Genomic DNA, 72,089 nt, shown 5'->3' on the forward strand with positions numbered 1-72,089 from the left:
TACTCTGTTCGTCCTGCTTTGCAGCTTCCATCCTAACTCCCTGAAATCACTTTTAATATCTTCAATCCTTTTTCTGGGTATATCATTAGTGCTAATGTGTAACACGATTTTTGGCTGTTCGCCCTCCTCTTTTAGAACCTCATACACCATCGGAGATATCCTGGACACTGGCACCAGGGAGGCAACATATCTTCCGGGAATCCTAATCCTGACCACAAAATATCTTGTCGATTCCCCTAACAATCGAGTCCCCTACCACGAGTACTTTTCTATTCTGCCCCCTTCCCTTCTTTGCCACAGTGTCAGGCTCAGTGCCAGAGAACTGGCTACTATTGCTTTCCTCTGGTAGGTTATCCCCCGCAGCAGTATCCAAAATGGTATACTTATTGCTGAGGGGGATGTCCACAGGGAATCTCCGCACTGTCTGTCTGTCCCGTTTCCTCCCCCTAACTGTAACCCAGATGTGGGTACTCTTGTAGAGAGAGGAATTCTGTGAAACCAAGGTCGGAGTGGGTGTCCCAGAGGTGAAAGTAAGGACAGAGCGACTGAAATCCAACCCGTGAGGTCAGGCCCGGTCCCCTCCCCTTCCCTGTGGGCGAGTACTTGTGGGTGATTCTGTTTGTGTCCAGCTCAGCTTATTCAACAGAAAGATAAAAAGAAAAGTTCATTCTGCTGCTTGGCACTTTTTAATGAATTTTTTTATTGTTTTCAGATTGAAGTGATACATACATTGAGTGGGGTGGTGCTTTTTCTCACTGGTCCCTTAATTTGAAGAATCATTGAAATGTGTCCCTGTAAAATCCTATGGGATAAGGTTGAATAAACCAGCACTACTTTCTGTCTCGTACCACAGCAACAGGTTGCTTCATTGTTGAAATATTGAAATAAAATGAGAACATCGCGGAAAGATTGATTACTGAGTGAATTTCATTGATTGATGAATTTGGATAAAGGGATATTTCAGCATAATTTTCAGCTGTTGTCTGAACTTAGTCTGGGTCACGGCATAAATCGCGGTGTTTGTGCAGCAACTGAGGAGCTGCAGCATGAAGCCCAATTCCCGCACAAAGTGATGGAGAGTCACAGACTGATACCCGATCCAATACATCCGGTACCATATAGAATAAAGCATTAAGGTTGACCATAAAAGTATGAAATTGGCCGAGATCACAAACAGTAAAATGATGGATTTTTTTCGATTTCTCAATTCTGTGTCAGACTGACCATCCCCAGTGGTGTGAGCGCGGAGTCTCCTGCGGGCTCTGCTGGTCACTAAAATGTGCCTGACCGTGAAAACATTGAGCAGCAGAATCAGGAGAAATGGGACAGCCGGGGTTAGAATGTTGTGGAGGAACTCGATTGTGACCCAGGTAGGGGAGGATCGAACAGTGTGTGTTACATCACAAAACCAAGGGCTGTTATCCAGCCAATACCAACCTGTGAGCATAAAATACCAAAAAGTGTTCTTTAAACAACTCAGCACACTCACTGTTGCCAGAACCACAGCCGCCGTTTTCTCACTGCAATATTTACTTTTCAGCTTCTGGCAACAAATGGCCATGAAACGATCAAAGGTGAAAGTGACGGTGAACCAGACAGAACAGTCAGTGGCTGCATAAAGCAGGACGGCATGGATATTACACACGGGGATGTACCACAGGAAATAAAACTGTTCCCGATAAACAATGGGAATGTGTCTCAATATCAGGTCGAGAATAATGACCAGTAGATCCGCCACAGTCATGGCCCCCAGGTAACGTCTGACACATGGAGACAATCCACAATCTTTATAAAGCAGGATGCAGATCGTCGCTACGTTAACTGTGAGGAAGGAAGACAAAGACATTATACATCAGCCTGGAACAAAGTGACCAGTTTGATTTAGGAGTCAGTGAGATTTCAAATGCGTCACTATATTCTGAGTTTTATTAAAATAATTGGAGCTTCAATAACAAATGAGAACGTCTGAATTACTGAGAAAAAGCTACCACAAAGCACAGAAACACTTCCCTCCACAAAAACACAGAGACCCATCCATAAGATCAGATGATTTCTACAACATTCCAGCACACTCGATCAATCGAGAGCAGACATAGGTCACTTATTTCCACTTCCGAATATGGATGGAGACGACATTGCTGTCTAGAAGGATTCTCTCCCAGTTCTTTAAACAGAAATGGAGGTTGGAGATTTTTGTCTTTTAGTCTGACTTATGGTCGATCCTCTGTCGTGAAGGAATGTAAACGCAGTTCAAACTTATTCATTCTTTAAACTACCTGAGGTGACTTCAGAATAGTGTCTCCTTCTCTCTGGAATGGTTTCTCTTCCCTCGGGATATTATCTTTCGTTCCAATCACTGACATCCGGGCATTCGCCAAAAATGTCAGATGCAGAATGTTCCAGGCAAATTCAGTTATGCAATGTTGGGCACAGAATGTTCTGTGGAATGTCACTTGTATAATATATGGAGGAATGTCAATTACAAACAGTTCCGGAGAATGTCAGTTATGGAATGTTGTGTCTAGAATGTTCTGGGGAATGAAGGATATGGAATGTTCCAGGGAATATCGGTTGTAGAATGGTGGATATAGAATGTTCGAGAGAATGTCAGTTATAGAATTTTAGGGGAAATGCCGCGTATAGATTGTTATAGGGAATGTCACTTAATTTCCCCCCACCTCCTTTTCAGTTCTGTCTGACACTCCCTAACGTTAAATGCTCCGGATATTCAGTTCCCTACATTGATCACCTTGTAGCCGTGTCTCTCCAATGTCATTTAATCATATCCATTTCCTTCAAAGGTTGTATTGAATTCCTCAGTCTGTTTTGAGCGTACAACACACATTCAGATATAGTGGCTTTCATTCAGCTTTTAAATTCACTATTCCATTCTCTATTGTCACAGTCATTCCAAATATTGAACCGGTTATGAAACAGTCTGACAACGTCATACTCACAGTAGCAGGACTGATGGGTAATATTGCCTGAAGACCCATCACCATCCTGTGTACAACCCTGTCCCATCGACAGGACAGATCCGCACCCCCCCCCCCCACCCCCGCCCGAGAGGCGAGGTTACTGTGGGATACAGTCCCGAAAGGACGTACCCTGGAATTCCCCAATATTGATTCCAGAACCCGGGAATCTCATGGTAGCAGGTCAAAGGTGGTCAAGGAAATCTGATCGAATACATTTACAGCCCTTCACACCGTCCCTCTGTGACAACCCCGTTCCCCTCGATGTTGACAAAGAATCTGAGGTAGCACTGAGTGTGACAAAGACACAAACGTATTCTGTGTGGCACTTCAATATCCATTACCAAGAGTGTCTTCACAGGTCCACCATTTTCTGAGCAGTGCAAAAGTTCAAATACACAGCAGCCAGACAGTGGGCAGTGATGGGGGAAACCAAGAAGAGGGGAACATTTTCACCAAACTACTTGTCACAGATGGATCTCTCCCGAACAGTGTCTGTCGGTATACCCAGCATGCAGTCCTGGTGGAGGGAATGTCTCATATTGGAGAGACAGCCCACTGTGTTATGTGGCACTATCTCCTGCGAAGTAGGACATAATTTTAAAGGACTGAGCAAATGCAAACTGGTCATCCACGAGGCACTGTATGTTATCAGCAGCTGTAGTATCAATGGCCTTCCCTCCATCATAAGATCGTAAGTGGCACTGATGCTTCCAAAATATTCAGCACCGTTCACAACGACACTGATACAGATAAATGCCATTCAGCCTATCAAAAGTTTTAGGCAGGGTCAGAATGAGGCCATTTACTATTTTGAGACTAATATTCAGAATTGGGCAATTTTTTTCGGTCTTATGTCTGCTACACATGAATTGGAAGGGACTATTCAGCCTTTCGAACCTTCTGCATAGGAATATCGGGAGGACTGCTTGTTGAGCCGGAAGCAGGGATACATTACAGTTGAATCATTCTTTATGAATTCAATGCAATTAACAACCACATTAATGCAGTAATCAGTTTTGCTGCCTCAACTATTTGTAACTAATATCAACGTTTTCGAAAAAATGGAAGAAAGGTGTTCTAACTAAAATTGACAGGGATATAAGTCGTCAAAAGGAAGTAGTGAATCTCTAATTAGATAAAAAGTTGAAAACAGTTTGGCAGCTTGAATATAACGTGGGTATCCGTGAACCTGTTAATTTTTCAGGAAGAATAAAATGCTGTATATTCCATAAAAGGAAATAGATTACAGGCTTACTGGTGGGTTCTGTCTGACCCGTTCAGACATGAGAAGTGTTTCTCTCGCTGCCTGATTGTCTGCTTCCACATGTTCCAGTGGCCCCATTGTTCTCAGTACACACGGGGCATTTTTATCTGGCTGGTTGATGGTGCAACGTGGTGAGGGAAGAGGGTGTTCTGAGCGAGGTACAAAGGGGTCTCTTTATCCAAGAGACCATCCTTTCTTTATACATGAAGTCCTGAAGACGATGGGAATTGTTGACTTGTTCTGAATGAAAAGGCTGTGGATGCTGCCAGGACAGTGGGAATTCTTTAACATGATGTACTGTGCATAGGCACCATGCAACATTAATGGAGTGAGAGATGGTATGGAAAATGATAAGAAAAAGGAGATAAAATAAGGGCATGGTCAGATCAGCTGAAGGGTTTCCTTATATCACATTCCTAATTCACCACAGAGAACTGTTAGCCAAGAGGAGATACATGTTCAGCACAAAGCACTGTGCAGATGAAGCTTTGCTCTGTCCAACCCAGCGTTTTCTCAGTGCCGAACACAGTGCAGACCACAGCAGTGCATTGATCTATAAACTCTGACTAGCTGTCTGTCTAGCACTGGGAACTATGCAGAACACGTCAGTGAATTGATTTATAAACACGGACTAAATGTCTCTCCAGCACGGGGAGCTATGCAGACTGTGAAAGTGCATTTTTCTAGAAACCTGGACGAGATATCTTTCTAGCAACGGGAGCTATGCAGTCCACAGCAGTGCATTGATTTATTATCCCAGACGAGATATCTGTAAAGCAGGGGGAGCTATGCAGACTGCATCAGTGTATTGATCTACAAACCTTTACTCGATATCTGTCCAGCACAGGGAGTGATGCAAATCACAGCAGTCAATGGATCTATAAACCCATACTCCGTATCTTCCAGCCCTGGGAGCTATGCAGACCTTAGCAGTGCAAGGAAATATAAAATCGGCCAAGATATTTGTTCAGCCAAAAGAACTGCGCAGACCTCAGCAGTAGAATTCTATTCAGGCCACTGTGAGTGAATCTCTCAAGAAAATGTGGAGGTGAATTTCTAGCACTTTATCTAAATTTCAATGTTTTTTGCTCTTCCAAATTACAGTGAGAATGGGTTGTAAAGTCATATACCACCTCAATGGCAACGTATATGCCAGCAATGCTCATGTTCATCTCCTTCTGTTAACATCTCAGGGACATCATTGCCAGAAATCGGACAAAACTGCTCTGAGTCTCTAAAGTCGTTCTTTAAACAAAGAAACAACCAGGAAATGATCTGAAGATGGCTGCAGAGTCAGAATATTCCAGACGGAGCCGCTCTGCTCCGCCCGTAATTTCTGTTGCTATTTTTCCCGTTTTCTGAAACTTATTTTCCCAAATAAAGAAAAAGCATTTTAATGTGACTGACGGGAATCAGGAAGATGAGTTACAGACAGGACGCTGGCGTGGTGAGGCGAGGCATCGAGATATAAGGCACAGCTTGGACTGGATACTGAGCCCAGTGCTTTCAGGAGTATGGGCCTGGTGCAGCCTGTATAATATCCTCGGTGAATTCTGAAGACTGGGCCTGGTGTGGTCTGGAGACTGGGGCCAGCGTGGTCAGAAAAATGGCCTGCAGGGGCCAGGAGACCTTGTGGTTTGGATATTGCAGTGTAGTTTGGATATTTAGTTTGGTCACTGGTCCCCGTGCGGTCTGGTGACTGGGTCCAGCAAGATTTGAAGACTGGATATAAGGATTCTAAATCGGCTCTTTTTTTTCTCTATTCATTTTTGCTCTGGACTTTCATTTAGTATTCTTTTACATTCGTACTAAGTATCTGTACATAGGTATAGAATCGCTACAATGTGACAACAGGCCATGCGGCACAACAAGTCGAATGTGTAACAGACCGAGACCCACTTCCCTATCCCATTATCCAACATTTGCCACGAAAGTATGCACATTACTTGCACATCCGTGAACATTATCGGCAATTTAGCATGACCAATTCATCTAACCCGCACATCTTTGGATTTTGGGAGGAAACCGGACCATCCAAACAAAACCCTTGCATACATGGGGAGAATGTGAAAACTCCACTTCGAACCCGGGTTCCTGGCGCTGTGAGGCAGCAGTGCTAATCACTGCGCCTCCATGCTGCCTGAATCTTGTACTTGATACGGCACAACAAGGCAGAACATTGCAACATTTTCACTGCACAAATTACAGTGCTCACAAAAATAAAACCAAATGAAGACAGCGAGTGGTAGTAGAAGGAAAATATTCTGCCTGGAAGTCTGTGGTGAGTGGTGGTCCGCAGGGCTCTGTCCTTGGGCCTCTATTGTTTGTAATTTTTATTAATGACTTGGATGAGGGGATTTAAGGATGGGTCAGCAAGTTTGCAGATGACACAAAGGTTGGAGGTGTCGTTGACAGTATAGTGGGCTGTTGTAGGCTGCAGCGGGACATTGACAGGATGCAGGGCTGAGAGGTGGCAGATGGAACTCAACGTGTATAAATGCGAGGTGATGCATTTTGGAAGGTTGAATTTTAAAGCTGAGTACAGGATTAAGGATAGAATGCTTGACAGTGTGGAGGAACAGAAGGATCTTGGGGTGCAGGTACATAGATCCCTTAAAATGGCCACCCAAGTGGACAGGGTTGTTAAGAAAGCATATGGTGTTTTGGCTTTCATTAACAGAGGTACTGAGTTTAAGAGTCGTGAGATCTTGTTGCAGCTCTATAAAACTTTGGTTAGACCGCACTTGGAATACTATGTCCAGTTCTGGTCGCCCTATTATAAGAAAGATGTCGATGCTTTGGAGAGGATTCAGAGGAGATTTACCAGGATGCTGCCTGGACTGGAGGCCTTATCTTAGGAGGAGAGTTTGACTGAGCTCGGACATTTTTCATTGGAGAAAAGGAGGAGAAGAGGGGACCTAATTGAGGTATACAAGATAATGAGAGGCATAGAGGCGATAGCCAGAGACTATTTTCCAGGGCAGAAATGGCTAACACGAGGGGTCATAGTTTTAAGATGTTTGGAGGTAAGTATCGAGGGGATATCAGAGGCGGATTCTTTACGCAGAGATTTGTGAGAGCATGGAATGCGTTGCCAGAAGCAGTTGTGGAAGCAAGGTCATTGGGGACATTTAAGATACTCCTGGACATGAATATGGTCACAGAAATCTGAGGATGCATACATGAGGATCAATGGTCGGCACAATATCGCGGGCTGAAGGCCCTGTTCTATGCTGTACTGTTCTATGAGGAGTCACTTTCGTTGCTACATTATTTACACAATGCTGAAGCTTGTGCAGGGGCGTAGGTACGCCAGAGACATTGTTATTATCTCACTTTAAAACAAGAGAGAGAGAGAAACAAATTTTGAGAATGTGGAGGGACATTTGTCCCACATTTTAATGGATTCACTCCGGAAACAACATAAACCCTAATTCTCAGAGACGCAGATGCATGGCTACATATATTAATACTCTAAAACACACACACGCACAAAGACACAGGCAAATGCAGATACACAGAAACGCGCACAGGCACACACACACAAAATCATAAACAGGCAAATTCATGCAGACATTCGACCCCTCATTCCTGCATTTCCATTCAGTAAGACCATGGCTGATGTGGTCCTGACCTCACTTTTATTTCCTCTTGGGAAATATGACAGGGCACGTGACTGAGCCGTCAGCGTGAGAGCAAATCTGGACCAGTGATACCCTTTATATTAGTTTGAAAGTTTTTCTAAAAATAAAGTCATAGAGATGTACAGAATGGAAACAGACCCTTCGGTCCAACCTGTCCAAGCCGACGAGATATCCCAACACAATCTCGACCCACCTGCCAGCATCTGGCCCATATCGCTTCAAACCCTTCTTATTCATGTACCCATCGAAATGCCTCTTAAATTTTGCGATTGTACCAGCCTCCACCACATCCTCTGGGAGCTCATTCCATACACGTACCACCCTCTGTGTGAAAAGGATGCCCCATATGTCTCTTTTATATCTTTCCTCTCTCACCCTATAACTATGCCCGCTATTTCTGGATTCCCCGACCCCGGGGAAAAGCCTTTGCGTATTTACCCTATCCATTGCCCTCATAATTTTGTAAACCTCTATAAGGTTACCCCTCAGCCTCCGACGCTCCAAGGAAAACAGCCCCAGCCTGTTTAGCCTCTCGCTATGGCGCAAATCCTCCAATTCTGGCAACATCCTTGTCAATCTTTTCTGAACCCCTTCAAGTTTCATAACTTCTTTCCGATCGGAAACACATCAGAATTGCACACAATATTCCAACAGTGGCCTAACCAATGACCTGAACAGCCGCAACATGACCTCTCAACTCCTGTACTAAATACTCTGACCAATAAAATAAAGCATACCAAACGCTTTCTTCACTAACCTATCGACCTGCGACTCCAATTTCAAGGAGCTATGAACCTGCACTCCAAGGTTTCTTTGTTCAGCAACACTCCCCAGGACGTTAATATCATGTGTATAAGTCCTGCAAAGGTTTCCTTTCCCAAAATGCAGCACCTCGCATTTATTTGAATTAAACTCCATCTACCACTTTTCAGCCAATTGGCCCACCTGGTCAAGATCCTGTTGCAATCTGAGGTAAAACTCTTCGCTGCCCACTACACCTCAAATTTTGGTGTCCCCTGCAAACTTACTAACTGTACCTCTTACGTTCGCATTCGAATTATTTATGTAAATGACAAAAGTTGAGGACTCAGCACTGATCCTTGCGGCACTCCACTGATCACAGGCCTCAAATCTGAAAAACAACCCTCCACCACCATCCTCTGTTTTCTACCTTTGTGCCAGTTCTGTATTCAAATGGCTAGTTCTCCCTGTATTCCATGAGATCTAATATTGCTAACCAGTCTCCTACGGGAAATCTTGTCCAACGACTTACTGGATTCTGGGTAATGCCTGATGAAGGACCGAAAAAATTTCTGGCTGTAACAGCTGCTCCTTTTTTGACGTGTTTTTGGTGGTGGTGATTTCCTCGAATTCCAGAAGCAGCAATTTCTGTTTCATATGCTGTTGCATTGTTTTGTAACTTTGGAAATAAAAAGTCAAAACAGCAGCAGTTTTAAAAGGGAGAAGAAGAGAAAAAGGAAGCACATGGTGAGGAAAGTGCAGGAGAGAAAGAGAGAATCTACAGTTACTGCCTTTGCTGTTTGAATTCATGTATCGCTGTGCATCGGAGTGCATCTGGGAAAATTGGCAAAGAGTGAAATTCACAACTGATCTTGGAGGAGCATGTTTGGAAGAAGATCACAGCATAAAATCAGATAAGTTAAGAAAATGTATAGGCATGTTTCAAAACTTAACATTATAAATGAGGGCAAGACTATTTTAGTGGTATTAGGCAAAAACTTTCAAAACTTGATTGGGGAAAGCTGTTCTCATGTAGAGAGACGTCAGGCAAGTGGGAGTCTTTCAAATGCATAATAATGAGTGTTCAGGGAGAATATGTTCTTGTTAGTGTGAAGGGCCATGCGAGCTGGAGTAGGGAACAGGACATGACGGAGATTTTGAGGCTTTGGTCAACTAAAAAAAATGGTTTATGTCAGGCGTAGGCAGCTGAGATTAAGTGAATCCCTTGAGCGTTCGGGTTGTAGGAGTATACTTATCAGGGAAATGAGGAGGGCAAAAAGAGGAGAAGAGATTACTTTGGCTGATAAGGTTAAGGAGAACCGAAGAGAAACTAGGGAGAGAATAGGACACTTTAACCATCAAACAGCGATCGATCTGTGGAACCACAGGAGATGAATGTGATTTATTTGATTTATTTCCGCATGTACTCACATGAGGAAGGTGAAATGCTCACACGTTTCTATATGTGACACAATCTTACGTACAAAGGTAACCCCTAACACCCCCCGCCCCCCCCCCCCCCCCCACAAAGATACAGTGTGTTGGTGCAATATGGAAAAATATATCAAAGAAACATAAAATTTAAAATATTACAGCTCTTCCTACAAAAGTGTAAAAACAATGTTAGCAGTTAAACAGCACAGTCCGTAAGTGCCTGGCCAGGCTGCGTTCATACTCTTCACAACGACACGATCTCCCCACGCCACTGCCTTCTAGCCTGTTATCGCTCGATAGATGAGATCCCACAGAAATATTCCCCTTCTCTACTTACTGTGGAGAAAGACATGTTAACGAAGGAACTCGGGGAAACAAAAAAAGGTGATGTTTTGAAATGAGGCCACATTACAGAAGATGAAGTGCTGGAGGTATTAAAATGCATAACCGTTGGTAAATGAGAAGTATCTATTGAATTGCATCCAACATCTTTCCAGGAAGTTGGGGAAGCTGGCCCCGAGCTGAGATATTTATATCACTTCTGAGAGTTCTGAGGAAGTGTCACTGTACCCGAAGTGTTAACTCTGATTTCTATTCCCAGATTCTGTCAGACCTGCTGAGTTTTTCCAGCATCTTCTATCAATGTTTCTGATTTACAGAACCTGGAGTTCTTTCAATTTTGTTTTGCATCATTGCGAACCACGGGTGAGGTGCTGGAGGAGTGGAAGAGAACAAATGTTGTAACATTCTTTTTAGAAACGCGACAACAAAAATCCAGGGATCTACATAAAGGTGACTCTGATGTCAGGGGTAGGTAGTGTTGAAGGAGATTCTGAAAGACAGGATTTGCATGCATTTGGAAAGGCAGGACAGATTACGGATTGTCAGCACGCATTCGTTTAAAGGAACAACCTTGAGTGAAAGTTTTCAAGACGTCACCAAAACGATAGATAAAGGTAAAGCAGCATGAGTTGTCTACATAGACCTTAGTGAAGCCGAAAAAGGTTCATGGTAGTATGGTTAGTAAGGCTAGATCGTACAGGGATCACGGAGAGAGAGCCAATTAGACACAAAATTGGCTTGACAACAAGATACAGAGTGTGCTGAGAGGTATTTGTTGTTCTAACTGGTAGCCTGTGACCAGTGGCTTGTCGCAAGGGCCACCCTGCTGCTGCTTGTTATTCTTTAGAAATGGTTTGGATGACAATATACGGAGCATGGATAGTCTGTGTGTGGTCGATACCGAAATTGCTTTTATAGTGGACAGTAAAGAAAGTCATTTAAAAGGACAATATGATCTTGATCAACTGGGCCAGTAGATGAGGAATGGCAGATGGAGCTTCATGCAGATAAATACGAGGTGTTACATTTTGTTAAAGAAACCAGGGCAGGATTTACACAGTTAACGGAAGAGGAGAGGGAGTGTTGTTGAATAGATAGACCCAGGGGTGCAGGTAGTTAGTTCCTCGAATTGGTGATGGACGGTTAAACAGTTCATTTGAGGAGAGTGCTCCGCAAATATCCCATCCTAAATCCTGGAACATCCCTGCACATCAGTGGAAAAGACAGGGATGCAGTATCTGCAGCACCCTCAGCCAGGTGTTTTGAGTCAGTGATCCACCTCATCATCGTCATGATGCCCACGGAATCACGGATGCCAGTCTTGAAACATTTATATTCGCTGCACGTGACATCACAGCTCAGAAATAATCTGCTCAGTGTAGTTTCTGACAGGTCCCGATATGAAGATGGTGCTTTTGTCAAAATGTCACTGGATTACTGATCCAGAACAGGCCAATGCTCTGGCAGCTGGTGGAAGTTAAAAATAATTAAATCAAAAATAAATTAGAAATAAAATATCGAGATTTAAAATCTGGTGGCAGTAACAGTGACCGTGAAACCAATTTCGATTGTAAACACCAATTTCCTTCACTAATGTACTTTCAGAAAGCAGTTCTCCAGACACACAAACATATGATACGGTCTTCAATGGTCTCTAAAACGACCAAGCAAGACACTCAAATGTAACAAACTGCTCCGTGATCTTAAGGGATAAAACCGGACAGAACACCTGGCACCAGTCTCCGCATCAGAAAAGGGAACAGGAAGTACCATCCTGTCGACTCTGCATAAACTTCCTTCCTATCATCTGAGGGTTTGTGACATCAGTTACAGAGCTTTTGAACAGACTGAGATATAAGAGTGAGACAACTTTGAGACCAGTGATTGTAATTCTCTTAGTTTGAAAATAGTCCCGTGGAAGGATTGGCCTGGTCCACAAGTTAACGTTATAAAATTGGATAAAAATCACACAACACCAGGTTATAGTCCCACAGGTTTAATTGGAAGCACACTAGCTTTCTGAGCAACGCTCCTTTATCAGGTGAATTCGGAACGACGCTCCTTCATCACAATCACCTGATGAAGGAGCGTCGCTCCGAAAGCTGGTGTGCTTCCATTGGAACCTGTTGGACTATAACCTGGTGTTGTGTCATTTTTAACTTTGTACACCCCAGTCCAACACCGGCATCTCCGAATCATTATAAAATGGGCAATTTTAATGGCTTTGAGCAGGACCTTTCAAAAGATGGTTTGGGAGAAATAGTTGGCAGATAGAGGGACGCCTTGCAAGTCAGTGCCTTTCAGAAACGTAATAATGAGCGTTCAGGGGCAGCATGTTCCTGTTAGTGTAAAGGAGAATGCGTGCAGGAGTCGGGAACAGTACATGACAGGGGATACTGAGCCTCTGGTCAAGAAGAAAGAAGAAAGCATATCTCAGGTATGGACAGCTGCGATCAACCCTTGAGCATACGGCGTGTAGGTGCAAACTTACCAGGGTAATCAGGATGGGAAAAGGGGGCAGGAGATAATTTTGTTTGATAAGGTAATGGAGAATAGCAAGCGACCCTCCAAGTATATCAAGTGTAAGAGAGAAACTAGGGAAAAAATAGAACCCCTGAAAAATCAAACAGCAATCTAAGGTCTGTGGAATCACCAGAGATAAATTAGATTGATCGCGTTTATCGTCACATGTACTCACAGGAGTGCGGTGAAAAGTTTACAGATCACCAAAGGTACACTATCCCGCAGGGGCAGATATTTGATACGAAAGAGAAAAATAAAGAAAAATGATAAAATGTAAAGCATTATAGACTAGATTAGATTACATTACATTACAGTGTGGAAACAGGCCCTTCGACCCAACAAGTCCACACCGACCCGCCGAAGCGAAACCCACCATACCCCTACATTTACCCCTTACCTAACACTACGGGCAATTTAGCATGGCCAATTCACCTGACCCTGCACATCTTTTGGACTGTGGGAGGAAACCGGAGCACCCGGAGGAAACCCACGCAGACACGGGGAGAACGTGCAAACTCCACACAGTCAGTCGCCTGAGGCGGGAATTGAACCCGGGTCTCAGGCGCTGTGAGGCAGCAGTGCTAACCACTGTGCCACCGTGCCGCCCACAAACCTTCCTTTAAAGTTGGACAAAATCACAGAAACACAGTTAACAGTTCAACAGCACAGTGCGTAAGTGTTTGGTCATGCTGGGTTCACACTCTTCACAAAGACTTGACCTCACTCTCTCCGCCGGCTTCCAGCCTGCTCGAGTGTGAGATTTCACACAAGTATATCGCGTCAGTATTTACTATGGCGAAACACATGGAAGCGAGGGAATTCAGGGAAATAAATGCATGGAGTAATGTCTTGAAACGTGGCCATATTAGAGAAGATGAATTGCTGGAGGTCTGAAAATGCATAACTGTAGATGAATACCCCGAGGCGGGTTCAAGTGCATTCAAGTTTTTTGTCGGGCGCTGGTGAAGAAAATGCGAGTCCCCGAGCTGAGATATTTGTTTCATCCCACAGTGTTCTGAGAAAGCGTCACTGAATCTGAAACAATAAATCCGATTTCTCTGCACAGGTACTGTCAGAGCTGCCAAACGTTCCGACAAAACTTCTGTTTTTGTTTCTGATTTACCACATTTGCGGTTCTTCGAGCTGTTATTCGTGCCATTGGCAGCCACGAGTTGCTGGAGGCCTGGAAGTCAGGTAAACTAATGGTATTATTTTTAAAAAGGCTGCAAGGAAAAGGCAAGAAACGACAGAGCGGTGACTCAGATGTCAGGAGTGGCTAACTCTGTTGAGGAGATTCTGAGATCCAGGATTTATATGCATTCGGAAAGGCAAGGTCTAATTTTGGACAGTCAACATGACTTTGTGTATGGTGAAAACGTGTTGCACAAGCTTATTTGAAACTTTCCAAGAGCTAACCAAGAGGATAAATGAAGGTGAAATAGTATACGTTATGATAAGATTCCCTACAGTGTGGAAACAGGCCCTTCGGCCCAACAAGTCCACACTGACCCTCCGAAGAATAAACCTCCCAGACCTATTCCCCTACCCTGTATTTACGTGGACCTTACTGAGGCACAACAAAATTCTGCATGGTAGACTGATAACTGAGTTGTAATACAGAGAAGCAGGGAGAGCTAGCTAATTTGATAGAAAAATTGTTTGACAGTAGAAGACAGAGGCTAGCTGGAGAGATTTACTGTTCTAATTAGTGGCCTGTGCCCAAAGTTGTGACACAGGGAGCAGTCTGCTGTTGTTCTTTTTTTTTGTAAATGATTTGGATGAGAATATGGAATCATATTTTTCTGTACTTTTACAGACAAAATCAAAAAAATGTGGTATTGAGGATGGTGAGAGGGTCATTTAATAGAACAATGAGACTTTGATCAACTGGGTCAGTGGGCCAAGGAATGACAGATGAAGCTTTTTGTGTAGTTTTGCATATTTTTCGTCAAACCAGGGCAAAACGTGCACAGTTAATGGTAAGGGCCTGGGGATTGTTGTCGTACCGAGACTCACAAGGGTGCAGGGAGATAGTTCCTTGAAAATGGAGAGGTAGGTGAATATGGGAAGTGAAGAATGTATGACGAATGCTTACCTTCATCGGGCAGAACATTGAGTATCAGAGTTGATGCATTATGTTGTGGCTGTGCAATAGAATGCTAAGGCCACTTTTGGATAATGGATCACAATTCCAGTGGCCCTGCTACATGGCTGATATTGTGAAGTGCAAAGGGTACAAAATATTTAAAATGATGTACGAAATCTTGACGTTTTGAATTTTCATGATAGGCTGGGACTTTGTTCACTTTGTGTCGGAGGCTGAGGTCTATAAAATCATTAGGGGTTTGGAGAGGATGAATTGACAAAGATGTTTCGTTAGGGTGGAGGAGTCCATAAACAGAGGGCAGAGGTTCAAGCTGTCAGAGCAGTTGGGAGAGGCGAGTACAATCCCAAAATTTATACGACACCTGGATTCGGACAAGAAAAGAAAGGGATTGGAGGAATATGCGCAAAAGCAAAACACTGGGACAAATTCAGTGCAGGAAACCTGGTGAGCATGGAATATTTGGGCCGAAGGATCTGCTTGTATATTGCATGACTCCAGGAAACTATGACTCCATAATTTTTCTTACATCACTAATTATTCACTGCCCTCAATTCATTTCCAGGTCGAAAATTATTTTAAATATTTCAATGATCTAGCTCTCCGAACTTTCGTAAATACAGTTTTCCTGATATTGATGTGGTCATGGAGACAACAACAGGGCAGAAGCAGAATTATGTTCAACTACAATCTGTAACTTTTTGCACGGGATAATCCCCTCAGTCTGCCATTACCATCCAGCCGATCTATCGTTCAGTGACGAGTATGGGTGAAAATGCCAGGGTCAGAATCACGTGTGCATAAAACTGATGACAACCCGTTATAACTATTGCACTTAACTGGTTACCTCTAAACCGCAGGAGGAACACCTGATGGAGAGCAAATGATTGATACCAAATCAAATGCATCAGACCTAAGCTCTGCAGTCCTGCCACATCCAGTCATAAGTGTCACTGAACTATGAAAAAATTTATTGAAGGAGATGGCTCCACAACTCGCCCTATCCAAAATAAAAGAGCAGCCCTGCTTAACAGTGTAAAATACGAGGATGTAGTATCTGCACCATCTGCAGTCAGAAGTGTTGAGTTGATGATACAATTCACCCTCGCCATGATACCCACATAACCACAGATAACAAATTTCAACCATTTCGACTCGCTGCACGTGGCATGAAGAAACAGCTGAACACAGTAGATATAATAAAAGTAATGGGCCCTGACACCATGCCGGCAATAGGACTGAAGACCTGTGCTACACAACAAGCTGTGTCCCGGGGAAAATAATTCATTCCAGTTCCAGCTCTGACATCTCCATATCAATGTGGAAAATTATTCTACTACGTTCCGTTCACTCACAGGATAATAATTGCATTCTGACCATTTACCACACACTCAGTCTCGTCATGATAGTCAAACTGGTGGGAGGTCTTTTTGACAGAGCATCAAGTAGCACGAAAATAATCGGCTCACTATGGTTTCTGATAGGTCCCCATGTGGATATGGCACTGTACTGGTAATGTCACTGGATTACTAATCCAGTGGAAATGTCACCGAATACTAATCCAGGCGAAAGTAATGTTCTGTTAATTTGTAGAAGTGCAAACTAATTAATGTAATATCGAGATTTCCACCAACACATTTTTCAAATCTAAAATCTAACGTCACTAATAGTGATCCTGAGCTCAATATCGATTAATCACTAATTTGCTTCACCAAAGTACTTTGAGGAAGCATATTCCCCGTGCTTTCCTGCTCTGGCCTAAAAGTGAATTCAGACACACTGAATTCAGACACACATGACACAGACATGTGATGAAATTTTGAATGTTCTTGGAAACATTAGGTCCCCATCCCCCACCAACCCAACCTCCACTCCCGGCACCTTCCCCTGCAACCGCAAGAAATGCAAAACTTGCGCCCACACCTCCCCCCTAACTTCCCTCCAAGGCCCCAAGGGATATTTCCATATCCAACACAAATTCACCTGCACCTCCACACACATCATCTATTGCATCCGATGCACCCGATGTGGACTCCTCTATATTGGTGAGACAGGCCGCCTACTTGCGGAACGTTTCAGAGAACACTTCAACTCCCCCTCCCACTCCACCAAGGACATGCAGGTCCTTGGACTCCTCCATCGCCAGACCATAGCAACACGACGGTTGGAGGAAGAGCGCCTCATCTTCCGCCTACGAACCCTCCAACCACAAGGGATGAACTCAGATTTCTCCAGTTTCCTCATTTCCCCTCCCCCCACCTTGTCTCAGTCAAATCCCTCGAACTCAGCACCGCCTTCCTAACCTGCAATCTTCTTCCTGACCTCTCTGCCCCACGCCACTCAGGCCTATGCCCCTCACCTTGACCTCCTTCCACCTATTGCATTTCCAACGCCCCTACCCCAAGTCCCTCCTCCTTACCTTTTATCTTAGCCTGCTGGACACACTTTCCTCATTCCTGAAGAAGGGCTTATGCACGAAACGTCAATCCTCCTGTTCCTTGGGTGCTGCCTGACCTGCTGCGCTTTTCCAGCAACACATTTTCAGCTCTGTTCGTTGAAACATCCAAGCAAGACACTAGATTGTATCAAACTGTCCGAGGTCTTAAAGGATAATACTGGACAGGACCCCCAGCACCAGTCTGTGTATCGTAAAAGGGACCGGGAAACACAGACCTGTAAACCCTGCAAAAGCCACCTTCCTAAGATCTGAGAGCTTGTGACATAATTTATAAAGCTTTTCCACAGACTGGACAGAAACATCAGGAAAGGAGTGGGTCATACAGCGCACTGAGCCGCCCACATTCTAGTTCATATCTGAACATCTCAGTGCACTTTTCCAATAAAATGTATATATACCCGTTAATGCGATTTCGTTTGGGAAAACACAAAATAGCAACTGCAGGAGGCCCTCTGGTCAATCGATTTTTCGACCAAACCCAATATAATGACCGCTGATCCTCTATCTCCACAGTGTATTCCTGCTCTCCCCCACACCTGTCGTGTCCAGAAATCCTTATTTTAATTTATTCGCTAACGTTGCAGACATCTTCGCAGGTGCACCAGTCTCTGAGTGCAGACATTCACTCTCATTTCAATGCAGGTTGTTCTGCCTGCACCTAATACTGTGGCCCTTTGTTTCAGACGTCACAGCCAACGGGATTATCATCCTTGCTTCCAATCTGTCTCACCCTGTCAGAGTTTCTCTGAGACCTCCACTCATTTTCCTATACCTCATGGAATACTGGCCAAACCTCTGTTCCCACAACAAGCCTGTCTGCCAGAGGTCAGTCGGTCATCCTTTGCTGCACTCCCGTAATGTCAAGTTCGTCCTTTATTCGGTAAGGAGACCAAAACTTCACACAACACTGCACAATGTTCCAGATGAGGTCTCACCAAGACCATGTACAGCTGCAATAAGACACCCTCCTTCCTGTGCTCAAATCCCCTTAATATGAAGGTTATCACACCATTTATCTTCTTTGTGTTCCTGCAATACTGTTTTCAGTAACTAGTATACACGAACGTCCAGATCCTTTTCAATGTTATAGCTATCCACTTGTGGGTCGATGTAGTTTGGTTAACGTGTCAATGTTATTCCCAGTATTGGCTCCTGGCTTCAGTTCCCACTGCCCTGCACGGACCTCGGAGGTCTGCACAGAGAGAAACAAAAAGAAGGAGCATCAGTCACTTTATAGATCAACATTCGACAAACAATCTCTTTTCAATTGATAGGCTGTAGTCCTCTATTCCCCGCCCCCCAAGAGTTCACAACATCACATGTACCCACATTGATCTTCATCAGCTATGTATGTACCCATTGTCCCCACTTGTCTCCATCACCTTGGACCTTTTTTACATTTCCCTCACCCAGTCATAAGCCATAACATTTTCGTGCCATCAGTAGACTTGGACATATTACATTTGATTTCTTTCAACCAAATGATTGACATGTATTAAGAATACCTGGTCGAAACAATGTCCTGTACAGCTCTTAAAATCTATAACTCGATAAATAATGGCTGTGCCTACAGTCGCGTGTAACTTCTTCACTGACCTATTACCCTCGGCAGAAGTTAGGACTGATGATGCTGGGAACCAGAGTTTAGTTTAGAGTGGTGCTGCAATAGCACAGCAGATCAGGCAGCATCCGAGGAGCAGGAAAATCGACATTTCGGGCAAATGAACTTCATTCAGGGATCTGTGGGAAAGCATTTTCTGAGCTTCCTCGTGGGTTGGTATTCATCAAGTACTCCCCTGTCTCGTGCTTTCTTCCGAAGAAAATCACCTCATATTTATCAGTGTTACATTCCACCTGCTATTGACCTGCCTATCTGACCATTACCTCTATATCTTCCTGTAACATAAGACCTTCCTCCTCACGACAAATTAACAGGCAAATACAAGCGAATACAAGGGCCTAGGTAAGACCGACTGGCTCTGATATCAAGGCCGTATTTAACTGACGATGACACCAAGGAATCTGTGCAAAATTGCACTTGATGCGAATCGGTTGTGAAGTCTCCACTGTCTGGATTCATTCATAGCACAAGAGAAGATGTTTATCATTGGTGATCATCAATCATCTCGGCCGTGGGACATCACTGCAGGTGATCATGTGGATTGCTACCTCGGCCCCAAGCATCTCCAGCGTGTCATCGGGAAATTCCTGCAGTGTAGAAGCACGCCATTCTCACCAGTGGGTTCACACTGATCAGAAATGGGTGGTCGGTCACTGAAGATTACACAATATTTGAAACAACTTGTCACACCGCAGCTCCTGATGCAGTCTATGTCCATGTGCAACATGACCTTGACATCATTCAGGCTTGTGCTGTTAAAATGTCGGTAACAATCATGTTACCGTTGCACATTTTCACAGTAAATGTAGGAGATCATTCAGTACCTCAATCTGGGTTCACAATAACACGGGGAAGTCACCCAGTCCATCAAAACTATTGGACAAGAGGAGGGACAGCCACTTAAGTCCCACCAGCCTGTTACATAGGAAAACAAAAAGTCTGCTGCCCCTCACGTCACTTACACGGAATCAGAAAGAGACCATTTCACACCTGGAATTAGTTATAAAGGAACGGTGAGAGGTCATTCAGCGTCTCATGTCAGTAACACAGGAACGCAAAGGTGTCAGAGATGCTCCAACATCACAACCAAATGGAGCAGGAACTCCCTAGATAGCCTGCTTCATGTTTTTCCACGGATCTTCATTAGCAATAGTATGTACACATTATTTTCGCATGGTTTTCTGGCAGTGGGAATGAAGCCAATTTATTTTAGTAAGTCTTAAAGGAATCTTACATCTCCGAGAGTGCACACCTATGTTCTCTCTGGAAATCAGAAGCTTGTGGGGAGTGTCTAACTGTTTCAGAATGAAGGTATTATAGCTGCTGACAGGGTTGTGACCAATGTAATGTTGAATGCATGGTCAAACAGAAACTGCTAATTAAAGTGGTCAGAATCCCTTCAAATCCCGTACCTCTCTGTCAATCGGCATGAGGCCTCTGCATAGGCACATAAACTAAAGGGAGTCAAGCATCCTATAGAAAGCATGGAACTTGACACCTTATCAATGGCTGTTTGAGACAAAATGTGTCCATAAATTATTCTCTCACAGCGCAACCTATTAACACATAGTTAACGCAACCTTTCCTTATGGTAACATGATGCCAGGGTTTGGTCTAGTGAAACTCCTTTGTGCTCTCTCGCTGACATAGAGATCATTATTTATTGTGGACACAACACCACAAATATTCTCTCAACAAAACACTACCTTTGAGTAAGATACATTTACTATAATACCTCAATCATTTTGCATGAAAGACACTATATCATTTACAGTTATAATTACTGACTGCCCAGTATAAATTCTGTTAGTGACTTATACCAATGTCATACAGGTCCTTTTCAACAACTCCACTTCCCAGCCTCTCGCCATTTAATAAACATAAATGAGAATTATTTCTTTTGTTCACATAATAATTACTTTTACATTTTGCGAACAGGTATTGCACAGGCATTGATCCTTCTGATTACTCTGCATGCCTTCAGTCCAGAGGAGAACACTACTCGATTATCCAGTTTTCATTTCATATGGTAAAAATCCTATGTGGAGCTACCCATGGACTCGAACATTCTCCACTCACCTGCATACAACCATGTGTAACTTCTTCTGAAAAATCAAATACTTCACTCTCACTAGTTCTCAATTGTTCAGGTCACAACGGACAACCTGCCAAATCAGGTTCCGTTAAGATCATTTCCATTTGCTGAATCTAGACCAACTGATCCATATCATATCATTATTCTCCAATTGTTTAGTCGTCACATCCCTTATGAAATGTTCCAATATTTTTGTCACATCGAAGCTATTTAGTTTTCTGTTTTCCCACTTTGTTCTGTTTTAATTACTCAGGTTCACAATAGCTGCTTTCCAGTCTGCCGGACCCTTTCCAGAATCAAAATGAGTTGAAGATTAATCATTAATTATTCACAAGCTTTATTGCAACCTTTTCAATACCCTGGGGTATAGATTATCAGATGCAACAACATGCCAAGCTTCAATTCAATTAGATTCTAAAAAGCGTACTCTTCGTTAATTCTGCTTTCCTGCAGTTCCTCATTTTCACCAGTCCTCATGTTCCCTAGTATTTCTGGAAGCTAGTTTCTGTACCTTCCTTCAGGGAGATAGAACCAAATTATCACCCTAAAAGGGCAGATGGCTTCTGTCAGCTAGTGAATACGTCGAATGACTGCCCTCGGGAGATGACGGATTTGTCACTCCACTTTCCTGGGAAGTATCAGAATCAATTCAATTCACTTCACGGTGTGTGCCGCACATTCTTGTCCCTGATGTGTGACCACAGGTTCTCCTGAAGGAGGGGACACAGTTCAATGATCATCACGTTTTCGAAAAAATGTTCTTTCACACTTTTCACCAGAAATGGGTCCAGCTTCGAAAATTGTTACTGGAAATATCAGCGAGGGAAGAACTGTGAACTTCCCCACCTTGTGTACAGAGTTTTCACACTGTGTTCTCTCAGCTCTATTTGTTTACCATGGACCCAGACACTCTGTCAATGCAGTGTCCAGATTGGGGTCATCAGACCCTCGGGTCTCCTTAACTGATCGCAACAGCTGACAATACAAACCCGAGGAAAGCGTCCAAAGAGTCTCTATCCACTTTTCAAAGATAGGAGAAGCTCAAATCCCCACACACGTTGCATCCAGTCAGTGTTTAAAATGCCTCCCTCTCCTCAGCTTTCCTTGGTTGCAAAAGCGATTGTGTCACTGCACTGTCCAACAGTGAGAAATCCTCTCTCCAAAGAAGCAATTAAAATTGTAATATTACATTTCTCTGCATCTGGGCAACTATAATGGCAGCACCAGTATTGCCGATGTATTTAGTCACTGCACTGAAGAAGACAGAAAGAGGAAACATAACTCACATTAAACAAGGTCATACTTAAATGGACGTGAAATTCAGGAATATGTACAACGGGAAATGTGAGCATAACTTTTCATTTCTTTTCCTTTCACTTCATCATCCGCAATCCCCTTGCTTGCTTTTCCTTTCTCTCTCTCTCTCTTTTGCTGGCCATTTCTCCATCCATTCAATTCAAAGCTTCCATCCCCACCCCAGCCTCCAACTCAACCATCCCTGATACCAGCATAAACAATAATATTTCCAAATTCCTTGCAGTTATGATGTGGGGTCACTGAACTTGAAACGTAATCTGTTTTAGCCTGACAGAGGCTCCCATACCTGCTGAGATCCTCCAAAACTTCCAAATACTGAAGAACTTTATTTCAGATCTCCAGCATCCGCAGTTCCTTGGATTATTTCGCCTTTGATGTTGTTGTTTGATGGGTTGTCAGCATCACTGGCAAGGGGAGCATTTGTCACCCATCCTAATTGCTCTGACTGTGAAGCCATACTTCAAGACAATATGGAGCGAAACATATTGTTGTGTGCCTGAAGTCAGACTTAGTCCAGACTGGGCAATAATGTTCAGTTTCTTTACCAAAGGCTATCAGTGAAATAATAATAGATATCCTGATGATTTATTTTATGATTAGTAAAATTAGGTTTCAATCCTATTTTTGTCATTCAAATTGATGTTATATCATCGGCTGTGGGAGAATTTGAAGCAATGCCTTTAGAGTATTAACTTGTGCATCTGAAGTACATGCCTAGTGACATGATTACTCTGATTCCGAGTCCATATTGTGAAATAACTGTGAAGGCAAGAGCAACCTTGTTGTCAATAAATTTGTAGCCAGAAGAATGATCAGAAGATAACTGGAGCTCTAAAATCTGAAGTTAACGAGGTGTTATATGATGGTCAATTCAGCAACTGCACTGAAACAGATTGGGGATATTATTGATGTGGGTATCAGCAGGTTTTATGGCAGTGAAATTACCGAGACACAAATCGGTTCAGTCTAAAAGGGAGACTCAAGGGTCTGAACAGTCTTGCTCCTTCTGAGATGTTTATGTGTGAGGAGTCTGTAAATCATGGAAATGAACTGGAGTCTGTGACTGAAACTGAAAATAACAGTTCATGTATTTGATAAAGTCAAATAACCGAAATAGCAATAACCTTAACCATCGTTTATAGAATTGAGAGCGATAGGCTTACCAGGAACCCAACCATTAGCGAGGACGGGATAACCATCCCGCCTGAATAGTAGTTAGTACAGCTTCGATCTGCAATTCTAAAAACTTCCAAACCAGAGAAAAACATTAAATACCCAATGATATACTCCTTTCCATTGTTGGAACATTCCAGCCTAATGGTCTCAAATTCTGATCCATTGTTAGACTAGTCTAGTCGACTGTTCTCAGTTTCTGATCTATTTCTGGACAACTCAAATCAAATGTTCTAAAAATCTGCTCGATTGTTGTATCTCTCCAGTCGAATATTTTCAGAACTGTTGGAACATTTCAGTTTAAAGTTCTCAGATTCTAAACAATTGTTGGAACAGTCCAGTCTAACGTTCTCTGATTCTGATCCACTGCTTAATCATTCCAATCTGTTGTCCAATGAATATCTTCCTCTCCGTCTCCCTGTGGCTACTGAGGATGACGCTGCCGCTGAGAGTATGGGATAACCGCTTGAAGGAAACCCCTTACAAATAGAAAGGGAAACCCTCCACTGGCACAGTTAACCTCCACGGAGACTGACATCAATCACAGTTAATGTGAACAACTCAATTTAAACCCTTTCACGATAGCCATTATGTCTCTCAATGCTACTTGGTCCAGTTGTAATATTGACATCGTTGACATTTAGGATAATGGCACATCTCCAATCGTAAAGTTAAAGGTGAGGGATGAGTATTTATGCTTGCTCTTCATAACCTGGATGATTTGACTGTGTTTTGGTAGAGCAGGAACTGCTGGGCTCCCGAGGCTATCTGCCTCTGATTACCAGGCCAGTTGCATCCTTTTATTTTTTTGATGTTTTAGTTCAAATTTTATTCGACCATCATTTAACGGCTTGAGTGGGCGTAGGTAATTTTGAAAGCCTTCTGGAGGGCGTAAGCGGTGTGGGTATCGTCCGGTACTTGTGGGTATTGTGGTCCCGTCTTGTGCAATGGTGATCTGCTTCAGTGGATCGTCAAACTCTCAGAACCAGGATTCTTATTTTTAACTTTTGCCAGTTATTGCTGGGGTCTCATCAGGTTTGCAAGGCAATACATCTCTGCGACCAGCCGCACTGCCTCTGTGAGATTTCTCTCAGTATTGTCTTTTGATTTTCTTTCCTTCTGGATTGGAGAAATGTATGTGAGGTAATCTGTTTTCTTAATTTGTTTTTTGACAAGTGTATGCTTATTTCATGTGACCATAATAGACCAGTTGCTGTTCAGTACTTTAATAACCTATTAACGTAAGTTTATTCCGAAAACTGTAAAGTTTTCCAATAGAATTACGTTATTCCACGTTCCTCTAATGTTTGCTGAATTTATCTACAGTATTTAAATAAATTATATTTTGCTGAAAGTCGAATAGTTTGACCAAGCGAATTCTATCTGAAACACAGCATCTCACATTTACCTTCAAAAGAAGAAAACGTTGGTGTCGAGGCTACCTTCTTCATCTATTTTGAGGGGGTCTACTTTGGTCCATAACAGATGGACAAATATTCACGTTTTCATCGGTAATTAATGACTGGACGACTTGTTGCAGACGTACGGGGTTGAACAGAGAAATGGGCCGATCTGCAGGTGTAATAATTATGTCGAGAATTACATCAGATACTCAATCCACCTCACAGATCCAGCCCGGACTGGCATATGTTTATATACGATATCTACTCACTAAGGAGTATTTCTGCTCACTATGGAGTATTCTGCAGTCCAGACTCAGTGCAACTCAGTAATCTGTCCAAACTGAAATGCTGCGCAGGGCTCACCAGGCCTCTGGCTATCTGCCCAACATGGGTGCAGGACAGATCACACACCAGTTCATTGATTTATAAACACGGACGAAAGTGTCTGACCAGCATGGGGAGATATTCAGACCACACTTGCGTCTTACTTTTTGAAGGCAGACAAGGTATCTGTTCAGTAAAGAGAGCTGTGCAGACGACACCAGCGCCTTGCTCTATTAATGCGGTCACAGCATTATTCAGTATGGAGAGATATGCAGTGGACAGGGTTTCATTTTGCAGCAGCAGCGAGGGCGGTGACAACGACGGCCAGGGTCTGCCAGGAAGGTAAGTGAACTGCTATAATTAGGTAACGGCTGAAACCGAGACTCTACACGTATAGCATCTCCCACCCGCCGTTCCCCTTCAACCAAAAACACTATTGTGTCTCGATATGGTAAATCTTTTCGATTTCTTTTTATTATCGTGCGATTCTTTAATTTTTTTCTTTTCTCATTTATCAATTATTTGATTATTTGAAGACGAGCATAGCACCGAAATATGAGCAATGAATAAACTCATGCATTTATATTAATTATGTAAGTAATAAAGTAGAGATGGCTGGGCAGGTGGTGTAATTTCGATGTATGATTTGGGAGCTGACTGATCGAATTACCGTGAACATATGTGCAGTGAGTGTCGGTTGCTGGACGAACGTCAGCTGAGAGTTGATGATCAGAAAATCTTCCAGCACTGCAGCGCATCCGGGAGGGGAAGATTTGCATTGGCGCTTTTTTTCAGGATGTAGTCACACCTGACAGATGAAGGAATTCAAATTCAGTTAGTGATCAGGGACAACAGCTTGTGATTGTGAATGAGGTAGATGGGGTACCCTGAGTTCAGGAATGGAGCAGCCTCAGCTTTTGAACTTATCCAAAGGTATGAGATGCTTGCTCCCTTTGTGGATAAGGGAAAGGGTTACGAGAGGATGAGCCAGCTGACTATGGCACCATGTTGCAAAAGTGAAAGTGTTTTGATGGAAAAGTATAGCAGGTCAGGCAGCATCCCAGGAGCAGGAAATTCCTGCTCCACAGATTCTATGTGTTGTGCTTTTCCAGCAACACAATCTCAACTTTGATGACCAGCATATGCAAACATCACTGCCTCCACCATTGTGCAGAAGGCCATTCAAGAGGAGGGGAAACATGGCAAGAAGCAGTTATATGGGATTTATAATTAGGGGGAGAGATAGTATCCTTTGCAAGTTGGATCAGTAGACCCGAAAGGTGTGTTGCCTACCCGGCGTCAGGGTTCTGGACGTCTCTGACAGTGTTCAAGCGATATTGGAGCGGGAGGCGGATGATCCAGCTGCAGTGGTCCACGTTGGAATAAACAACATAACAAGGCTAGGAAGGAGGAACTGTTTGGGGATTATCAATCAGTAGGAACGAAATTAAGGAAGAGGTCCACACAGGTTATAAACTCCGGATTACTGTCCGAGACACATGCAAACTGGTTCAGGAATAAGAAGATTAGAAAAGTAAACATGTGGCTAAGCGAGTGGTGTAGGAAAGAGGGGTTCCATTTCATGGGGCAATGGCATCAGTTTTGGAATTGGGGTATCTGCTTCGATGGGACGGTCTCCACTTGAACCGATGTGGAACCAGTTTTCTCATGAAAATTAAGTAATTCAAAATCAGTTAGTCATGAGGGAATGCAGGGTGTGATTGCATGAAAGGCAGGATAGCGTATCTTAATTTCAGGAATGGAGAAGCCTCAGCTTTTGACCTTATCCCACAGGTACGAGATGCTTGTTCACTGAATGGATGTCAGAAAGGGCAGTGGGAAGAATGAGCCAGCTGATCACGGCAACAGGATGCAGAAGGTCATTCAAGAGAGGGCAGCAAAAAGCCAAGTCTTAGCTATAAGGGATTCTGAAATTGGGGGGCAGATAGTACGTAGAAACTAGAAATTCTAAGAAGGAAAATGTCACTGAAAGGTGTAGCCTGCAAGCCACAAAATCAGAACATCACACCGGGGCGGGTAACAAACAAAAGAAAGAACTAATGCTGATAAACATGGCAATTATCATGGGAGATCTTAATCTACATGTCGACGGTCGAATCAGCTCGGTCAGGGTCGCTTTGAAGAAGAGAGGGTTGCGTGTAACCGTGATAGTTTTCTTGAACAGTATGTAATGGAAATGACAAGGAAGCAAGCTATCCTAGATCTGGTCCAGAGTAATGAGACAGGAATAAGTTCTGCAAGGCGAGGAAGGAGGTACTGTTCAAAACGGGGTGAATTGCTATCGATGTCGACGGAAATAAGGAAGACTATCAAATTGCAACAGAAGACATCGAAAGTGGTCAAGAATGTCAGGGAAATAGACGATTGGGAAAGCTTTAGCGATCAACAGCAAGCTAAAAAATCGCTATAAGGTACATGAGGAAAGAAAAATCAGCACGGAATATGAAGACAAATAGCCAACGATTCTACAAATATATTAAATGAAAAGACAGCGGCTAAAGTAAACGTTGGTCATTCAGAAGATGAGAAGGACTATTTAGTTATGGGATGTCATGAAGCGGTCGAGGCGTTGGACAAATATTCCGAACTGGTCTTCACAGTGATTGTCATTAATAACACGCCAGTAGTTGAGGACCTGGAATCAATTATTTTAATGAAAGAGGTAGTGTTGGGCAAGGTAATAGATCTAAGATTAGACACGTCTCCTAGCCCTGATGAAATGCATCCTAGGGTGCTAAAGGAGATGGCGGGAGATGTTCCAAGTGCACTGGCGGTAATTTTCCAAAATTCTCTGGACTCTGGGTTTCTTCCAGCAGATTAGAAAAAAAAAAAACAATGTGACATCACTGTTTAAAAAGGGAATTAGGCAAAAGATGGAGATTGGTTATTTTAACCTCTGCTGCGAGTGATAAAGATGCATGGTGTCACTGGGAAAGTATTAGCATGGACGGAGGATTGCTTGACGATTATGAGGCAAAGAGTGGGAATAAATGAGTGCTATTCTGATTGGCAATCAGTAACTAACGGTTTACCTCAGGAATCAGTGTGGGAACCGCAATTATTCACAATGTATATAGATGACATGGAGTTGTGGATCACATGTCGTGTGACAAAGTTTGCAGATGATGCGAAGATGAGTGGCAGAGTAAGTGCAGAGGACTGTGAAAATCTGAAGAGGAACATAGATACTTTAAATGCGTGGGCAAATGTTTTGCACATGGAATACAATGGTGATAAAAACGAAGTCCTCCATTTTGATAGGAGTAACCGTAAAAAGGATTATCACTTGAATGGTAAAAAAAATTACAGGATGCTGCTGTGCAGAGGGACCTAAATGTTCTTGTGCAAAAATCACCGAAATTTATTCTGCAAGCACAATAGGTAAAGGGAAATGGAATTTCGTCCTTCATTGCGAAAAGGATTGAGTTTAATAGCAGGGAGGTTTTGTTTCAGCTGTATAGTGTGCTGGTAAGACCACACGTGGAGTACTGCGTGCAGTTTTCTTCTCCTCTCTTGTGAAAGGATATACTGGCACTAAAGGGGGTGCAGAGGAGATCCATTTGATTGATTCCGGAGTTGAGAGATTCTCCTTATGAGGAGAGACAGAGTAGACTGGGATTATATTCAGTTAATGCAGAAGAATGAGCGAGGATCCTACAGAAACTTACCAAATTAAAAAGGGAGCAGTTGAAATAGAAGAAAGGAATGTTTCCACTGACAGGTGAAAGGACGACAAGAAAGCATAGCCTCATGCTTCGAGGGAGCAGCTTGAGGACTGACTTGTGAAGGAATGCTTTCTCCCAGAGGGGTGCAAATCCCTGGAGTTCCTTGCCCAGATTAGTAATTGATCCCAGTTCAGTAAACGTTTTTAAACCTCACATAGATATGTTTTTGAACAAAAAATGAGTTCAATGTTACAGTGAAAGTGGGAGTAATTGGAGCTGAGTCCACGAAAACATAAGCCATAACAGCGAATAGCCTACTCCTGCTCCTAGTTGTTATGTACTTCTGATCACCTACGAAGTGATCTATAAAGCAGGAGCATTTATCCTCCCAGGATGTGAAGCAGTGTACACCACCCCAGTGCATTGCTCAGTAATGCTGTGTTAGATCCACTGTCCAGCGCGAGGAAAGTTGCAGTCCATGCTGGAAATGATAGGATGTGCAGCTCGCATCGATTTACATGTCCATTGTGCCATAACAAGGTCTGCTTTGGGTATGGAAGTCACTGCCAGAGAGAGGTGGCGGAGGCATCGGTTTAAATACAAACTAAAGTGAAGGGTTGGAATATAGACAGAGAGGGGGGAATTGTGAGACAATGTCGATGAACAATGTGTTCACAGGTTTCGGAGTGCAGAAATGAAGACATTCAGATCGCATCCTGCAACACGAGCCAATGTTTTCAGGAAGGTGGATGAATGTGATACTGTGTGCGTTCAGATGATGGAGAGTTTTGAATGAGCATTTGTCACTCAGTTTTATAACTGTGGGTGTGGTCAGCAGAATCTTCGACTTGTTGGGCTGAATCTAACAATAATTTGCCTGAGCTTCATTTTCATTGAACGTGACAGATCGATTGTCTGTAAGAGGCCGAGCTTATTTCCTGGTGCGACCTGTTGTAAATCACCTCATTAACTACTGAACCCACCCCTTGGTGCCCCTCTCATACAACTTCAGCCTGGTTCTTAAGTGCATCGTGGCAGGCGACACTCAACTGTGCCTGGATGCCCGAGGACATTCTGTGATCCATGGCACTGGTTCCATCTGTAAAAGGTCGAAGGTCACACCGTTTAACATCCTCAGTTCAGAGCTGGTCTGCACAGTTTACCCCAAGCAGGCCAGACAAGCGGTAATTACACCAAGATTTGTCAACAGTGGAGCGGAGGTCCTTCTGGATGGGCTAACACAGAGTGGGACTATTCTCTTCCGAGAGGCGCCATACCATCAGACCCACCGAGCATCGTGTGAGCTCACCATCCAGCGCAGTGCAGTATCTGCAGTCTGAAGCAATGTCCTGCAATACAGAACAAGCGTCGATAATCTTCCCCGCTCTGTGAGGATAAGTGTCATCGCATTCTCTCTGCTCCCTCATACTCATGGTATATCTGATATAACACCTACGCCCGGACGAGGTCATGCTACACCAATCTCACTACTGCATGCAGCACGTTGCCCCTCTCTCTCTCTTCTCTCTCTTCCTTCCACGATATCCACATCACTAATAACACTTCCTACCTCCGTTTTTTCTATTCCAGGAGAAACAATGTGGCATAGAAGAGAAAGGGGCGATTCGGTTAGCGCAGTGCCGTTATCCGTTGCCTCTGACCTCCCCAGTGTCCTGCCATGTGGGCAGCACACGGGTTTGAGCCAGGCAGGACTGGGATGCCTAGTGTGGTGATTCTGAAACATCCACAACCCACCAACCGAGTAAGGAGCAATTGGTGACGACCGACTTGACACTGACATTTTTACAAACACATCGACTCCCACAGCTACCTTGATTACACCACTTCCCACCCTTCCTCTTGCAAAAATGCCATCCCATATTCCTAATTCCTCCGCCTCCGCCGTATCTGCTCCCACGAGGACCAGTTCCACCACAGAACACACCAGATGGCCTCCTTCTTTAGAGACGGCAATTTCCCTTCCCACATGGTTAAAGATGCCCTGCAACTCATCTCGTCCACATCCCGCACCTCCGCCCTCAGACCCCACCCCTCCAACCGTAACAAGGACAGAACGCCCCTAGTGCTCACCTTCCACCGAACCAACCTTCGCATAAACCAAATCATCCGCCGATATTTCTGCCACCTCCAAAAAGACCCCATCACCAGGGATATATTTCCCTCCCCACCCCTTTCCGCCTCCTGCAAAGACCGGTCCCTCCGTGACTACCTGGTCAGGTCCACGGCCCCCTACAACCCACCCTCCCATCCTGGCACTTTCCCCTGCCACCGCAGGAACTGCAAAACCTGCGCACACACCTCCTCCCTCACCTCTATCCAAGGCCCTAAAGGAGCCTTCCACATCCATCAAAGCTTTACCTGCACATCCACTAATATCATTTATTGTATCCGTTGCTCCCGATGCGGTCTCTTCTACATTGGGGAGACTGGACCCCTCCCAGCAGAGCGCTTTAGGAAACATCTCCAGGACATCCGCACCATTCAACCACACAACCCTGTGGCCCAACATTTCAACTACCCTTCCCACTCTGCCGAGGACATGGAGGTCCTGGGTCTCCTAAACTACCGCTCCCTCACCACCAGACGCCTGGAGGAAGAATGCGTCATCTTCTGCCTCGGAACACTTGAACCCCAGAGCATCAATGTGGACTTCAACAGTTTCCTCATTTCCCCTTCGCCCACATCACCCGAGTTCCAAACTTCCAGCTCAGCACTGTCCTACCTGCCTATCTTCTTTTCCACCTCTCCACTCCACCCTGCCCCGCCCGCGACCTATCACCTTCATCCTCTCCCCCACGCACCTATTGTACTCTATGCTACTTTCTCCCCACCCTCCTCTAGCTTATCTCTCCACGCTTCAGACTCTCTGCCTTTATTCCTGATGAAGGGCTTTTGCCCGAAACGTCAATTTTACTGGTCTTCGGATGCTGCCTGAACTGCTGTGCCCTTCCAACACCACTAATCCAGAGTAAGGAGCAATGTTCACTTGTTGGCAATTCTCAATTTTAAATCCCAAAGTTCTGTTTTCCCTGGACCAACTTACAATGCGTGGCCCTGGTGCCATCTCCATATTATGTCGAGCTGATACTAATGGAATCCCCACGGTCTCGGTGGACAGCAGGTTGAGTTCACAACAAATCGTCTCCATCACCTCGCACGGCGCTGCCTCCTACACCTCCTCCTGCAAAAGTTCAGGTACTGAAACTAATCTGTGATACTTACTGCCCTCCCCATTTTCCCAACATTTTCAATAATCTGAGATCATATACAACCAGGACCCAGTCCAGAAAAGTATAGTTTTTTTTCTGTATTGTCTTTTAATGTCCTTCCAACCAAAGTGTACCACCTCATATTGCTCTGCACTGATAGTCAGCTGTCACATATCTTCATGTGTGAAAATAAACAAGCATCGCGCTATACATAAGACAACTGCCATCCTGACAAATGCAATCATATAAGCAAGACTAATGCTGACAAGCACTGTCACAGCGAATGAAAAATAGAGAAAACAAGCAAGGACCAAAAGACAGACTGGCAGATTCGCTGCGACTGTATAATTGTCAGTCACTTAATGCGTATGTCTGTGTTTCTGTACTACTGTTTTTGCATCTGTTTTTGTTTGAATTTAAATGTCTGCACCTGCGTACCCATATTTGTCTCTGTGCATATCTTTATGTGGGCGCCGGTCTGGCACTTTTTGTGGTGTTTATAGATGCATTATTTCCCTCTGCCCACCGTATATCAGTAAAAGTGTCAGTGGGTGATAACCTTCGTGGATTCGCTCTGGGATGGAAAGTTGGCCAGCAGCAGGTCACAGCAACATTCAAACTGACAGCACCTGCGCACACAGACATACACGCGGACACTCACACAGGCATACAGTTACACAGACGCACAGAATCACAGACAAACTCACACAAATTCTCACATACACAGACACAAACACATTCACAGATACACAAGCGCTCACTCACACACACGCAGGTACAGCACACACAGATGCACACACAGAGAGACACGCAGACACACAGACATTATCCCTCTCACACACACACAGACACTCACACACACTCAGAGCGGCACTCACACACAGCCACACCCACGCACACAGACACACACAATCTGGCCAAGCGACGATTGCGAATAGTATTGGGCCAGTTAGAATGGAAATGCTCAGCTGCGAGTGAACAATTTTGTCAGGAGATGTGATTAAGTTATTGCCCATTCTGTAATTTGCACTTTTTAAATAATGCATGAAAAGTACGTGAGAAAGGATTGAAAAGGCCTGAAAAAGTCCGAATCGTGGTGGTAATATCCCAGGAATTACATCACTCACCATTGTAGGAAATTGCTGTGTGCTTCCAAAGACATTACTTAAAAACCAAAAGACTGTGCAAGGTTATGATTCACATCATCTGGTGTCTTCTCAGAGAGAGAGAAAAATAAACTGCCACACATGAAGTGTTGTAGGAAGGCCAGCAGAGCGTAAGATTGTACAGATCTAATCACAACAGGGACAGACAGAGTGAGAGTAGGAGTGTAACATTGATTCCCATTTCAGTGGATTTACTCTGAAAACAACATTGCACAGACATGCAGACGGAGGTAAGCGTAAACATAGATATGGGAACTTATACACATAACACATCCACACAAAAATACACACACAGATATGGGAACATACGCACAAACATATGAACACCTCCCCATCCCCCCAACCACCCCACACAAACACGCAGATGCACACGCACACAAAAACACACACGCAGGCCTACACAGCATCTTTTCGGCAGAGATACATAACTTTTTAATATTAGGCAGGGGAGTCAGTACAGCTCAGTTAGCTGGATTGTTGGTTCACTGAGAAAAGTGACACCAACAAGGTTTCAATTCACATCGCCAGTTTGAGATTCCCATGATGGACCGTCCATCTCAACATTTTTCCTCGCTTGATGTCTGGTGGGCCACAGGTTAAGTCACCACCAATGGCTTCTCTTTAATAAGAGAGTAGCCCTTTTGATCTGGTAAGGCTCAGGGGACACAGCCATTAATAGCCGGCCAATGGTCAGTCGGAGTTAGTAGGAGAATGGGTTTGAGAAAGATTTCAGCCATGATAGAACAGCATGTCAGACAAGATGGGGTGAATAGCCTATTTCAGCTCAGTTACTCAATCTCATTCGATCTAATTTTATACGGAATTATTTTCCAGCGAGTTCAGTGAAGTCTGAATTTGTTAAGTATTTTATTGGAGAGAGTTAATGAGAATGCAGACAGTTGTGAGGGGCTGAACTTTCTATATCTGATCTTAATTGTTGAGTCTCATTAATATAATCTAATCGCTGTAGATTAGATTAGATTACTTAATGTGGAAACAGACCCTTCGTCCCAACACGTCCACACCATCCCACCGAAGCGCAACCCACCCAGACCCATTCCCCTACATTTACCACTTCACCTATCACGACGGGCAATTTAGCATGGCCAATTCACCTAACCTGCACATTTGTGGACTGTGGGAGGAAACCGGAGCACCCGGAGGAAACCCACGCAGACACGGGGAGAATGTGCAAACTCCACACAGTCAGTCTCCTGAGGCTGGAATTGAATCCGAGTCTCTGGCGCTCTGAAGCAGCCGTGCTAACCACTGAGCCATCATGCCGCCCACAATTAGTTTGAGGAGAACACATTTTTAGAAAAAGGCATTCCCATTTCAGATTGAGATGGAGATTTTCGTTTCTCTTTCGGATTGTGCGATCTGTGGTGTTCTCTTTCCCAATGTCCAGTGAGGACTGGGTTTCTGAGATCATTCAAGGCTGTGTTCCAGAGGGCTTTGATGAACAAGAGAATCAATGATTATTGGGAACATGTAGGAAAGGGATGTCAGCAGTGAGCATTCCAAATGATGCATCAAGATCAATGGGCTGAACGGCCAACTCCTGCTCTTAACCTATATTCTCTTCTCGCACCCCTTCAGTATTGTCACAGAGGTAAAGGAAGATCCCATTTCGCCATTCAGCATCTTTATATTTAGACAGGAGGAGTCCATTCTGCCCCGCTAAGCATTTATGCAGGAGTAGAATGAAATCATTCAGCAATTTAATTACATTATACAGCTTAGGATGAGGCCAACAAAGATTTCTAGCCTGCTGCTCAGCAAAGTGGGAGCCCTGGTTAACTGTCAGGGTGTAAGCATTCGGGATACATGTTGATTTTCAGTTTGAACATGCAGATTCAGTAAGTGATTAGAAAAGTGTATGAAATGATGCTGCGTCATGCAAATGCTATCGGATATATTCGTCGAGATGTTTTATTTCATCTGCACATGGCAATGCTGAGTGCGTCTGATGTATTGTGTGCCGTCATAAACCCCTAAACTGATAGAAAAATATGTAATTGTTTTAGCAGATGTTCGAAGACGTTTCAAGTTACTCGTTCCTCAATCGAAAGCCTGATGGAGTCAAAGAGTCACACAGCGAGGAAATAGATACTTCTGACCAACTCATTTCCACGAATCAGAAATTGCAATCTGCTGTAATTCGTTTGCCAGCATTAAGCCCATGTCCCTTTGAAACCTTCTTGTTCATATGCCCCTCCAGATGCATATTAAATGTTGTAATTATGCCCTGATCCACGACTTCCTCTGGCAGTTCATTTCATACAAGCAACACCCTGTCTGAAAATCTTTCCCCTCTCATCTTGAATCTATGCTCACGACTTTAGACTCCTCCAGCCTAGGAAAATAAAGTTCGCTGTTTACCATATCCATGACCCTCATTGCCTCCCCAAGGACAGGGCACTTCAGACCTGAGAATAAAGGATGTTCATATTGAACGATATAAGATCCAAAGGAGAGTGTATTGGGTCATAGCTGATGGATGAGAGCATAAAACCACGGATTCAATTTTAAGAAAACAATATATTTATTTTAACTCAGTCACTATGAAGACATGAACTTATTCTAAAATGTTTATGCAGAAACATATGAACATATATTCAAATTTTAAATTATGGATCACTCCGAAATAGAGCAGTGGCCAGCAATGGAGTCACACAATCGGGAATATTCAACGAGACCTCACATCGCCCAGTTTGGTGGTCAGACAACATTATTGTCCGTTTCAGCTCAGAGAGGGAGAAAATACAACTGTCTGAGAAGCGAAGATCACAGCTCCCTCTCTTTCCTTGCTCTTCTCTGCCGCAACATTTTCGAGCTGAAAATACATCAGACATCTTTTCCAGTCGTGGATGGTTTCTGTTGAGGTTTCATTGGAAGCTCTCCACTTCCTGCAGCAAAGGGAATTCAGCCATAATCCAACTGTGTTCCGGGAAGAAGCCTCAGTGCCAGCAACTTGTGTGAACAGAATGACTTGAGAAGCAGAAAAAGATGAGACAATCTCAACTTTCGCTTTGTCACGAAATTAATTATTATTTGGAAAGAAGCTCTTCTGAACTACTATGCTGCCGAGACTTTTTCTGTTTGCCTTCAGACATGTGTTTGTCTCTTTGTATGCATGTTCCCGTGTCTCAAATTTATGGAATGTTAAATGTTGATGTACGTATTGTCAATGTCCAAACGTTTTGTTATTTATCTTTCATCGTAGCTTGAGTAATTTTGCCTTGGTATTAATTTAATTATTTTCACAAATTTAAGCAATCTTCCAAACTTATTCCTAACACTGAACCTGACACAGTCTGAGACCGATATCATTTGCCACATTACATACTTGATTGCATTTAAAATTTGCCATGACCGATAGAGGAGTGGAATTAGAAACGGAAACTAGGTACGTCCAACCTCGGTAGGAATAGGAATAAGGAGACGTTCTCAAAAGGCCGGTTGCGTGGGCATTCTCTTTTCCACAAGTCTATGCTACCTGGGTGTTTGCATTTATTCGAAGATCTGTGTTCGTTAAATATTTAACGTAAACGTGACCCAAAGATAATGAGCTACAGACAGGAAAGTGAGACCACAATCTGCACAACCACAATCTTCGTGCCTGGTGGAGCAGGGAGCCACTCTTGCTTCTCAGTTCTAAGTCAGCCCATTCCATTTAGCCCTTCAAATCTGCTAGATAGGAGCAGTTGGAGATAATTTGCTCGTGTACCTGACGCACAAAAACAGAGGAGACCTTTCAGCCCCTGAAGACTGTCAAACATGGTTTGGCGTGAATTGGAAAACGTTCTTGGGAAAACGATGCTGCTGTGAAACAGTCCCCTCCACTCTCTTTATTGAAATTCTCCTGTTTCCATTTATTAGCGATATTGTACACCCAGATTCACAACGAATACTACACCCATATCGCACACAGATGTTGCTGACAAAATCCTCTTGTATCTCGGTTTGCAAAATTCCTTCACAGGACTTCCAGGAAAATAACAGCGATGAAGCTTGCAATAAAAGATGGAGACAACATAACAAACAGTAACAGGTCATTTAGCCTCTCAAACGTGCCTTTCCCTTCAAAGGATCATAGCTAATCTGTTCTAAGCCCCAACCCCTGGAATGCCTGACATGTCTTCCAATCATCTCAGTTATATGTCTTCTCTTGTTCTCTGTAATAAAGAGGTTCCGACATTAACTACTCTCTGTGAGAAGGAAACACTCCTCACATATACACAGCGACCTATTGACATCAACAAACGATATGCACACAAAGTGAGAGTGATCGGCCATGATATGAAGGCAGAATTTAACTGAGTATGATATCAAGGAACCCGAAGAAAATTGACCTTATTGGGAATCAGGAATAATGTCCCCACTTGTTGGAGTGTTTCAGAGCACAAAGGAGTTTATTGTCTTTCGTGGACATCTAACATTTCAGTCCGGAGACATTCCTGCAGAAAATCCGCAGGGTACCTTCCTTGGCACAAACGTCTTCAGGTACTAAATCAATATGTTTCCCCCATCATAAGATCAGAAGTGGGGGATGTTCAGTGAAGACCACACAATGTTCGCAACAATTTTCCCCCGTCAGGTCCTGAAGCAGTGTCTGTCCTTGTGTAGCAAAACCTGGACAAAATTCAGGCTTGTGCTGATAGATTATTGGTGACATTCACGGGAAAAGGAGGAAGTCATGCAGCATTTCAGCTTGATTCGTAGGAATATGAAGAAACCATTCAGCCCACTGAAGCTATTGGATAAGAAGAGGGATACAACATTCACACCTCCCTGCCTATTGGAGAGGAAGAAAAAAAGCCTATTCAACACATTGAGCTGTAAAACAGAAATCAAGGGTCACCCAATCAGGTAAATGAGCTTCTTGCACTAGATCAGCAGGTGGCCATTCAGCCCCTCCACCCCTTAAATAGGAGGATGTTATCGACGCCCCAACATGACAAACCAGTGAAGCAGAGACTACAAAGACAGCTCCATGTTGTTCCTGCTGACTCCATTGCTTTTGGTACACACGGGTTACGTTAACGAGGTTTGCTGACGGTGAGGAGGGACAGTGGATGGTTCATGTCACGTCTCAAGGAGGCATCTTCCATGTCCAAGAATACAGGCTGCTGTTCTCTGTGGAGATAAGAAGCTGATGAGGCTGACTAACTATTTCAGGAATAAGACATTGGACCTGCTCACAGATTTGTGAACAACGTGTTGTTCAGCGCAGGGTTGCACACCAACTGCACCAATTGAGACAGTGAGGGTTCACTCATACCTGGAGCTCTCTCTTAACTAACATGGGGTTTCCACAGAGGTATATAAACTATCGGGAAATATGTATCAAATGGAAAAAAAGTATTTCTTATGCTATCAATGTCATTCACTGGACATAATGAGTGTCAGTCCATAAGCTTCAAGTTTCAATGCAAAGACCCCTTATTCTATCACACTGCTACAGATTAAAGCTTAAAATGTGTTGCTGGAAAAGCGCAGCAGGTCAGACAGCATCCAGGAAACAGGAGAATCGACGTTTCGGGCATAAGGCAATCTTCAGGAATTTTGTCCTGAGCTGGGGTAGGTCGAGTTGCAGGGAATGTAGGTAGTGGCGCATGGCTGCAAGCGTGGAGCGAAGGATCCGGAGGGAGGTCTGTTGCTGGAGGCTTCGGATTTGTTGTAGGTACTGGTTGTCCTGGTTGGGTCCAAGTTTTGTTGGTCGGAACGTAGTCCGGAGTCCGTGCGGGATAAGTCGGTTCCGTAGGCAGGTGCTGAGGAAGGACATATGGCTGTGGTAGCGAGTCTGTTTGAGAATGTGGCTGAAGAGCTTCTGTGCAGAGGAGATGACCTGGGGGGTGCAGTGAGAGAGGGACTCACTGAAATATTTGTAGAGGGAGGAAGAGAGTTTCTACAAGGAAGGCATCCTTGTAAGAGGATTCGCAGTAGGTTGAAATCTTTGAGGAGAAAGTGAAGTCTGCAGATGCTGGAGATCAGAGCTGAAAATGTGATGCTGGAAAAGCGCAGCAGGTCAGGCAGCATCCAGGGAACAGGAGAATCGACGTTTCGGGCATAAGCCCTTCTTCAGCACACACCGTCCTGATTAATAGATGCACTGCATGAATTCTGTTAGTGACTTACGACCAAGGGCATCCAGGTCCGTTTCCAGCAACACATTTTCAGCTCTGATCTCCAGCATCTGCAGACCTCACTTTCTCCTGCTACAGATTAAACACCTATTTCCTTCACACTCTATTCTATCACCCCCGGGATGAGACGGCTGAAACGTCTTTACACTGTTACTGTGAAATGGAAATGATTACTTAAAAAGGAGAGAAAGTCTGTCCAGAATCCACGGAGTATGCCTCAAGAACACTTTACTACTCTAGGAATGTGTCTTTACTCCTATTCTTGATTCATTTTGTAATGCAGGACAATATACCACTTACCGTCCTGATTAATAGATGCACTGCATGAATTCTGTTAGTGACTTACGACCAAGGGCATCCAGGTCCGTTTCGTCAAAAGCACTTCCCAGCCACTCACCTTCTAATGAATACAAAGTGAACAGCACTGCATTTGTTGCTCACATTCAAAGCACCTCATTGCATTACCAATAGTGTTGATCCAAGCACTGATAAATGTGATACCAGCGACTAGTGTTTTTCAGTGCAGAACATTACCCTACTCTCTGTATTCTCTCCATCGTCCAATTCTCAATGCATTTAGTGTATTCCCCCTTACCCATGACGGTTACCTTGTTCATTCGCCTATGTGCAACCATTTCAAAAAAATATTCTGAAACTTCACATATCCCCTTCCTCCTGGTTCTCATTTGTCGATGTCTTAACCAACATCTTCGGTAAAGTACAGCATGCTTAACAAATATAATTTCCCAGTCCTGAATCTAGGCTGACTTTGCCAAACCATTTAATTATTCTTCCAGGATCTAGTTATTAATTACAACAAAAACTAATATTTTCCTCAGAAGCGACATCAAGTTATCCACCAGTTGGTTTTCTGTTTTCCCCCACAATGCAGTCATAATAGCTACTTTCTACTCTGCAGGACGCTTTCCATCATCCAGAGTTTTAATAAACTTTCACCTCCCTCATTAAATAAAAGTATTGACAGTACAGAAGGAGGCTATTGACCCATCGTGCCTGTGCTGTCTCCGAGAAGAGTTATTCCGCAAGCTCAATTCCTTCACCCTACCTCTGCAGCTCTCTAAATTTATCACTCATCTCGTGGAGCAGCGTACCAACCTTCAATACAATGAGATTTTCCAGTAGTTAAATTTTAATATTTATAATTCCTTGAAGTTCATCGCATCCACCAGTCATCCTGTTCTCTAACATTTAAAAAAAACATTCTTTTCTCCTGATTCGCTGGAGAGACAGAACCAACATATTCACTTCACTGGACAGAAATGGCCTCTGTCAACCCGAGAATACGGGAGAACATGGCACGATGATATCATGTATATTCCACAGATTCCTGCCTGGGAAGTTCCAGAATCAACAGTTTATGGGCATGTTGAGTAGAGCCCTCTCCCTGGTATAAGACTACAGGTTATTCTGAGGTATGTTTCACAGCTCTGTGACCTCCTAATTGTTGAAATTCACTGGCTTGCCACACTGCACCTGGAAAATATATATCATTGGGCAACATTTATGAAATTTGGTAAAGGATAGTGCAGTATGCTGCTACTCCCTGTATAGTCTCTGCAGACCCAGATATATTGTAAATGCTGTCCCCATAATCTTGTCCAGTGTGGGGACACCAGACCCTCAGGTATGCCTGAATGACTGCAGCAGCCGAGATCACAAATCTGAGAAAAGCATTCAGATATCCCCTACTGATTTTCAAATGACCGGAATGAGTCAAATCCGTCTACAATGCAAACCCACTCAGTGTTGAAATTGCTTACCTCTCCTCAGCTTTTATTCCTGACTGGTAAACCTTTACATTGCATATAGAACGTTGAACATGACAGGCCCTTCGGCCCTCGATGTTGCACTCACCTTTGCAACCAAGATGAAGTCTAACTATCCTACTTTTTTCCATTTTCATCCATATGTCTGTCCAAAGAAAATTTGAATGCCATTAAACCTGGTGAGATTACTACAGTTTCAAGCAGCGCGTTCCACGCCCCGACGACTCTAAAAGTAAAGAGACAACCTCTCACATGTATCTTATATTTATGACCCCTCGATTTAAAGCTCTGTCTCCTCGTCCATCACCATCCGAATAAAAAAGGCTCTCACTGTCCATGTTGTGTAACCCTCTAAATATTTTACATGTCTCAATTAAGTCACTTCTCAACCTTCTTCTCCCGATCGAAAAAATCATCAAGTTCCTCAGCCATTCCCCTAAGACACAAGGCACGACGGCTCAGTGGTTACCACTGCTGCCTCACATCACCAGGCTCGCACGTTCGATTTCAGCCTCGGGCGACTGTCTGTGCGGAGTTTGCACATTTTCCCTGTGTCTGCGCGGGTTTTCTCCGGTTTCTTCCCACAGTCAGTAATGTGCAGGTTAGGTGAATTGGCCATGCTAAATTTCCTGTAGTTTAGTTAGGGGAATGGGTCTATGTGGGTTGCTCTTCGGAAGATCGGTGTGGACTTGTTGGACTAAATGGCCTGTTTCCACTCTGCAGGAAATATGATCTAATCTCACCATGCAACATCCTAATCGATCTCATCTGCACAGTTTCCAATGTTTCCACATTCATCCTATAATGCAATGACCAGAACTGTATACAATGGTCCAAGTGTCGCTGCACCAGAGTTTTGATTAGATATATCATGACGCTGTGGCGCCGAAACTTAGTTCTTATAACAATCAATTTGAGCACACCGTATGATTTCTTAACAGTCTTATGAATTCACATGGCAACTTTCAGGGATCTATGTACATGAACACCAAGATCTCTCTGTTCTTCTCATATCTGCACAGTCCCAGTGACCGGAAATATTATCAATTCTGCTCTCCATGGAGGTAGCTGACAATGTAACTGCATAACTATCTGCTCCCCAGTCACGATAAGAGCAACACTGTTACTGTCGGTGGAGACTTGAATACAACGAATCATTTGGAATTAACAACCTAATGAAAGATTGCCAATTTCAAACGCAACTAAAGGAAAAGAAAAAAATACACTTGGCCCACTTGTTTCGTTCGTGGATCGAATATTTTTGTGTTCACCAGCTCTGGCCTACATATAACACAAAGCACGTGATTGACACTCAACCGCGGTTTGAAGTGGTCCCGACAAGCACTCAGTTCTATCAGAAGGGCTGAAATAAAGGAAACCAAACAGTTATAAGCACTGACATCATGCAGCATGTGGGCTGCAGTGGCTCAAGGAGGCAGCTTAGCAACACATTTTCAAGGGCAACTGGGAAATATATGCTGGTCCAGCCAGGATCACTCGTATCCATTAATGAATAAAAGAAGATGACTACACTCAGGGAAGAGAGGTAGAGGCGACATAACAAACACGGACTTGGATGTATAACTATATGGGCATGACACTCAGAATATGAGAAAAGGTGACAAATATATCAGATCAATCAGACATTTCATTTCCATGCTAGTGCATTATCAACAATTACTTTGTTGGATTTTTTTTCTATCTCTCTATTTCTCCATATATTCAACTCAGTCCACCAACGCAAGTTATACTATTCCTCAGTTGCTTTCAAGTCTAATGCATGGTCAGTGTACTCAAAATGCTCACTCTGTTTTTCTCTCGACAGAGGCTGCCAAACGTGCTCCGTATCCCCAGGACTTCGTTTCTTTTTGTTTCAGATCTCATTATCTTTCATTGTTTGATTTAACATTTATTTTTGGTCTTTCATGCGATGTCGGCATTACTGACAAGGACAGTATTTGATGACCATCCTTAACTGCCCTGACTGTGACCATTCCAAAAGGCATTAGAGAGCCAAGCACATTGTGGTGCGTCTGACATCGTTCTTGATCCAAAAGCAGTGAACATGTTAGATTTATTTCGCAAAGGGCATCCGTGAAGCAGGCACGTATCTTTGACAAAATTTTACTGGTTTGATATTGACAGCTCGTGAAACTTATTTTTATTTCGATTCTTATCATTTTAATTTAACTTCTGCTATCAGATGTCATAGGATTTGAAACAGTGTATTTAGTATAATAACCTGTGCCTCTGAATTGTCCGTTCAGCCGCGAATACTTTTACTATTCTGATAGGGTGTCCCTCCGTGAAATAACTTTAGAGACAACAACATTTTGTGTTTGAAATATTGGTAACAGGAACATTGACCAGAAGAAAACTGGAATTATAAAGTCTGATCTTTACCAAGTAGTAAATAATGGTTTGTTCAGCAACAGCACTAACATAGTTGTTGAGACTGGGTGTATTATCAAGGTAATGGGCAGGTTTGGTGACGCAGACATTACCAATATATAAATCAGTTCAACCTAAAAAGAGTCCTCATACTCTTGTTCTCAGACGTTTTTGACGGGGTCTGAATATAACGAAACTAAATAAAATAGTTTCTGTCTTTACCATATATTTACAATATTTTTATTATATAGATAATAAAAAAGTAATGAAGATCAACATGATTTACGGAATTGATTAATGGGCAGAGATAGCGAGACTTACCAGGAACACCAACAATAGCGAGGATGGGATAATAACCTGCCTGAATAATCATCAGTCCACCATATATCCGCATTGCTAATGTTGACCAAGACCAGGAAAACCAGAAGAGACCATCGGATAAATCCCTGTACAGAGTTGGAATAATGCAGTCCATTGTTCTCAGGTTCTGTTCCATTGTTGAAACATTGCAGTCTAATGTTCTGAACCAATGTTGGAACATTCCAGGCTGTTGTTCTCAGAATTTCATTGGTGGACAATTCCTGTTTAGTATTCTCAGATTCTGATCTCTCTTCTCTTTGTATCTGTAGCTTCTGTTAGAAATGGATGTGATGCATCTGCTGCTACAAAGCAATAACTCATGGAAAGAAGCCCCTTACTAATAGGGGAGAAAACACTCCAGTGACACAGTAAGCTCCATCGAGACTGACAGCAAACACAGTCACTGAACAAACAGCACCAGTTAACCCCTTTCCCGTAATTCTGAAACATAACTGTTATTGATAGAACATTATTGAACATTATAGAAAATTACAGCGCAGTACAGGCCCTTCGGCCCCCGATGTTGTGCCGACCTGTTATACCAATCTGAAGTCCATCTAACCGATAATATTTCATGTACGTCCATATGCTTGTCCAATTACGACTTAAATGTATTTAAAGTTGGTGAATCTACGACCTTGCAGGCAAAGCATTACATACCCTTACTACTCTCTGAGTAAAGAAACTACCTCTGACATCTGTCCTCTATCTATCACCCCTCAATGTATGACCTCTCGTGCTCGCTGTCACCATACTTGAAAAAAGGTTCTCCCTGTCCACCCTATCTCACCCTGATTATCTTATATGTCTCTATTTAGTCAACTCTCAACCTTTTTCTTTCGAACGAAAACAGCCTCAAGCCCCTTTCCTCGTAAGACGTTCCCTCCATACCAGGCAACATCCTAGTAAATCTCCTCTGCACCCTTTCCAAAGCTTCTGCATCCTTCTTGTAATGCGGTGACCAGAACAATATACCAATTGCGGCCGCACCAGAGTTTTCTACAGCTGGAGCATAACCTCATGGTTCTGGAACTCGATCCCTCTATTAATAAAAAGCTAAAACACTGTATGCCTTCTTAACAACCCTGCCAACCTGGGTGGCAACTTTCAAGGATCTGCGCACCTGGACACCGAGGTCTCTCTGCTCATCTACACGACCAAGAATCTTACCATTAGCCCAGTACTTTGCATTCCGGTTACTCTGACCAAAGTGAATCTCCTCACACTTTTCCACATTAAACTCATTTTGCCACCTCTTAGCCCAGCTCTGCAGCTTATCTATGTCTCTCTGTAACCTACAACATCCTTCGTCACTATCCACAATTCCACCGACCTTAGTGTGGTCTGCAAATTTACTAACCCACCCTTCTATGCCCTCATCCAGGTCGTTTTTAAAAATGACGAACAGCAGTTGATCCAAAACCGATTCTTGCCATACACCACTGGTTCCTGGAGTCCAGAATTAACATTTCCCATCAACTACCACCCTCTGTCTTCTTTCAGCAAGCTAATTACAGATCCAAATTTCCATATCTTCCACAAGCCTATTCCTCCGCATTTTTTAAGGGGAACCTTATCGAACATCTTGCTGAAATCCACATACACCACATCATCCGGTTTAATCTCATCTCCCTCTTTGGTCACCTTCTCAAAGACCTCAGTAAGGTTTGTGAGGCACGCCCTACCCTTCACAAAACCCTGCTGACTATCCCTAATCAAATTACTATTTTCGAGATGATTATCAATCCCATCTCTTGTAACCTTTTCCAACACTTTACTAACAACTGAATTAAGGCTCACTGGCCTATAATTACCAGGAGTGTCTATACTCCCCTTCTTGAACAGGGGAATAACATTTGCTATCCTCCAGTCTTCTGGCACTATTTCTGTAGATAATGACGATTTAAAGATCAGTGCAAAAGGCTCGGCAATCTCCTCTGTGGCTTCTCAGAGTATCCTAGGATAAATCCCATACGGCCCAGGGGACTTAGCTATTTTCAAACTCTGCAGGATTTCTAATACCTCTTCCTTGTGATCCTCAATAACACCTAGTCTAGTAGCCTGTATCTCAGTAACCCCTCGACAACATTGACGTTTTCTAGAGTGAATACTGTCGGAAAATATTCATTTATTCCTTCCCCATCTCGTCTTACTCCACACACAACTTCCCACTACTATCTTTGATTGGACCTAATCGTACTCTTGTCGTTCTTTTATTCCTTAATTACAGGGTTTACCGTGATCCTTTCCGCCAACAACTTCCCGTGTCTCCTCCTAGCTTTTCTCAGCTCCATCTTTAGGTCTTTACTGGCTACCTTGTAACCCTCAAGCGCCCTAACTGAGCCTTCACACCTTGTGATCTTGCACAAAAATACCAATCTCCAATCCAGTATGAATTTAGTATATTGTCAATATTAAAAGCCAATGACACAATCGGATGCTTCAGTGGTACAAAACTGGGAAAAAAAACTGAACAGTTTTGAGGACAATTGCCAAGCCAACGACATCTGTAAATTAACCAAAGAATTAAACGTTCTTTTACCGAGCAGTAACCTGTGAAGCAGAACCTTCAAGAAGAAGAAAAGAAGACAGGAATATAGAGAAATAAAAAAACAGGAAGCTGGTAGGTTTTGAGATAGCAGGTATTGTAGAAAGGGAAGGTCAAAAGTAAGTTGGAGGAAGGAGTTGTAAATAGTTTTCAGTTAATGATTCTCTTTTATACTTTAAGAAATGTAGTTGTTATGTTTTTACTTTAAATATTTCTTGGCCTATCGAATATTCACGGATCATTGCACGAGTTAGGTTTTTACTGTGGTGCTGGGTTAAATTAGGCCGGAGAGTTTACCCCGTTTTGGAACAGTTTGGGGGCTCGTCGTCGGGATTCAAACTTCTTTAGACAGAGTTGAAGAGATTGGAGGGTACGAAAAATCCCAGCAGATTTAAGCACTTGCAGGTTGGTGTCCAAATCTTGCAACAAGACGTAGGTGAGACAATTTGTTTACTGTCTGTGATTTGTCGTTGTTTAAATTAAAGAAAAGAGATATGTCTCTTAAAATTGCGAAAGAGGTTTGAATATGATTCCTAAACTTGCCAAGAAAGTTTAGAAGGAAAGGAAAAAAAGCCGTACATTTCGAATTAGCAGATAAGTTAGATTTGGGTTGAAACAACGACAACAGAAAATCTGAAATTTAAAGGGAGGTACTCAAACAGACAACTGCAGTAGAGCTGTAAAAAAAACCTTCAATTGAACACGAGGAAAATGAGTTGTAAGATAAACAATAAGAGAGAGAGAAAGACAAATCGAAGAAACAAGACAGAAGGAGAGAGAAAAACAGATGGAGAGGGAAATTTCCTAGCTTAGCTAAATGAGAGGGAATTTGAAGTTGGAAAGTTGCGATTTACTCCGCAGTCAATTTAACAGGATGGAAATTAAAAGAGAATGTAGTTATCTATATAAATATATCAATATTCTGCCACATTTTGCTGAGAAAGGTATTGAAGCATTCTTTATTTCATTTGAAAATTTGGCTAGGCAGATGGAGTGGTCCAATGACTTGTGGGTTAAACAAGTTCAGACGAAAATGGTAGGCAGGGACAGTAAGTTATTCGCTGCATTGTCAGATGAGCTTTCAAGAAATGATGTAAAGGTTAAACAGGGTAACTTACATGATTATGTATTGGTACCAGGAGTTAATAGACAACGGTTCAGAAACAGAAAGAAGGAGCCAGGTCAGACTTATGTTGAGTTCAAAAGAATTAAACAAAGTTATTTTGATAGATGAGTACATCCTTCAAAAAATAGACAAGACCGTTGAGGCTCGAAGAGATTGTTCTGCTGGAGGATTTTAAAACAACACACTGCTGGAGATGGTAAGAATTCACATTTAGGAACAGAAAGTTCCGGAAGTGAAAAGGGCAGCAGAATCTGCAAATGAGGGCATGATGGTGCATAAGACAAGCTTCCGGTCAGAATTTCGTCCTGTCAGAGATAGAAGTTGAAAGAAGGGGAGATCCTACACTCCGAAACCAAGAGTAGAGAACACTGGTAGGAAATGTTCACAGGATTAAAAAAGGGGGAGAGGAGATGAAACGCCCCAGGTCTTTTACTTTAATAGAGTGGGACACAGAAAATTACAGTGACAATGGTTTCAGAAGGGGACTGGGAAAAGATGTTTTTACTGCCAGAAGGTTGCCGTTGTCAAGTCACAGCTTCGATCGTTAAAGAGAGGCATTGTGAGGTAAGATTTTTTTTACAGAAGCTAAGCCAGCGGGATTAGTGAAGGGAGTAAAGGAGACAGCAAGAAGAGCAGAGGAACTGCAGGCAAGTGCACAGCATGGGGAGTGGTTGGGTATGGAGTTAGACCCTGATCTTTACAAACAATTCGCCTCTGTGGGTAAAGTTTACTCAGAAAGAAATGGGGGGAGAAAGACAAGCCGTTATAATTTTGGAAGATACAAGATCTAACCAGTGGCTGATAGTAAGAGATGAACGAATGAACGAAGAGATGAATCTTTCTGAACTGTTATTCGAGAGTGTGGTAATTTGTGGGATAGATGGGCCGAAATGTACCAATCCCCAATGTCAGATGAGGTTGAAGTGCCAACTTAAGACTGGGAAAGATACATACTTGGGAAGGATTGTGCTGGATCCAAACGGGCAGGTACATCCCTTGTTGTGGGGAAGCCTAAGGAAGGCCAAGAAACAGAGGAGTTAAAACAGAAAGATTCTGGTAATATCTCAGACGATGTGTTAACCAGATCACACTATCATAAGTCATAACACGAAGAGAAAAATAAAGAGAAAAATGAAGTAGTTGAGGTTCACGTAATTGGCCTTGAAAGCACGACGATGCAGTTAGGTTTTGCCGTACGTGTCATACATGCCAAATTGTAGGTAAGCCAAATTCCGAATTTGAAGAAACTTTCACGCGGGTTGTAATTGAGTGTGCAGGTCTCCTGCCAAGAGATGAAGTGGAAATGTTGACCATAATGGATGTGTTTATCAGACTTCCAGAGGCAATTCCATTATGGAATATCGAGGCAAAAAAGAGGTGGTAGAGGAGTTCGTGGTTTTCTTCACACGGTATGGGCCACGCAGTTTGGGCTACGAAGAGAGGCTCATTTGAACCAAGTCAAAAAATACTGCTAAACCGTATAAGGAGATTATGGATAGCTTAGCTTCTCAGCAAACTAAATCCACTGTGTATCATCTTGAAGCATTGAAAAGTGGCGTCAGACATGCAAGATATTGTCAGGACTATTCGAACGAGTGGGATAAAGGTATACCAATCTTACAGTTTGCAATTAGAAAATTACCAAACAAATCTACCCAGTTCACTCCTTTTGAGACAATATTCGACCATAAGAGGACAGCCCATTTTGAAATTTATAAAACAAAAAAATGACAAGACCAAAAGTCAGAGATCTTACACTTTGATTATGTTTCGAAAGTGGGGAGAGATTCAGTAGTGTGGTGACTATCGAAACAGCACGTAAAGAGGGCCCATTATAGGATGAATCAGGTTGCAAATAAAAGACCTGAGTTTCGGACACGTTAACAATGGGACAGCACGTTAGTACTGTCACAAGCAATAGGAGATCCCTTCAAAGCCATGATTAGTGGTCCCTGTCAAGTTGAGAAAACTTTGAAACAGGTGAGTTATGCAGTAAAGATGACAGAAAGAAAGAGAAATCGGATATGCCATGTGAACATGTCATAATCGTATTATACTGGAGAGAAAGAACCGGACGAACAATTGTTAGTTACTGCCCCACATGGTGAGAAATCAAATCCAGATGATGTGGATTTTGATGTGTCTCAAAATAGACTAAAAATGGAAGAAGTTGTTAGGGAGTGGAATAGGTTAGTAAGCTATCTGTCTGACGAGGAATGTACTCATTTAACAGATTTGTTACTGCAGTACGAGGACGAATGCTATTGTATATGAACTACACATAGTGAATACTGCTCCGGTATAACAACAACCCTATCGGATTAAACCTTTCAAAGCCAGACATGTCAAGATGGAGGTAGAGGCCATGCTCGACGTGGACACCATCGAATCAAGTGGAGTTCGCCGCTCGTCTTACTTCCCAAACTGGATGGGACTCAATGATTCTGCGTGAATTATCGGAAGGTCAACACTGTGTCAAAATCCAATTCCGAGATTGAAGGACTGTACCGAGGATGTCGGATAAGCCAATTACTTCACCATATTGGACTTAATGCATGGTGACTTGCGGGTAAATTTATCAGAGATGGCAAATGAAATGTTTGCGTTTGTAACCCCAAATGGGGTATATCAATATATAGTGAATGAAGAACGGACCACCACATTCCAAAGACACATGAATTGAGTTTTGGGTGGGTTAACGAACTGTGCAATCTATTTGGACGATGTAGTGATCTTCAGTAATTGCTGAAAAGATCGCAGTTCGCAGTACTCTTTGACCGTCTACGAGAAGCAATCCTGGTGATAAGCGTAAGTAATTGAACTCACGAAAACAGAGGGGATGTTCTTGGTGCAGAACATCGGTCATGGATTGTTGACCCCATGGAATGCAAAGACGAAGGCCACTGAGGAATTGCCACGACCAACGTTGCAGAATGAGTTGTTTCGATTCTTAGGACTGAAGGAGTCTACTGGAATTTTGTCCCAAACATCAGCAGTATAATGGCACCGTTAATTAATTTGCTGAAGAAGAATACAAAATTTCGATGGACAGAACCATGCCAGAAGGAAATCGAACATTTAAAAGCCATCTTCACCACCAAACCAATTTTAGTTATTCAAAACGTTACAAAAACTTTTAAAGTCGCCATCGATGCCAGTGACATAGGAGTTGGAGATGTATTCCGACAGGAAGGTTAGAATGGGATTGAAATGCCAGTTGATTACTTTTCGAAGAAGATCAACATTCACCAAAGGAAATACCCCAAGGTCAAAAAAGAAGGATTGAGTTTGGTACTGACTTTAATGCATTTCAATGTACGTTTCATAAACAATGTGTCAGAGACAATTGTGCACACCGAACGCAATCGGCTTGCATTCTTAGAATGAGTAAAAGACAAGAATATGAGGCTAATTCACTGAAGTCTTATGTTAAACACTTGTAATTTAAAAATGGTACATGTTGCGAGTCTTAAGAATGTAATGGCAAATGCATTATCGTGTATTTAACTCATACAGTTTAGATGAGATTTGTATTTATTTAATCTTTTTTATATGTATATATGTATATATAGGTATATTAGTAGTAGTTAAAGTAAACCTATATTAAAGCTACCAGCACGTTCACGTCATGTGTTCACAAGTAGAGAAAAAAATGAAGCCATCTGTCCATTATGATGGTCCTTTGTTTTCTTAAGGGGGACGTATTAGGGAGATATGGGTATACTGTACATTTAAGAGAGTTGAAAGTTGGCTGTGACAGCACCAGGTGTTCACAATAAGATAACATATAACAAGTAACAATTGGTCCAGCTACAGGTAGCTGGTTGCCTGGAGAGCAAACAGTCGCGAATTACGCCAATCAGTTTAAATTATACACCAAAAACCAAACTCCAATCCAATTTGCCTTCAATATATTGACAATACTAAAAGCCAAGAACCCAGTCAGTTATTTTGGGGGTCAGTTATTAGGCCGGGGAAAATTAAACAGTTTGGAGGGGAACAGCCGAGCCAATCATATCTGCAAACTTCCCAGACATTAAGTCACTTGAAGGTACATTTACCGATGAGTAACCTCTGAAGTAGAATCTCTAAGAAGAAGAAAACAAAACAGAAACAGAGAGAAGAACCAAAAGCTCCCTGGTTTTGAGATAAGAAGTCTTGCTTTGTAAATCTTAATCGGGGATTTTATCGGACTAGTATTATAGAAAGGGAAATAAAGGACAGGTTAGAGGATGAAGTTGTAAATAATTGTTCGTCAATAATTCTCTGTTGTACTATACGAGATAAAGTTATTAATTTTTACTTTAACTCGCTCTTGACCTGTTGAACTTTCACCGACTACTGCAAGGGTTTAACCTTTTGTGTGCTGCTGTTTAAAATTGTACATGATGTTTAAAGACATCCGAAATGTAGAAATGAGGATCAAAGTGTTCAAAATAGCGTTATCACTCGAGAATATCGTGGATGATCGAGTTGTGACCTCAATCACACGTTCCTCCTTTTCCCTGACTAAATCATTCAACAATCTGCCTGCCTCTGCCTTAGGAATATGTAGTGTATTTTCTGCCATCTGTCTGTTTTGTTTTGTAATTATGGCCAGAACTGTCTCGAGGCGGTATCACCATACACTGCAACACCGTAGAAAGTGCTTCCTACTTCTGAATGAATTCTGTTTCAAAACGTTTCAATATTTATCTTGCCTCCATGAAACCCTGATGCACACATAACGGTTTATGTTTGTGATCCAGGCCGGGTTCCTACATTCCACAATCCAATCTCTCCATTGAAATAATAAACCCTGCCTTTCCATTTAACCTGCTAACATATTTGAATACAGACACATTTTTTCCTTCTGTTCTCCATACGCCAATATTTGTTTGTTCACTTGACCCACTTAGATATCTTTATAGACTCGTTAGAAATACAAATAAAAAAGTAAAAGTATTAAGTTATCAATTCCATTGGATTGTGGCCGCAATATATTTCTTTGACCATCTTTATTTCTATATTATGGCAGAACACAAACATTTGAAACTGCTTTAGTTGGCTCAAACATTTTCAAGTATGTCTGTTCTTCCATAATACAGGCCGAATTATTGGTCAAAGAACGAAATTGCGGCCACGATCCGATGTAATTGACAATGAAATGTTTTTGTCCATGTCAAAGCAATAACTTTGTGACAATACTAAAATATATTGCAATCTCATCACTCAGTCCCTATCACTGAAAGTAGGTGCAGATGGAGCAGAATCTGTGTGTGTGTGTGTGGAAATGAGGAACTGCAATGGATTAAATAAAAACACAGTTGGAGCTATGTACAGGCCTACAAATAACAGTCAGGAACTGGGACACAAGACGCAGCCGGAGTTAGAAAAGATGTATAGAAAAGGCAAAGTTACTGTGATCGATGGGGGTGTGGATGCTTTTCAATTTGCAGTTGGACTGGCAAAATCAGTTTATTAGTTTTTGTAAGCAAAAGAAATTTGTGGGAATATCCATGACATGGCTTTTTAGAGCAGGTTGTGAAGGAGCCCACGAAGGAACAGACAATGTTCGATTTACTGTTGTCTAATGAGGCAGACTTAATAAGGGAGCTTTCGGTGAATGGACCCTTGGAGGCGGTGATCATAATACAATTGAATTGAATCTACACTTTGAAATAGAATCAGAGGTAACAATATTATAGCTGAATAAATGCAACTATAGAGGCATGAGAGAAGAGCAGGATTGAATTGACTTGGAGAGGAGCTCAACAGAAAGTCACTGTAACAGCAATGGCAGGAGTTTCTGGAAGTAAGTAATTCGGGAGACACATCAGAGATTCATCACGAGGAAAAAGAAGCGTGGTGCAAGGTGGACGATGCAACAATGGATGATTGGGTTACCAGGGATATCGGAAAAATAAAAGAGAATGCATATAACGAGGAAACTAGTGGATTGCAATGGTTTCAAACACCAGCACAAGGCGAGAAAAAATATAAATCAGGCGGGCGAAGTTGAAGTGAGAGGGTAGATTGGTCATTCGTGAAAAGAAATACTGCAAGAGTTTCTTTCGATCTTTACAGAACAAAACGGCGGCAGAAGTTCATATTGGTGTGTTGGAAAAATGACGCTGGAGATATAGAAGTGGGGAACAAATAATGGCTGAGGAACTGATAAAATACTTTGTGGCAATCATCACGGTGGAAGACTCCAGTAATTTCCTAAAACTTCAAGAGACGTCGGCGACAGATCTAATAGGAGAATGTGTTAGAAATAGTAGATGGTTTGAAGATGGATACATAACCTGGCCCACATGGATTATACCGCAGAGTTCTAATATAGAAATCTTAAGAAATATTGGAGGCATTAGTGGTGGTATTTCGTGAATCTCTTGAATCAGGAAGGATCACAGAAGACAGGAAATTGTTAACATGACACCCCTGTTTAAGAAGTGAATAAGGCAAAACATAGAAAATTTCAGAGTGATTATTGTAAACATGGTAGTTGGAATCTATTGTGAAGGATGAGATTACTGAGTACTTACAAAAACATGGCTAAATCGTGCGAAGGCAGTGTGGTTTCATCAAGTCCGGGGCGGCGGGCGGGAAGGGTTTTGGCGTAGCCAGATAAATCTGTTAGAATGTTTTGAGGAAGTAAAGACCATGTTCGATCAAGGACAGCCAAAGGATGCTATCTATCTTGACAACAAGTAGGGTTTTGAGAAGGTGCTACTCAGAAAGCTACTGTGTAAGATAAGCGCCCGTGGTGTCCGAAGGTGAAGGCATGTTTAGAAGCTTGGCTGTCTGGCGCAAAATCGAGAGTGGGGGCAAAGGTGCCCTTCTGCATATGGCAGCCATTGACAAGGTGTTGTACAAGGCAAGTCTTGGGACTATAAACTTTTGATATGTATGAAGGAACGTGGGGCATGGTGGTTGAGTTTTCAGATGATACAAAGACAGGTAGAGAAACAAGTAACATTATGGAGCAGGAATGCTGCAGAAGGAGGGAGACAGGTGAGGAGAGTTGACAAAGAAGTGTCAGATGGAGTAAAACTTGGGTAAGTGTGAGGTCATGCATTTTGGTACGAAGAATACAGTCATCGATTATTTTCTAAACAGTGAGATAATTCTGATTTCTGAAATGCAAATGGCGTTGAGGGTTTCTAATCCAGGATTCCCCCAAGTTAAACCTGCAGCTGAATCAATGTTTAGGAAAGTGTTTTATCTGCCGCACAGTGTGTTTAAAGTTTATATTCAGCAAATGAATTGTGAGTTGACACTTATTAACAATGATATTTGTTGATCGAATACAATTAATATTAGAAGAATAAAGTTTACTATAAACTGACGAAAAACTCTGCAAACTACTTTCTGTTTTAACTTAACATTGTATGTTTGCGTATCACCTCACGAGTACGTCGTCGCAGTAAACATGCTAATGTCTTCTTCTTCTTCAGATGAAAGACTTGGAAAAATCTTCTCCTTCATTGGTTATTCTTGAGTGACCGCACTAAGTGGAGTTTTGCGCTCATTCTCATCCTTCCGAGTCTTTGCACCATTTTGAAAGGGTATGGCCGATCAGCCAATAGATAGATCTGGTTAGTTTACCCCGATTAATCAGTCTCAAATAGGGGTTCGCACATTGATGACCGAAGGTCGACATTCCATTGTCCTGTTCAAGTTGAACTTCGGTGGATATTGCGGGGTCTCTGGCTTTTAAGATTGTTTGGAAGTAACGAGCACGTTCGATCAAGGACAGCCAAAGGATGCTATCTACCTTGACTTCAAGTAGGGTTTTGAGAAGGTACTGCTCAGAAAGCTACTAAGTAATATAAAGACCCATGGTGTCCGAAGCAATCTGATAGGCGGAAAGTCGAGAGTGGGGACAAAGCTTATTTGCAAATCATCTGTGGATGGCTGCAGCCTGTTCGAACTCTACAGCACGTGGATGAGTACAGAGACCTCACTCAAGGCTGGGTTCTTTGTCCCAGCATGCATTAATCATTGCTTTATTTTTGTAAATCCATTGTAAGTTTATTATTATCCATCATAAGTTCATTTTTTTCGGGAGGCCCGTCTGGCTCAAAAGCAAATACAATGTTGGCATTTATTTTGAGAGGACTTGAATATTAAGCAGGGATGGAGTCCTGAGCCTCAATAAGTCATTTCTAAATTGATAGCAAATAGCTGAAGTTAGCAGATTTCAGTGAGAAATAAAATTGACTGACTATGTTTAAATGTGTTAGAATGTTAATTCTACTTGATTGTACAATCGCTGCTCGCTCTAAATATGTAATCAAACAGAGGCCACACACTTTGCAAATGATAGAGCGACTATGCATTTAATTGAATACTGACATTCAAAGTGTCATTGTGATCACCAGAAAAGTAAGACAACATGTTCATTTTGTTTCGGTACAAAATAAAATGTGAATCCCGTTTATCATAAACTGTTGATTGATGTTTATATTATCCGTTCAAAAATAAGAAATCAACTTAATGGTTTTCCAAAATGATGAAATTACTGTTCAGTTTAATAATCGTAAATCATATCTTATTTTTGCCCAATTCACAAGCATGTCAAGCACCTAATTATTGTTCAGGTTAGTAAATGCAGCAGTTTGCAATCATGACCTATGTTAAAAATGGATTCCAGAAGGCCTGAATTCCAGCACAGTGTTACTAGAACTCAGAGCGACCTGTGCCACTAAGTGAGACTCTGGCCTTCTCCTGAATCTGTTAAGGGACTTTTCAACCTTTGTCATTACAGTCATTTCTTCCATTTCTTCCCAATATTTCATTTGAACTCCACCTTGGGCTGTGCGGGGCGGGGAGGGGGAGGGGGAGCTATCAAACAGGCTATCACTACTCTCAATGTCGGTATAAATGTTGTCCAAATTAGATAACACTGACCAGCAACCAGGAATTATAAAATCATCTTCACTCAGAGCCTGGCCCAGGGAGAAGACGTATGGACATGCAGTGTCAGAATCACACCATATAAGTTACTGATGTTTATGACATGTGGCTTGGCCCCAGATTCAATACATCTGCATCCTGGATCGACACGGGATGAAGGCATTAAGAATTTGATTGTCTTCTTCAGTACCTTGTATCTCACAATTAACTCTCTAAAACTGTATACAATAAATATACCTTCGCATTCACCAGTCCAAAAATGAAATTGTACATCTCTGTGGATGACCAGATATTAACATATGGGTCACCGAATAGAATATATATGAATTAACCGGTAGCAAATATCAAGCAAAGAATCACTTTCATAGCTGAAATTGGGGGATTTCGTCCTATGTAAGTTATCACACACATACACATCATACTGGTCACCGGTTCAATGTAAGAATAACAATAAATGAATGGAACTTTGCACGATAACTGCAGGTCTTGGTTTGACTCTCCTCAGCAGCTTCCTTATATCATACACCTCTCTCCCGCATACATCCATAAATTGAATAGAATCCAAAAACAGAATGAAACTTGCAACATAGAGCAGTACAGCACATTACAGGCCCTTCGGTCGTCGATGTTGTGCCGGCCTTTTATCCTACTCTAAGATCTGAAGAACCGACATGCCCTTAATTTTACTGACTTCGATGATACTAACTTCGACTATCCAAGATAACTTAAGTATCCCTGACATATCTGAATATACTACAACCGTTGGCAATGCATTCCACTGACCCATCGCTCTCTGAGTAACGAACCTGCTGTGACAGCTACCCTAAACCTCCCTCTGATAACCTTAAAATTATGTCCCCGGTGATAGACATTTCTGCCATCAGAAACAACCCTGTTTCTTCACTCTATGCCTCTCAACATTTTGTACATCCTGTACCAAGTCACCTCTCATCCTTCTTCGCTCCAAAGCGAAAATCACTAGCTCTCTGAACGTTTCTTCGTAATACATGCCCTCCTATCTACGCAGGATCCAGTTAAATCTCTTCTGCACCGTCTCTAAAGCTTCCAAATATTTCCTATTACATGCCAACCAGAGTTGAATGCAGAGATGTGATCGAACCAGAGCTTTATATAGCTGCAGTACAACCTCGTGGATCTTAAACCCAAGCCCCCTGTTAATGAAAACCAACACACTATACGCCTTCACCACAATTTTGCCAAACTGTCAAACCGTTGCAAATTAGAGGGATCAATGGAAATGAACCCAAGATCCCTCTGTTCCTCCAAACTGCCAAGGTAGCAGCATTTAACTCTATGTTCTGCATTCTAAGTCAATCTTCCAAAATAAACCGCTTCGCACTTTTTCAGAAAGAATTCTATCTGTCACTTTTCAGCCAAATTCTGCATCTCTCAACGTCCCGTTGCAACTTACAACAGTCCTCCACACTATCCACAACTCCACCAACTTCCATGTTAGATGCAAACTTACTAAACTACTCTTCCACTTCCTCATCCAAGACATTCATAAAAATCCAAAGAGCAGAAGTCCCAGAATCGGTACACGTGGAACACCACTGCTTATCCAGCTTCGGGCTGAATACTTTCCATCTGTTACCACCCTCTATCTTCTGTGAGATCGACAATTTTATATCCAGACAGCTAAGGTTACCTGTATCCCATGCCTCCTTATTTTCTGAAAGAGCCTATCATCGGCTACCTTAACAAACATCTTGCTAAATTCCCTGAATACCACATCAACTGCTCTAACTTCATCAACGTGTTTTGTCACTTCTACAAACAATTCAATAAAGGTTGTGAGGCATGACCTGCCGCTGGCAAAGCGATGCTAAATGTCTCTAAACCAACTATGGTTTTCTAAGTCATTATATATCCATTCTCTCAGAATCACCTCGAGTAATTTGCTTAGCACTGACGTAAGGCAGACTGTTCTGTAATTCCCAGGGTTATCCTTATTCCCTTTACTGAAAAATGGAATAATATTTGCCACTTTTCAATCATCTGCCTCTAATCCAGTGGACAGTGACGACACAAATGTAACCATCAAAGGCATAACTATTTCTACGCTCCATTACTTTAAACCTTGGATATATTCAATCTGGTAATTTGTTGATCCTTATGTTTGGACTTCAATCAGTACTTCACCTCTATTTGTCTACTCCATTATGCCCTGTTCCAGCTACTGTTGGACTGCATTCCATTTCGGTGAAATGTACAGTACTGCATTCCTGAGGAATCACGATTCTCAATATCCTGTCAATACTGGATGAAAAAATGGATGCCCCAATGCTTTCCTGATGAAAGGCTACTGCCCAAAGTTTTGACTCTCCTGCTCCTATGATGCTTCCTGACCTGCTGTGCTTTTCCAGTGCCACACTTTCCGACTCTGATCTCGAGCAAATGCAGTCCTCACTTTCTGCATTCCACAGCTTTGACCCATCTGCTCAATGAGCAGGGAATTAATCATGAAAACTCTTTGTATGTGGAGTGACTGCTCAATGCTGGAAAGTTGCATTTGATGAATACATGCTTTTTTCAAAGAGGTTACAGTTCCACAAACATTCATTCAGTCCCAGAGTTGCATTTTTGTTTCACGGATTGTGTAGCCTGGTAACAAACAGCGAATAACTGAAGAACTGAGAGGTACAGAGTATTCAGAGTGTTATATTCCAGGCTGGCTGCTCTAGGCAGTACAGGAGAAGGGGTAAAAGATGAGATTTTGTTGCTTTATTAAGTAAGGAGTCGGTTACTACAGTAAGAAACGATGATATCCTAGAAAGTTCTTCTAAAGTGGCTTTGTGGACGAGCATAGGATCATACCGATGACGGACACACACTTATGGATGCATTAAAGACATCCAGATTAAAGTAAATGTAGGAGATGATATATAACTAATTCACCGAGATGTGTAACATCAATGGAAACATTATGATATACAGTCATTTCAATTCCCATCATTTACTTGGGCAGTGATAACGTTTTAAGAGAGGAAGAGATGACTTAATATTAATTCTCGAGAACTTCGCATATTAATATTAGAAAAAAAAAACAAGGGTCGATGGAATGCTGTGGCCTTATTGTGGGGATAGAAATACAGATGATGAAAATGTGTTGCTGGAGAAGCGCAGCAGGTCAGGCCGCATCTAGGGAACAGGAGAATCGACGTTTCGGGCATTAGCCCTTCTTCAGGAATGGGAGGGCTGAAGTTGCAGGCCCAGGAAGTTGTCCTGTTCCCTAGATGCTGCCTGACCTGCTGCGCTTCTCCAGCAATACATTTCCATCTCTGATCTCCAGCATCTGCAGACCTCATTTTCTCTTCGGGATAGAAATACAGCCAGGTGTTCCAGGCAGGATGGTGAGTGCATTTTGGACCAGTGAGAGTGACATCATACATTTTTTTAGGTTTGTTCAAGAATAGACAAAAAGAAAGTCTGAGAACTAATACGTTTTCGGATTGTGTAGGCACATTTTATTAAAGTAAGACAGGATCTGGCCAAATCGCAGCTACTTCTGGTTAAAACGACAGCAGAACAGCCTGGGACTGGGGGGAGGGGCCACATGGTCGAAATGGAATTGATGAGAGTCCTAGCCCAGCATGTTACACCGAAGATGAAATTTAGGAAATCAAGCCCAGAGAAACTTGGGTTTCCACAAATATTCAGAATGAAATGTATAAAAAGAATAAGTAAAAGCTTAAGGCAGTTAAAAAGTGAACAGTTCAATGGTCAGAGAAGACTGTAGAAAGTGCATCGACACACTAAAAAAAAAACAAGTAGAGAACAAAGGGGCCGTGATAAAACATTAGGGAATAAGATTAACAAGAATCCAAAGATAGTCTCTTGCTTATTTATGGGGAAGAGGATGATAAAGAATGGGGAGTATTCTGTACCGAGGAGGCAACCTGTACACGGAACCACAAAATATCTTAAGCAAGGACTTCATATGACCTTTACTTTGGAGAGGCAGTACTGGATTCAGGGAGAGTGATCGTGTGAACTTTGAGAAGATTGATGCCGAAGGTGAGGAACAAAGCACTTTTATGCAGGATAGTGTATGGGAAATTCCCAGATCGGGATCAGATGTATCTTAGGATGTTGTGGGAAGTAAGGAAGGAAATAAAAGGCTCTGAAACTTTATTTTATTTTATTCCTGCCTCTGGCGGCAGAGGAGATGGGAAAATACATCACAACATCAAATGTAGGTTCATCTTTCACTCAGAGTGCTAGAATTAAGACTTGTGATTAAAGGCCACCAAGTCTCACATCAGTGGGAGGGAAACAATGGTAGAAATCTCTGAAGGCTGCTGAGGCTGGATCATAAAATATCTTCAAGGTTGAGAGAGACAGATTTTTAAACAAGGGTTACAGGAAAAATGCAGGGTAGTAGATTGGAAGGTTATCAGAAGAAATGAAACCTAATTGAAAGAAAGGAGACACAGTGAGCGGATGAATGCATTGTTGCGCTACATCTTGTCGTATTCATTTTCCAATTGCCCTGTGCTCACTGGAACATCAACCTCTCTCCCTGCGGAGTGAGGCACAGTTTGAAATGAATTGACGGATGCAAGTAATGCATACGTGCAGTTCTAATAGAAGTAACGGGCCAGCAAAGGGAAACGACAACGTAGATTGGCTGTTGGGAAGGAAACTTGCATCAGCACAGTCACTGCAACCAGAAGGAAGACCTCAGCAAGACACTTTTTGACCTTGGTTGAAGAAAACGTTGACATGGGTTCGGTAATAAAGTGCTGTTAAAGCCTACTATTATGCTCGTCTGAAAACGTCTGGTTTCGAAAATTAAGCAGACACAGGCATGGTTAATACTTAGACGGGAGACGGTCTGGGAATACCAGGTGCAGCAGGCATAAGACCAAAACACTGCAACACTGTTGTGTCTCCCTCCCTCCATAACCAAATCTGTGTGAGGAGTGTATGCATGTGTGGTTGCAATACTTTTTTTTTGCATGAAGCCTTTAGGACGAGCGCAGCTGCTCAGCAAAACGCTCAGGAAAAGTCCTTTTAACTTTCTTCTTTCGTCTTACAGTATTTAAGATGGCAGTGAGAGCAGTTGAACGTTCCTCCAGCAGAATGTGGAAGCTCATGGAGACTTCCATCGTACCTGATCACCACACCGGTATGGGAAATGCACCCAACAGCAGCTCTTGGGAAACTGTGTTGCGCTGCTGGAGTTGGAGCTACTGTACTCAGGATCATTCGAGATGCTGAGCGAATCATAGATAAGAGTTTTAGTGAGATGGTCACATCTATGGTGCAGGCAGCGAGTAGCTAAATGACCATGAGGAAAGGCGAAGTATGCAGGAATCACCGGTGGCCATTCCCCTCGAGAACAAGTTTAACACTTTTGGGAGGAATGAACGTTCAGGAGAAAGCAGCCGTAGTCAGTTTGGTGACACTACAACTGGCTCTGGGACACAGCGGGAAAGGGACAGGTAAATAGGACTTTACAGACAGGAGGATCGATAGTTTGCAGTGAGCAGACAGGAGAATCTATGGCCACAAACTGGACAGGGAGGCAAGTGCGACGGCGAAAGCAGATACAGTAAACAGAAGCTGTAAGTTGGACAGACAGGTCAGGCTGGAACACGACAGGGAGTGAAGAAGGCCTGTTGGATTAAATTGGTTTGATTTCAAAGCAAGAGTGCTAACACGTAAGACCGATATAACCAGAGCGTGGATAGGTACATGAGTCTGGGATATTATAGGCATTACAGAAACATGGTTAAGGGATGGACAGGACTGGCACCTTAATGCACCAGGGTACAGGAACGTTATGCTGGGTAAGGTGTTGAAATGAATGGAGGGGGAGTTGCGATTCAGATTATGGTGAGTATTGCAGCTGTAATCCGAGATGAAGGATCAACCAGTGAGGCTTTGTGCATGGAGCTAAGAAATAAGAAGAGGATGCTGACATTATTCGGGTTGTGCAATCAGCCTCTATAGAGCTAATTGCAATTAGAGGAACAAATACACAGGGAGAGAGTTTCGACATGCGGGAGCAAAGGAGTTCATGGACTGGGACAGCCTGAGTGTTCAGGGATTTGACGGGTGGAATCTGTTAAGTGCGTCAGAAAAGTTTCCTCCAGCAGTATATAGAGGGTCCTACGCGGGAATTGGCAAAATTCAACCTACTCTTCGGAAACAGGGCAGAACAGCTGACGGAGGTGACAGCTGTGGAGGACGTTCGGACCAGTGACCATAGTTCTACTAATATTAAAATAGCTTTGGAGAGGGGCAAATTTGGTCCACATGTTCAAGCTCTAAATTGGGGCAGGTCAATATTGATGGAATTTTGCAGGCAAAGGGTCCTCTGACAGGTGGAAGGCCTGAAAACCTGTGATAGGTAGATTTCAAGGTCTATATGTTCCATTGAGGGTTGAAGGAAAGTTGAAGGCAGCTGGGATCAAGGGAATTCCTGGACTTTTATTGGAGATACGGAGATTATTGCAGAAGGAAATCAGGAGAACAAAAATTGGATACGAAAATGACTTGGCTGAGAAGATTAGGATGAATCCAAAGAGGTACCTTCAGCATTTGAATGGAAAAACAACAACTAGAGGGAGATAATCGGAACTCTCAAGGACCAGAGTGGACATGTATGAGAAGGACCACAGGAGATGAGCAAAGTCCTCAATGAATATTTCTCCATCATGTTTACCGAGGAGCAAGACATGAAGACTTGGAAAGCTGGGGAAGTTAGTAGTCATATCTTGGGGACAGTCCATCTCACAGTATCGAAGCTGTTGGACGGATTAAAAAATATGAGGGTGGATACATCTCCTGATCCTTATCACAAAAGTCTAAGAACACTGCATGCAGCTGGAGAAGAAATTGCTGTGAACCAGGCTGATATTTTTGCATCTTCAATAACTACAAGTGAAGTTCCTGAAGACTGGAGGGTTATGGAAGCTGTGTTTTTATTCAAGAATCGCTGCAAAGAAATCCCTGGGAGCGAGAGACCAGTGAACGTAACATGTGTCGTCGATAAATTATTTGGGAAGATTCTGAGGGATAAGATCCCCATGCATTTGGAATGACAGACTTTGACATTATATAGTCAGAATTGCTTTGTAAAGGGGAGGTCATGCCTGACAAATTTGATAAGGCTCTTTGATGAAGTGAACAGGAAGCTTCACGAGGTCAGAGCGATAGACGTGGAACACTTCACCGCTGGAAAAGCTCAGTAAGTGAGGTAGCATCTGAGAAGCAGCAGAATCGACGTTTCGGAAATTCATGTTGAAGGGCTTATTTCTGAAACTTCGATTATCCTTTTCTACGGATGCTAACTAACCTGCTGTGCATTTCCAACACTAAACCTTTCGTCTCGGATCTCCAGCCAGCAATCCTGACTTTCTCCTAGGATGTTGTACATAGTGTATATGGTTATCAGGAAGGCCTTTGATAAGGCTCCACGTGGTAGACTGCTGTCGAAGGTTAAATCACATGGAATCCGGGAGAGCTGGCAATTTGGATACACAATTAGCTTGATAAGAAGAAGCAGAGGATAATAGTGGAACAATGCTTTTGGGACTGGAGGCCCGTGACTAGGAGATTGCCTCAGATGTCGGTGCTGGGCCCATGACTGTTTGTTGTCAACGATTTCGATGAGAATATACAAAGAATGATTAGGAATTTTGGAGATGACACAAAAATAGTGATCGTTGTGGACAGTGAAGAAGGTTATCAGAAATTCCAGCAAGACATTGATCCGCTGGGGAAATGGGCTGATAAATGTAAAATGGGTTTTAAGAGAGATAAGCGTGAGGTATTTCATTTTGACACTTCTCCAAGTTAATAGTGTGACTAACAGAGCCTGAAGAGAGTACTCGAACAGCGGAACCTGGAGTTCAGATGGAAAGTTCTCTGAAAGTGGAGTCATAGACAGACAGGACAGTGAGGAAGGCTTTGGCACACTGGCCTTCATCTTTCAGGGCATTGAGTATAGAAGTTGTTAAGTTATGTTTCAGTTGTCAAGGTTGTGTGTGAGGCTGCACTTCAGTTGTGTTCAGTTTTGGTCACCTTGTTAAGGGAAGGATGTTATTAAAATAGAAAGAGTGCAGAAGAATTATACAAGGATATTCCCAAAACTCAATGGTCTGAGACATAGAGAGAGGTTAAACAAGTTAGGACGTTTTTCTTTAGAACATAGGAGAGCAAGGAGGGATATTTTGGAAGGATGTAAGTAATAGGGATCGGCTGAATACACTCAGTTTTATTCTCCCCAGGGTAATTGAGGACACCCAGAGTCCCTAGTCTCCCTGCCGTACATCTCAGAGACAAAAACTACGCTACTCTGACCGTTAACATCATGATAGCCCACAAAGTTACCACCGCACCGAAGCATCTCCTGATGAAGTTTTAAAACCTATATCCCCAACAACAGAACACACGTCATATGGAAAATACCCTGCAAGGACTGCAACAAGCATTATATTGGACAAACAGGCAGGAAACTAGCCACCAGAATATATGAGCACCAACAAGCCACAAATAGTCATGATCAACCACCACTAGTATCCATGCAAACAAACGAAGAGGGACACTGGTTCAACTGGGACAATATGTGCATCCTGCGACATGCTAAACAGAGGCACTCACAGGAAGTCCTAGAGGGCTGGCATTCAAACTAAAACTTCATTAACAAACGTATCGGTATGGATGCCATTTGCCAATCTCTCTGAAACAGAAGCAGAAATGATATCACCTACCACAACAGACCAAGACCCATATATAGCAAGCCGGACAGACACCAGCACTTCATGGGAAGCTCCGTGATGATATTACCTGGCATGCTGACGAAATGTCTGAGAACACATCTTACAGCTCAATGAGCAAAGTTACAATCTAATCCACAACCTGATCCACCAATCTTAACAAACACCGCACACAGGGAACGCGATAGGGAATGGAGGAGGAGGGTTATGAAAATAGGGAGGGATGCAGATACTGGGATACACTGCATAGACACGGCGTAATGTCAGGGCTGAAAAATGGTGCATAGATAGGGAGATATCTAAGTGCTGGAGCAGTTTAGATGCATGGGGAATGTAAGTATGACTGTAGGAGAATGTTAGGGAGATTAGGAGGTTTATGGGAGATGGAGGAAGTTACAGAGATAAAGAGGATTGGCAGAAATGGTGGAGGTTACAGAGTTGACGAGGGATGTTGGGGCAGAACTTGGTCAGACATATAAGGCGGGCTGAAATACGTAGTGGAGATTACAGAGATAAGGAGTGTTTCAGGAGCTGCAGCTGTTTACAGAAATCAGTAGGGATATACGGGTCTGAGGAGATTACAAAGATTATCAGAGTGAAGTCTGGAGAAGATAACATCGATAAGAGGGTATTAGTAGCTGGAGGAGGTTACAGGGAATAAATACATGCTTGACCAGGTTACACAGATAGGGAGACATGTAATGTTGTAAGAGGTGAACAAAATTGGAGGGAGGTACTAGAGAAAGTTACAGAAATGAGGGGAGTAAATGCTGGAGAATGGTACAGGGAAGAGGTTGATTTTGGTAATGGAGAACGTTACAGGAAGAGGGAATGGCTGTAGGTGTGGAAGAATGTAACAGAGATAAAGAGTGTGTGTAGGTGCAGCTGAGTGTTACAGTGATAGGGAGTTGAAGTGGGTACTGCAGAAACGGATAGGAAGGTTTGAAGGTGTTGGAGGATATACAAAGTTAAGTCAAAACTGGAGGACTTTACTCAAAGTGAGATCGGACGAGGAAGGAGATGATGACACATGTTTGGGGCAGTGTCAATGCTCGAGGAGGTAACAGAAATAGGGACAATAAGAATCTGGAGGGGATAAACGCGGTTTTGAGGACTGGAGGATGTTACAGTGATAGGAGTGCAAGGCTGGAAATGTTACAGAGATTGTAAAACAAGGCTCGAGAGGTGGCAGAGATGCGAAAGCACGGCTGGAGAGGTTACAGAGATAGGAAAGCAAGGCTGAATACGATATATAGATAGGGAAACAGGCCTGGAGATGTTACAGGGGCAGGAAAACAAGACTGGCGATGTGATAGAGACAGGAAAGCACGGCTGTAGACGTTATACAAACAGGAACGCAAGGCCAGAGGATTCTGAGTTATCCAAGATGGAGTACGGGAAAATTTCTGGCTATAACAGCTGCTCCTTTTTTGAGGTATTTCAAGTGTTGGAGGTGATGTCCTCGAATTCCAGGAGCAGCAGTTGCTGATTTATATGCTGTTGCATTGTTGTGGACCTTTGGAAAAAAATGTCAAAACAACAGCAGCTTTGAAAGGGAGAACAGACAAAGGAAGCACATGGTGAAGGTCAGTGCAGGAGATAGAGCGAGAAAGAAACGGACATCACCGTGTACCTGCACAGGTACTGCCTTCGCTGTTTGTATTCACGCATCATTAGACATCAGAGTGTTTCTGGGAAAATTAACAGTCAAATTCACAACTGATATTGAAGGAACTGTTTGGGCGAAGTTCACAGCACAGAAACAGATAAGTGAATTGTTTTAGTTGTGTGAGTTCTATCTTGACTACATTTTTTTATTTGACTCTTCATTATACTTAAAAATATAAGTCAGAATTATCAATTTAACTTGGGGTAGTGTTTTGTAGAGTAGTAAAACAATGCTATTTTCTGAGTGTGTCGATTGTGAAGGAGGAAAAATGTCCTTTAGTAAAGTGATATGCGCTCCTTGTCAGATATGGGAGTTTAAAGCGAATTTAAGGGTTCCTGCAGATTATACATGCAATAAGTGCTGTTGGTTGTGAATAGGACCAGATCGAATGAATCGGTTGGAGAGACAGTTAAAGGCAATGAGAAATTTGCAACAGCAACAGTATGTGATTGATGGCAGTTAAAGGAAGGGGGAGAAGTCTCAGATAGAGTCACATTGATGGGTTAACTCTAGGAAAGGATAAAAAAGTAGTAGTTCAGGAGTCCTCCTTGACTATTTCCATTTCAAACAAGTATGCTGTTTCGGGAAATATAGGTGTTGATGGATTGTCAGGGGAACGTAGCACGAACAGCCAAGTTTCTGGTATTGAGAGTTGTTCTAATGCAGCGAGTGTTTCGTCAGGTTTCAAGAGAACAATTATTTGAGGGGACTTTCTAGTCCGAGGGACAAACAGACATTTCTGTGGCCAGCACAGGAAAATCAGAACGGTGTGTTGCTTCCCCTGGTGCCAGGATCAAGGATGTCTCAGACAGGGTGCATAATGTTCATAAGGGGGAGAAAGGCCAGCAAGAGGTCGTTGTCCACATTGGAACCAACGACATAAGAAGGGAAAAGTTTGAAATTCTGCAAGGAGATTACAGAAAATTAAAAAGGAGATCCTCGACAGTAGTAAAATCTGTATTACTTCCGGTGCTACGAGCTGGTGAACGCAGGAATAGGAGGATAGTCCAGATGAATGCATGGCTGAGTAGCTGGTGTATGGGCGAAGGATTACATTTTTGGAACATTTTAATCTATTTTGGGGCAGACGTGACCTGGAATAGAAAGTCGGATTGCTCCAAAATTGGAAGGGACTAACATACTGACAGGAAGATTTGCTAGAGCTGCTCTGGAGGATTTAAACTAGTAAGGTGGGGGGCGGGAGTGGGACCCAGAGAGATAGTGAGGAAAGAGGTCAATCTGAGACTGGTACAATCGAGAACAGAAGCGAGACAAACAGTCAGGGCAGGCAGGGAAAAGTTAGGACTAATACATTAAACGGCATTTATTTCAATGTAAGGGGCCTAACTGGGAAAGCAAATGAACTCAGGGCATGGTTAGGAACATGGGTCTGGGTTATCATAGCAATTGCAGAAACATGGATGGACAGGATGGGACATTTGTTCCATGATACCAATGCTACAGGAAGGATAGAAAGAAAGGCAAAAGAGGACGGGAAGTGGTGTTTTTGATAAGGGATAGCATTATGGCTGTACTGAGTGAGGATATTACCGGAAATATATCCAGAGAGGCTATTTGGATGGGGCTGAGAAATAAGAAAGGGATGATCACCTTATTGGGATTGTATCATATATCCCCTACCAGTCAGAGAAAAATTGAGAAACAAACTTGTAAGGAGAACTCAGATATCTATAAGAATAATAGGGTGGTTATGTTGGGGGATTTTAACTTTCCAAACATAGACTAGGACTGCCAATACTGTTAAGGGTGCAGATGGAGAGGAATTTATTAAGTGTGTACAAGAACATTTTCTGATTTAACATGTGAATGTACCGACTGGAGAAGGTGTAAAACTTGACCTACTCTTCGGAAATAAGGCAGGGCAGGTGACGAAGGTGTCAGCGGGGGTGCACTTGGGGCAGCGACCATAATTCTATTCGTTTTAAAATAGCGATGGCAAAGGATAGACCAGACCTAAAAGTTGAAATTCTAAATTTGAGAAAGGCCAATTTTGACGGTAGTAGGCAAGAACTTTCAAAAGCTAATTGAGGGTAAATGCTCGCAGGTAAAGGAACGGCTGAAAAATAAGAGACTTCATAAATGAGATAACAAGAATCCACAGAAAGTATACTCCCGTTAGGGTGAAAGTAAAGGCTGGTAGATATAGGGAATGCTGGATGACCAAAGAAATTTAGGGTTTGGTTAAGAAAAAGAAGGAAGCATATGTCAGGTATAGACAGGATAGATCGAGTGTATTCTTAGAAGAGGTTAAAGGCAGTCAGAGCATACTTAAGAGGGAAATCGGGAGGGCAAAAAGGGGACATGTGATAGCTTTGACAAAGAGAATTCAGAACAATCCAAAAGGGTTTTCCTAAATCATTAAGGACAAATGGGTAAATCGGGAGAGAATAGGGATCATCAAAGATCAGCAAGGCGGCCTTTGTGTGGTGCCACATAAATGGGGGAGATACTAAAAGAATAGTCAACATGGCTTTTTGCGTGGGAAATCATGATTCACAAACTTGATTGAGTATTTTGAAGAAGGATTGATGAGGACAGAGCTGTAGACGTAATCTAATATGGACTTCAGTAAAGAATTGGACAAGATTCCCCATGGGAGACTGGTCAGCAAGGTTAGATCTCATGGAATACAGGGAGAAACAACCATTTGGATGCAGAATTAGCTCAAAGTTAGAAGACAGAGGGTGGTGGTGGAGAGTTGTTTTTCAGACTGGAGGCCTGTGAAGAGTGGAGTTCCACAAGTTTCGGTGCTGGGTCATTATGTAAATTATTTTGATTAGAGCATAACAGGTAGGTTAGTAAGTTTGCAGATGACACAAAAATTGGAGGTGTGGCGGGCAGCGATAATGGTTACCTCAGATTACAACAGGCTCTTGATCAGATGGTCCAATGGGCTGAAATGTGGCAGATAGAGTTTAATTCAGATAAATGCGAGGTGCTGCACTTTGGGAATGTACATCTTACCAGGTCTTATACACTTAATAGTAAGGTCCTAGGGAGTGTTGCTGAATAAAGTTCATTTGGAGTGCAGGTTCATAGCTCCTTGAAAGTGGTGTCGCAAGTAGATAGGATAGTGAAGAAGGCGTTTTGAATGCTTTCCTTTATTGGTCAGAATATTGAGTACAGGAGTTGGGAGGTCATGTTGCGTCTAAACAAGACATTAGTTAGGCCACTGGTGGAATATTGCGTGCAATTCTGGTATCCTTCATATCGCAAAGATGTTGTGAAACTTGAAAGGGTTCAGAAAATATTTACAATGATGCTGCCAGGGTTGGAGGATTTGTGCTATAAAGAGAGGCTGAACAGGCTGGAGATGTTTTCCCTGGAGCTTCGGAGGCTGAGGGGTGACCTTATAGAGGTTTACAAAATTATGAGGGGCATGGATAGGATAAATAGGCAAAGTCTTTTCCCTGGGTGATACACATTTGGAACGAGCTGCCAGAGGAAGTGGTGGAGACTGGTATAATTAAACCATTTAAAAGGCATTTGGATTTATGTATGAATAGAAAGCGTTTGGAGAGATATGGGCCTAGTGTTGGCAGGTGGGACTAGATTGGTTTGGTATATGTATTCTACATGGCGGTTTGGACCGAAGGGTCTGTTTCCATGTTGTGCATCTCTATGACTCTATGACTCCATATAGAAATAGGAAAGCAAGACTGGAGATGTTATAGAAAATGGAAAAGAAGGTTGGAGAGATTACAGAGACAGGAAAGCAAGGCTAGAGATGTTGTGGAGGTAGCGCATGTCCGTCCCAGAAGAGGCAACGGATTTTTAAAAGTTCACTCACAGTCTATGGAGCGAGGTGCAGCAGCTGTAAAGTCGAGAGATAGAGAGGCGTGTTGGGGTGGAAGAATTTAGAATGATAGATCGGACTGTCGTAGCTGACGATGATTATGGAGATAATGTGAGTTACCGAGATAGAGTTGGATTTAGGGGCTAGAGGAGTTGACTGGGAAAGATACAGAGATACAAGCAGACCATTTAAAAAAGGAATTGTGCATTTACTTAACAGAGAATACATTGTAGAAATCTGTGGATAAACAAGGCACTGGGAGGGGTATGGGTGGGTTGCGCTTCGGCGGGTCGGTGTGGACTTGTTGGGCCGAATGGCCTGTTTCCATACTGTAATGTAATCTAATGTAATCTAATATAATCTAATTGTACTCCAGCACAATGTTCACTGTCACTGTCTGGCATATTCTTCACTTTATCCTGAACATCAAGGCATGGCATAACCCCTTGTTCAACAGAGAACACGAGGGCCTGCCAAGAGCAACACCAGGTATACCTCAAAATCAGGATAAGTTACCAACAGGATAACTTGCTCACCAAATAGCGTATGCTGGAAGTAATCGATAGATCTAAGTGAAACTACAATCAACAAATCAGACTGAATCTCTGCATTACTGTTATATGCAGTCTGGGTGAATGTTGGTGGATAATCAAACAACCCACTGGAGGAGAAGGAATCACGCACACCGGTTTTCTCAATGTGGGACGAACCCACACAGCAATAGAAATGGTAAGACTGAAACATTCACAATGTTCTGATCGAAGTGTCGATGGGGTGATCTATTTCAGTCTCCTCCAGGTGGCAGTCTTCAGCCCATTCGATTCATTTCTTGTGGTATCAGAAAATAGCTGGTGTAAGTCAAACGCTGTGGGCCCTGTTAACATTCATGCCAGTTTCTCCTGTTGGGCTACCGATAATGTTGGAAACTATTTAGATATGTCCTGCACACTCACAGACAATTCATCAGTCAAACAATGACTGCCACATTGGTGCAAACCTTATCATTGATAACTTGATGAAACATATAAACGACAGTGGTATCACGCAGCACTTCCTCAGCACAAACCTACATTTTGATCCTTAGTTTA

General features: G+C 42.7%; 1 protein-coding gene across 1 annotated transcript; it reads right to left on the reverse strand.

The window, feature by feature from the left end:
* Positions 1-913: 913 nt before the first annotated feature.
* LOC148142424 (putative G protein-coupled receptor 139) lies at positions 914-44,371 on the reverse strand. The gene is made up of 2 exons (XM_087976575.1): positions 44,152-44,371; positions 914-1,821 (listed from the first exon to the last, which is right to left on the reverse strand). The coding sequence occupies exons 1-2, from the start codon at positions 44,369-44,371 to the stop codon at positions 914-916; spliced, it is 1,128 nt and encodes a 375-aa protein (XP_087832701.1).
* Positions 44,372-72,089: the final 27,718 nt, after the last annotated feature.

The sequence above is a fragment of the Chiloscyllium plagiosum genome, unplaced genomic scaffold (genome assembly GCF_037043375.1).
Source record: "Chiloscyllium plagiosum isolate Xiang-an unplaced genomic scaffold, Cpla_swu_hap1 HiC_scaffold_29, whole genome shotgun sequence".
Lineage (NCBI taxonomy): Eukaryota > Metazoa > Chordata > Chondrichthyes > Orectolobiformes > Hemiscylliidae > Chiloscyllium > Chiloscyllium plagiosum.

Coding starts and splice junctions, on each gene's coding strand:
- LOC148142424 (XM_087976575.1), bottom strand. CDS start 44,371: ATGTTCCAACATTGGTTCAGAACATTAGACTGCAATGTTTCAACAATG. Junction 1,822..44,151: donor CGCTATTGTTGGTGTTCCTG/GTAAGTCTCGCT, acceptor CCTTCCTCACAG/TTAACGTAGCGACGATCTGC.